Raw genomic sequence first — 72,089 nt, forward strand, 5'->3', positions numbered from 1 at the left:
AAATGAGGGTGTTTATGTGTTGATTGATACATGCAAAGTTGATGATTTGAAGCTTAATTTGTGTTGATGATGATTTGGGGAGTTTAAGTGTGTTTAAAATACGTTTCTAAAACGTGGAAAACGCCATAGTTTAAGGGGAAACTGTGGCGAAATTTCAAGAATCCTAATTGCGATTAAGGTGTACTTAAAAAGTGATTAACAAGACTAAACATGATTAACAATCTTAATCATGATTACGAACGTTTTAATGGAAAGGTTTATGTCGTAAACTTCTAAGGGTTTTCATGAACACTTATAAAAAATTTTCATTAGTTAAAATGGATTAAATTTATATATATATATATATATATATATATATATATATATATATTTAGGAATGAAAATATATATGTATTTTGATCACCCATCTTATGTGTATATGTATAAATACTTGTGTGTTTGTGTGTATGTACTAGAGTTAAGAGAATACTAACCAAATACAAAAATACACCATACATGAAGACCACCTAAATACTTACAAGTATGAATACGGACATGAACCTTCATGTATATATATACTTGGGAATTTATTACACAAAATACACACACATGAAACATACTTATGTTATACCCCAAAGCTCAATGCGGACAATCGGACATCGGACAAACCGGCATGTAACTATATATATTGACAAAATAATATATATTCAAACCGACACGAAATATAATTTAAACTATATAACGGATTTAATACGTCGTCATGGGCAACGATCGCCTTAGCGTTACGACAAGGAGCGTGCACATCTTACCTACGGCATTCGAACACTCTCGACACGAAAATATATATTAACGATTACTACGACAAACTCTAAAAATAAGATAATTTTTGGACTCGAACAATATATATTTCCAAGACTCCTAAATTCCGGAAAGTATAAAGTAAATAATCACTAAGTGCAACTACATAAGTATACAAGTATACTAATACGTAAAGATGCGTACAATAATACACTTGGTGAAATTGCAAGAATACAAGAATTGTACATGTATACAAATACGTATAAATACCAATGATGAAAAGTACAAGTATATACCCGGTATACGTATACGTATAAAATATGTAAGTACATAGTGATATACTCAAATGCACTTGTTGAAGTGTACACTCACAAAGAATACCGTACATGTACATTAACGTAAATATGATGTTAAAAGTAAATCACGGTTTTGTTTTCACTCGACGAGTTGCTCGCCAGGAAAACCGCGTCTTGGTAAAGAATGCTTCCACCTTCTTATATGGAAGGCTTGGTTCTCCTCCTCAACCGATGTAGGACTTACATCTTTAAAAAAAGTGGGTGTTCGTTTGAGTCAGACTAATCAGCTACAAGGACCTAATGAGCCCAAGCTTGTTATTTGTAACACTCGCCTCCCGGGTTCCGGCATGCATGCCTGTGGGTTATGGGCCCACAAACAAAACCAGATCCCACAGGTGTCACGCTTTGGATAAATAAACACAGAGATCTAAACAACGGAACTCTTAATCTTATTTAAAATCAAAAGCCAAATTTTGTACAAAGTCCTAATTTAGTACATCAGCACACAACCCGTTTTAAAAACAGTTCAGAGGTACTCACATGTTACACTTTACTAGGCATAATCCAACGTATCCACTAGATATCATCCTTTATCAAAGATCGAGCCTATAAATAATAAATTATATTCTATTTATAAATTGTCATATCCCGGATATACAATCGTAATACTCTAAATAACCTAACAGTGCTACACTTGTCATACCCCGGATATACAATCGTAATACTACTACAATAATATACTAACGACCTGACCCGATTGATTAATATATTATTCTTGTTTATGTCTTGATTTTAATATTGTGATATTATTTTGTAATCGTTTGGGTTCGAGTGACTAGCTGCCTCGTGGCGGACCCAGAAATTATTTGCTGGGGGTGCAGATGAGGTGTTCAACCATATTTTCAAGGGGTGCGGTCAGGTTTTTTTGCTTAAAATATACGCTAATTTTTTTTTCAAGAGGTGCGGCCGCCCATGGGCCCTCGACTTCTATATTTGCATATATATATATAAGTTTTTGCCGTTGAAAAAAAAATTAGCACACAGTTATAATATAGGTAAAAGATCAAATACAAATAAAATAAACGTACTAAACGTACGAATTGGGGGAAAACTAAAAAAGGGGTGGTGGCAATCTTGTAATTATGCAAATATCTTTTTTCTCATTCTAAAATCGTACAACCAACAATCAACGCTCCTGGTCTGTTTTTATTTAGGGTTTATTATGATTCTCCATCATCTCAAATCATACAAACTTACAAATCAATGTCCCCAATTCTATTCTATTGATCGTTTCGTTGTTTTTATCATCAATGGCTGAAGAACATTTGAACTCTAATTTTGAAGGTTTGTGTTATTTTTATTTCTGGAATTGATATAATTTCACAATAGCTGATTGTATTTTGTAGAATCAGCCACAAATCAACGTCGCTGATGTAGAGTAATTTTGACATTATGCATATAGACATGTTTCTTTTTGGAATATGTAGAGTAATTTTTCTTTGTACACCTACATTCACATATGTATTGCAATTTTACATCTGTAGAGTAATTTTTACAGAGTAATTTATTTAGTTTTTGTTTTTATATACATAGAGTAATTATGTCTAAAGGTTTTTTTGAGTGTTTTTTTGATATAGTGTACAGTTGTCTTGGTTGTGGGGTAATTTTTAATGAGTTGTTTCCTTATGCACTTGTAGGGGTTTTTTTGTGTCATTTTGATTTAGTGTACAGTTGTTTTGGTTGTAGGGTAATTTAGTAGTACCTAGGGTAATTTTGAGTGTTATATTGATTTAGTGTATTGTGTTGTGGTTGTAGGGTAATTTTGTGCACATGTAGTGTAATTTTGACCGAGTTGTTGTCTGATACACTTGTAGGGTTATTTTGATTTAGCATACAGTTGTTGTGGTTGTAGGGTAATTTTGTAGGACTTGTACGGTAATTTTGAGTATTATATCAATGTGTAGGGTAATTTTATAGTAGTAGGACTGCTCCATCAGTATTATAATTTATGTGTAGTTATTTTAATTTTATGCATATCTGTAGTGTAATTATACATCAGTATAGTAATTTATAATTTAAAGTGTAATTATTTATTTGTTTTAATTTCAGATGTTGGAATCGAAGGTATAATTTCAGGTTTTCAGCGTTTGTCGCCTTCTGCTGAAAGGACTTTCAAACCTAGTGTACCTTCTTCTATAACACCGGTTGTTGGCATGGTTTTCTCATCTTTGGATGCTGCATATGAGTTTTATCAAATTTATGCCAAGAAAGGAGGATTTTGTGTAAGGAAGGGGTCTCAAACTGAAAAAAAATGGTTTCATTGCATATAAGTACTATACATGTTCAAAGGAGGGTCATAAGCCATTTAAGAAGTTTGATGGAGCTCTAGAAGTTGTTAAAGATCGAAAAAAATCCAAGAAAGGGTAGGAATATGCCCTCTATCCGTACGGGTTGTAATGCACATATTGCATTATCTTCTGATGATGGCAAATCGTATAATCTATATAGGTTTGTAGAACAACATAATCATACTTTGATTTCTCAAGAAGATATGCAATTTGTTCCGTCATCAAGGAATTTAACGGTTATGAAACAAAAGAGAATATATTCTTTGTCAATGTTAAACCTAGGTCCTGTAAAGTCATTTAACATTATGAGGACCGATATGGTGGTTTTGAAGAGGTTGGTGCAACTACTGTGGACTGCAAGAATTTTAAAAGAGATTTAAACTGTTTCATTGGAGAATACGATGCTAAAATGATTGTTCAAAGATTGACCAATAAGAAAGAATATCTGCGGGATTTTTCATTTGAATATACTGTAGATTCAAATGGTTGTTTGACAAGATTATTTTGGGTAGATGAAGTTTCTAAACAGAATTATTTGGTTTTTGATGATGTAATATCATTTGATGCAACTTTCAAAACGAACAAGTAAGTTTATAGTCTATTTATTTTATGATTTTCAATGGTATTATTAGTTTTTTTACTTATTTATTTTTTATTTTTTGGGCAGATACAAAATGGTTTTTGTTCCGTTCACTGGCATTGATAATCATTTTCATAATGTGAATCTTGGAGCTGGTCTAATTGCAAAAGAAACTACTGAATCTTATGTGTGGTTATTGACATGTTTTTTGAATGCATTTGGTCATCAACCAAAGGTTGTAGTTACAGATCAAGATGTCGCTATGAAGGCAGCAATTGAAACTGTTTTCACGGATAGTAGACATCGATTATGTATGTGGCATATTATGAAGAAAGTAGCGGATAAGGTTAGTTTGAGTAACTTATTTAGAGTAATTATATTTATTTTTTTAGAGTAATTAAGTAATTTTGGCTGTAGAATTTTGTCACACCCCCAAAATCCACCTGCGGATAACACCCGCTTCGAGGGCGTGACTGACCAGGATCCAGCCACCAATTATACTGAATAATTAAGTTGATAACAAAAGTAATACTTACTAACCATAAGATTAGCAAATATCAAGTTCAGAGTTTAAGGTTTTAAGTTCAAACAGTTAATAAGTAGCGGAAGCATAAGTAAAGCAGTTTAAACAAAGTTCATAGTTCAAAATAAGGTAACACCCAACACAAGGGTGAACAGACACTACACGTTCCCAAGCAGCAAGCTCCTTCGTCACGGGTTACCTGCAAAGCATGCAGTAAGGGGGTCAACAATAATGCTGAGTGAGTTCACTAGTTGTCCAGTTTTAATTACCAAAAACTTGTTTCACCGGTTAATTTATCCGTTTATACATGCCATGGGGAGCTACCCCAAAAGTTAGCGACTAAACTGTTTTTCCAATACCGAACACTAGGTAACCGTTGCGTTTCCGCAGGATGCCCCGATGTCAATGTTCTATCATCATTGACGGATGCCTGAGTACATTAGTTCACGACCGATCCCAGACCAGGGCACGGTGTGAGGCTGGTAAACACCTAAATAGCGCTATCAACTAATAACCCGTTCGCCTGACCCCGGCGACTAATCGGTATTTGTAGTAGGGACTTGAGTGATAGAGTTTCGTTTAGTGCCGTTAGTTGCAATCCGTATAAACAGTAATTAACCAAAAGGTTTCCCAATACCAGGGAAGGAAAAGTAAGTTTTGTTCCCGAAAACTAGGGAAGGTATGTGAATAGTATCCCCTTTTACCAGGGGATAGGATTGTTTTAGTCTCGTGTCCCAAACCACCGGGACGCATGCTTTTAAGTTGTGAACTCACCTTGGGTTGCTCGGTAGGTTTAGGTTACTTGTCAATCACGTTGGTCACCACGTCCTAACATGGTTACCGGTATAGGTCAGGTTCGGTGTACAATCATTCACGTAAAACACATACAAGTACGTAACATGCATACAAGTAAATAGTCATGGGGTTATTGGGCCGGCCCTAACAGTAACACAGTCAATCAGAACACAGCAACACATAGTCCATTTAGATAGTCCAAGTTAACACAAAATGGCCCAATAACCAAAACGGACAGCCCACTCGCAACCAGCTGGTCTCGAGTCGCAACCAGGAGGTTTCGGCTTGTCACGTTATAGTTGCGAGTCGCAACCGTGGTCTCGAGTTGTCACGTTGTGGTTGCGAGTCGCAACCGTCGTAGTCTCGAGTCGCATCGTGTGGTTTCGACTTGTCATGCTATGGTTGCGAGTCGCAACAGCGTGGTCTCGAGTCGGAATGCTGTGGTTGCGAGTCGTAATATGTCCCTTTCATGTACACGTGATGATGCAGATATGACAGTCCAAATTGTACCAAGAATTCAGGCCCAGATTAGGAAACAACCAATGAGGTTTCACAAACAACTTTTCCTAATCTGACCATTAACCAAATAGATCAAACTTTGCCATTTTTACATCTTCAAGTCACATTCAACAAGTTCATCTAAGTTCATAGTTTCTAGGGTTTTCATGCTTAAACAAAACCATACCTTTTGAACCGAAAATCACATATTACAACAAGATTGTCATGCAAGAACTAGAAACATGTATTTTGTAGTCGAAACTTATGTTTAACAACCTCATTTTTGCAAGAAACTTTAAAGCATAGTATAGTTGGCTATGAACACTTGTAAACTACCATTATCAAGTCATTTTAAACATGTTATCATATATTTCCAATCTTTACAAAACAACCTAATGATCATGCATAAAACTACTAACCAAACATTTTTCTAGTTCATATACATATCATTCAAGCAAGAATACAAGGCATCCATTACACATAAACCTATACACAAACTAGGACACTAACCGAGTAGAGAAGAAGGAGCCGTAAACAAGGAAAAGAACCGAGAAGATGGAGTGTCCGAGTTAGTGGTGATGAACTTGTCTGAGTTCTCTTGTCCGAGATCCAAGCTTGAACCGAAAGAGGAAGAAGAGAATGGTTGTTGTTGAAGGTTTACTAGTGAGAGAGAGAATAGGAGAAGTGTGGATGTGTGGTGTAACAAATGAGGGAAAGTGAGGAGAAGGTTGGGGATTTATACAAGGGGGGTTTTCGGGTTGGGCTTGGGGTTTCGGCCCAAACCGGTTACGGCCCAAAGGCCCACTCGCAACCGCCCGGTTGCGAGTCATGGTCTCGACTCACGTACATTTATATATAATATGTACATTCAACACACATTAAGCAAATAAAGATCACGTTTCCATTTAATAATATTTATATACACAAAATATTACAAGGTGTTCGTTCGGAAAAACCTAGAGTGTCACATTATCCCCAAGTTTTAAGAACTTTCGTCCCGAAAGTTGAAGCAGCCACTGCCAAGCTAGCGTGTTTTAACGGGGTGTCACATCATCCCCCCGTTAGTTTGGAATTTCGTCCCGAAATTCGGTTGTAGCTTCAGTGCTGGGGTTTTCGTTTGGGAATAACTGGGGATACTTGGACTTCATCTGGTCCTCCCGCTCCCAGGTAAACTCTGGGCCGCGCCGTGAGTTCCAACGAACTCGCACAAGGGGTATCTGGCTACGTTTGAGGGTTTTGATCTCTCGATCCGTGATCTCAATCGGTTCCTCAGTAAAGTGTAGCTGTTCATCAATCGTCAGTTCCTTAAAAGGAATTACAAGTGTTTCATCCGACAAACACTTCTTCAGGTTAGATACGTGAAAAACATTGTGCACTGCACTCAGCTCTGCAGGCAGGTTCAATCTATAAGCTACCTTACCGATTTTCTCGATAATTTCGAATGGTCCAACATACCGTGGATTCAGCTTGCCCCGTTTACCGAAACGGACCACACCCTTCCAGGGTGAGACTTTAAGTAGAACCCGGTCCCCGACCTGGAATTCTAACGGTTTTCTACGCTTGTCAGCGTAGCTTTTCTGACGGTCACGAGCTGCCGCCATGCGTTGCCTGATCTGGGAAATCTTTTCTGTTGTGTCCACTACCAGTTCTGGGCCTGTGAGTTGACTATCACCGACTTCCGCCCAGCAGAGGGGTGATCGGCATTTACGACCGTACAATGCCTCAATAGGTGCCGCCTGAATACTAGTGTGATAGCTGTTATTGTAGGAGAATTCCACCAGCGGTAGATGCTTCTCCCAGTTCTTGCCAAAATCGATCACACATGCTCTAAGCATGTCTTCCAGGGTTTGGATGGTGCGTTCAGACTGCCCATCCGTTTGCGGGTGATAAGCGGTGCTCATGTCCAAACGTGAGCCAAAGGATTTGTGCATAGCTTGCCACAACTCGGAAGTAAAACGAGCGTCTCGGTCGGAAATAATAGAAGTTGGCACCCCGTGCCTGGAGACTACTTCCTTCAAATAGATTTCTGCTAAGGTAGAAAACTTGTCTGTTTCCTTAATGGCCAGAAAGTGTGCAGACTTAGTCAATCGATCTACTATCACCCAAATAGTATCATTCCCGCGTTAGGATCTAGGTAGCCCTGTAACAAAATCCATGGAAATTTGCTCCCATTTCCACTTCGGGATTTCCGGTTGCTGTAGTAGGCCTGCTGGTTTCTGATACTCGATCTTGACTCTTGCGCAGGTCAAACATTTGCCAACATAGGCAGCTATGTGGGCTTTCATGCCGGGCCACCAGTATGTGGTTCTTAAGTCGTGGTACATCTTATCTGAACCAGGATGTACTGAGTAACGGGACTTATGGGCTTCGTCCATCACAAGCTCTCGTAAATCCCCGTAAAGTGGGACCCAAATGCGCCCTGCCACATAGTAGGCGCCGTCTTCTTTCTATTCTAGTTGCTGCCTCGACCCTCGCAGAGACTCAGCCCTGATGTTTTCCGGTTTCAGAGCCTCAATCTGAGCATTTCGAATCTGGGTAGGGAGGTTAGACTGGATGGTAAGTTGTAATGCTCGCACGCGCTTTGGTACAATGTCTTTCCGGCTGAGGGCGTCTGCCACAACATTGGCCTTGCCCGGATGATACTTGATGGCGCATTCATAATCATTCAGAAGTTCAACCCATCGACGTTGTCGCATGTTTAATTCCTTTTGTTTGAAGATATGCTCGAGACTCCTGTGATCGGTGTAGATAGTGCACTTGGTACCGTATAGGTAATGTCTCCATATCTTAAGCGCAAATATCACTGCTCCCAGTTCCAAGTCGTGTGTTGTGTAGTTCCTTTCGTGCGTCTTGAGTTGTCGGGATGCATAGGCAATAACTTTCTCGCGTTGCATCAACACGCAACCGAGCCCATGAATAGACGCATCGCAGTAAACCACAAAGTCGTCCGTTCCTTCAGGTAACGAGAGAATAGGAGCACTGCAGAGGTTATCCTTAAGCCTCTGAAAAGCAGATTCCTGTGCTTCATTCCACTTGTAGGTGACGCCTTTCTGAGTGAGCGTAGTGAGGGGTTGTGCAATCTTTGAGAATCCCTGAATGAATCTGCGGTAGTAACCTGCCAATCCCAAGAATTGGCGAACTTCAGTCGGAGTCTTAGGGGTAGGCCAATTCTTTATAGAGTCGATCTTTGCAGGGTCAACGTGGATTCCATCCTTGTTAACCACGTGCCCAAGGAAATGGATTTCTCGAAGCCAGAAGTCGCATTTCGAAAACTTGGCATACAGTTGCTCATTGCGAAGGAGTTCGAGGATAAGGCGTAGGTGCTGTTCATGCTCTTCCTGACTTTTCGAGTAGATCAAGATGTCGTCTATAAACACGATCACAAATTTGTCGAGGTAGGGTTTGCATACTCGGTTCATAAGATCCATGAACACTGCAGGGGCGTTGGTCATTCCAAAGGGCATAACGAGGAATTCATAATGACCATAACGAGTTCTGAATGCAGTTTTGGAGATGTCTTCATTACGGACCCTCAACTGATGATAGCCTGATCGCAGGTCAATCTTAGAGTAGTAGCTTGATCCTTGCAATTGATCGAATAGGTCATCGATTCGCGGGAGATGGTAACGATTCTTGATGGTAACCTTGTTCAACTCACGATAGTCTATGCACATTCGGAACGTGCCATCCTTCTTCTTAACAAAGAGTACCGGTGCTCCCCAGGGTGATGAACTAGGACGGATAAATCCTTTATCCAAAAGTTCCTGTAGTTGAGTAGAGAGTTCCTTCAATTCTGCGGGGGCTAGTCGATAAGGCGCACGAGCTATAGGCGCTGCTCCGGGAGCTAGCTCGATTTGGAATTCGACCTGACGATGGGGAGGGAGTCCAGGTAATTCCTCAGGAAATACCTCAGGATAGTCGCGCACTACTGGAAAGTCTTCAATCCTCTTTCCCTTTTCCTGCGTGTTGGTAACAAGTGCTAAGATGGCGGTGTGCCCTTTTCGTAAACACTTCTGGGCCTTCAAGAAAGAAATAACGCCGGAGATTTCCCCACCTTTGCCACCTTGTACCATGAGAGGTTTGTCAGAACGGCGAGGAATACGAACTGCCTTCTCTTGACAGAGGATCTCAGCGCGATGCTTGGATAACCAATCCATACCAATAACGACGTCGAAGCTTCCAAGAGTAACAGGGAAAAGGTCGATACTAAATGTCTGACCAGACAACTCTAGTTTGCAGCCTTTGACAACATGTGAGGCCTCGATGTTTCTACCATTAGCTAACTCGACGATGTGAGGAGAACTTAGTAACGAAAGCGGACGCTTAAGCTTCTTACTAATACGTAGGGATACATAACTAGCATCGGCACCGGAATCAAATAACACAGAAACATAACGATCATCGAGTAGGAACTTACCCGTCACAACATTGGGGTCATTCCTTGCTTCACCAGCTCCAATCACGAATGCCCTTCCTCTAGCACCATTCCCAGCATTGTTGTTCTGATTGTTGTTCCCAGCTCCCTGATTATTGTTGCGGTTCTGATTCAGTTCAGGGCAATCCTTCTTAAAGTGCCCCTCAGCTCCACACTTAAAACATGCCCGGTTGTTTCCCTGCTGCTGTTGCTGTTGGGGTTGTTGCTGATTCTGTCTAGCTGGGAACTGACTTCTACAATCCTTGGCTTCGTGCCCCATCTTGTGGCATCGCTGACACTGGCCCTTGTTACATGCCCCATTATGGTGTCTGTTACACTTGTTGCACTTTGGGTAGCTTCCCCGGTAGCCACCCTGTTGCTGAGTGCCTTTGTTGTTTTCAGTTTTCCTTTGCTGTGCTGGGGCCTGAGTGGGGTTAGCATCCTTGCTTTGACTTCCTTCCCACTTACGCTTGCTGTCACTAGAAGTTCCGACAGTGGCACTGATCCTTTTGGGCAATCTGCCCTCTTCTACGGCCTGATCAGTAAGTTTGTGAGCAAGTCGAACGATCGGCTGAATGGTAGTGTGGTTGGCTGAAGTTACATGGCTTCGAATCTCTGGAGCCAAACCCTTGATGTACAGTTCGATTCTTCGATACATTGGTCGAGACATGTTTGGGCAAAGAGCAGCATAGTCATTAGACAGCTTGGTGTAAGTTTCAATTTCCGACCCAACCATCTTGAGCTGATAGTACTCATTCTCAAGCTTGTGGATGTCATCCCGGTGACAGTATTCATCCTTAATCATATCCTTGAAATCCTCCCATGCAGTAGCATTAGCAGTTTCCAAACCAAACATCTGAATCTGCGCCTTCCACCAGGAAAGCGCGCTTCCTTCAAGCGTAGCAGTAGCAAATTTCACCCAATTTGCAGAGGGACACTCGCAAACAGCAAAAACAGCTTCAATTTTCTCAATCCAATGCAGAAGACCTATGGCACCCTCAGTGCCGTTGAAAGGGAGAGGCTTGCAATCCATGAAAGTTTTGAAAGTACACACTGGTGGTTGCGCAGGTGCATGCTGACCTATAGGGTGAGAAGCGAAACGTATAGGTTCAGAGGTGAAAAGTCGATGTGGCGGTAGGATCTAAACATCCTAAAACAACGAGCTTACCTATAGGGTGAGCTGCGAAAGCTGCAGCCACTGTGTTAAGTAGGTTAGTGAACTGAGCCTGAGTCATGTTGATGTTTCCCCTTCCACGTCCACTCATTGTCTTCATAACCAGAAAACACAATGTGAGGGTGATGCCGTAATGTAACGAGAATGAGATAGAAGAGAGAGAGGTGCATCTATCTAACTAGGCACACTAGTACGTATAGCATAACAGGAAACATAAAGCAAACAAGTAAGCACTGGTCCGAGCTATGAGGTCGAAAGTGTCGAGCCTTGCACTTGGAGTGTAGTGTCGTCGCGAGTCACGGGTTATAGTCTGGTTTTCTCCAAAAAGATTTCCCCTTTTTTTTTTTTTTTAAACCAAATTCACTATAACCAATGGCTCTGATACCAATCTGTCACACCCCCAAAATCCACCTGCGGATAACACCCGCTTCGAGGGCGTGACTGACCAGGATCCAGCCACCAATTATACTGAATAATTAAGTTGATAACAAAAGTAATACTTACTAACCATAAGATTAGCAAATATCAAGTTCAGAGTTTAAGGTTTTAAGTTCAAACAGTTAATAAGTAGCGGAAGCATAAGTAAAGCAGTTTAAACAAAGTTCATAGTTCAAAATAAGGTAACACCCAACACAAGGGTGAACAGACACTACACGTTCCCAAGCAGCAAGCTCCTTCGTCACGGGTTACCTGCAAAGCATGCAGTAAGGGGGTCAACAATAATGCTGAGTGAGTTCACTAGTTGTCCAGTTTTAATTACCAAAAACTTGTTTCACCGGTTAATTTATCCGTTTATACATGCCATGGGGAGCTACCCCAAAAGTTAGCGACTAAACTGTTTTTCCAATACCGAACACTAGGTAACCGTTGCGTTTCCGCAGGATGCCCCGATGTCAATGTTCTATCATCATTGACGGATGCCTGAGTACATTAGTTCACGACCGATCCCAGACCAGGGCACGGTGTGAGGCTGGTAAACACCTAAATAGCGCTATCAACTAATAACCCGTTCGCCTGACCCCGGCGACTAATCGGTATTTGTAGTAGGGACTTGAGTGATAGAGTTTCGTTTAGTGCCGTTAGTTGCAATCCGTATAAACAGTAATTAACCAAAAGGTTTCCCAATACCAGGGAAGGAAAAGTAAGTTTTGTTCCCGAAAACTAGGGAAGGTATGTGAATAGTATCCCCTTTTACCAGGGGATAGGATTGTTTTAGTCTCGTGTCCCAAACCACCGGGACGCATGCTTTTAAGTTGTGAACTCACCTTGGGTTGCTCGGTAGGTTTAGGTTACTTGTCAATCACGTTGGTCACCACGTCCTAACATGGTTACCGGTATAGGTCAGGTTCGGTGTACAATCATTCACGTAAAACACATACAAGTACGTAACATGCATACAAGTAAATAGTCATGGGGTTATTGGGCCGGCCCTAACAGTAACACAGTCAATCAGAACACAGCAACACATAGTCCATTTAGATAGTCCAAGTTAACACAAAATGGCCCAATAACCAAAACGGACAGCCCACTCGCAACCAGCTGGTCTCGAGTCGCAACCAGGAGGTTTTGGCTTGTCACGTTATAGTTGCGAGTCGCAACCGTGGTCTCGAGTTGTCACGTTGTGGTTGCGAGTCGCAACCGTCGTAGTCTCGAGTCGCATCGTGTGGTTTCGACTTGTCATGCTATGGTTGCGAGTCGCAACAGCGTGGTCTCGAGTCGGAATGCTGTGGTTGCGAGTCGTAATATGTCCCTTTCATGTACACGTGATGATGCAGATATGACAGTCCAAATTGTACCAAGAATTCAGGCCCAGATTAGGAAACAACCAATGAGGTTTCACAAACAACTTTTCCTAATCTGACCATTAACCAAATAGATCAAACTTTGCCATTTTTACATCTTCAAGTCACATTCAACAAGTTCATCTAAGTTCATAGTTTCTAGGGTTTTCATGCTTAAACAAAACCATACCTTTTGAACCGAAAATCACATATTACAACAAGATTGTCATGCAAGAACTAGAAACATGTATTTTGTAGTCGAAACTTATGTTTAACAACCTCATTTTTGCAAGAAACTTTAAAGCATAGTATAGTTGGCTATGAACACTTGTAAACTACCATTATCAAGTCATTTTAAACATGTTATCATATATTTCCAATCTTTACAAAACAACCTAATGATCATGCATAAAACTACTAACCAAACATTTTTCTAGTTCATATACATATCATTCAAGCAAGAATACAAGGCATCCATTACACATAAACCTATACACAAACTAGGACACTAACCGGGTAGAGAAGAAGGAGCCGTAAACAAGGAAAAGAACCGAGAAGATGGAGTGTCCGAGTTAGTGGTGATGAACTTGTCCGAGTTCTCTTGTCCGAGATCCAAGCTTGAACCGAAAGAGGAAGAAGAGAATGGTTGTTGTTGAAGGTTTACTAGTGAGAGAGAGAATAGGAGAAGTGTGGATGTGTGGTGTAACAAATGATGGAAAGTGAGGAGAAGGTTGGGGATTTATACAAGGGGGGTTTTCGGGTTGGGCTTGGGGTTTCGGCCCAAACCGGTTACGGCCCAAAGGCCCACTCGCAACCGCCCGGTTGCGAGTCATGGTCTCGACTCACGTACATTTATATATAATACGTACATTCAACACACATTAAGCAAATAAAGATCACGTTTCCATTTAATAATATTTATATACACAAAATATTACAAGGTGTTCGTTCGGAAAAACCTAGAGTGTCACATTATCCCCAAGTTTTAAGAACTTTCGTCCCGAAAGTTGAAGCAGCCACTGCCAAGCTAGCGTGTTTTAACGGGGTGTCACAAATTTAGTGTAGAGTAATTATGATCATATGGTAATTATGTAGTTTTTATTTTATTTAAGTAAAGTAATTATGTCTAAAGTTTTTGTTTTATTTAAGTAATTTATCTATTTCTTGCTTTATATGAATAGAGTAATTATTTATTATTGTAGAGTAATTATCTAATTTGTGTAGTGGAGGAAGTGTTGAGTAATTATGTTCATAGGGTAATTATTAAGTAATGTAGAGTAATTAAGTAACTGTTTTGTAAAATTAAGTAAGTGTGCAGTTATTAATTGATCATTTATTCATTTACAGGTTGGGAAAGTATTGTGTAATGATGATACTTTTAAACGTCGTGTTTGCAATATTGTGTGGACAGATGCGATTGAATCTGAAATGTTTGAGAAGGAATGGCAAGAAATAATTCATGACTTTGGTCTTTTACAGAATATTTGGTTAGAAAGTATGTTTGACTTAAGATCGATGTGGATTCCTGCTTTTTATCGTGATGAGCCTATGTCAGGGCTTATGCGTACTACTTCAAGGTCTGAAAGTGAAAATCAATTTTTCGGTAGTGTTTCAAACTCGCAATTGACTCTTGTAGAGTTTTTTACTCATTTTGATACGGCAATTGAAGCTCAAAGATATAATCATCGAAAAAATGATCATGATGCGCGTAATACTGAGTGTGATAATTTGCCCGATTCTCCTCTTGAAGTACATGCTCATAAGTTGTATACTAAGGCCATATTTTTGACGTTCAAGAAGAGATCCTTGCTAGTTTTGAGAAATGTTTTTCAGTTAATGTCAAAGAAGAAGGAGAGAATGCAAGGTTCTTTATTAGAGATATTTCGGCTTTTGGAAGTGGGTTCTTTGAGGTAATATATATATATTTTTTTATTTCATATGTATCAGTAGAGTAATTATATCTCTTTGTAGGGTAATTATATGAAATCTCATAACAATACACACTGTGATTCTCTCAGTAGAGTTATTGTAAATAGAATATATCAGTAGAGTAATTGTTTTCATATGTAGGGTAATTATCATCTTTTTTTAAATTTTGACAGGTATTAGCTAAAGCTGATGATGCATTTTCTGCTTCGTGTTCTTGTAAAAGATTTGAGCAATACGGGTTATTATGTCGACATGTTTTCCTTGTCATTCGAATGTTTAAAATTGAGGAAATTCCTGAAAAGTACATTTTGAGGCGTTGGAGAAGGGAAGCAGTTAGAAATAGAGCCAATTGTTCTTTTTTTGCGGAAGATAGTTCGAATGTCAATATTGATGAGGCAAATCAGGTTGTTTGTGAGATTATGTTTGCTAGTGAATGCCTTTGTAATCGATATTTTTCAAATAATGAAGAATTAATCAAGATTAGAGATCAACTGAAAGGAATGATTCAAAAGGCAGATGAGAGTAGTAAGACTGGGCTGGTTTTTAAGAAAAAAAAATATGACGGCTTCTCTTCTTGGATATAATCTACCATCAACATCAACTATTAAACTTCCTCCTGGTATTAGAAACAAGGGACGTGGATCACACAGGAGAATTAAATCCAAAAAAGAGAAAGCAGCTAGTCGTATGGGGAAAAGGCGTCGAGGATGTAAGGTATGTGGGATGGTGGGTCATGATATTCGAACATGCAGTGCACTTGTCCGTCCAGTTGTAGAGGGTGCAGTTTCTACAGATAAATAGCTTTTTATATTTTTGAAATTTTGTAAACTTTAATTGATCTTAAGGATTTTTGGATTTTGCAGTGTTTTTTTATATTGAATTATAGTTTAATATTCTTCTTCAATGTGTAAGGTAATTATTGGATTATACGAATGTGTAGGGTAATTAACAGAATCATAACAATGCCTATAGTTGATTTTATCCATAGAGTAGTTATATCAATGTGTAGGGTAATTAACACAATTATAACAAAGAACAAGAGTTATTATGACAATTATAACAAATAATAACAGTTGTTTCAATTTGTAGAGTAATTATAACAATGTGTAGGGTAATTATCAGAATTATTACAATACCAACAGTTGTGGTTATCAGTAGAGTAATTATAGTAATTATATCAATCTGAAGCATAATTATCATAATTATATCTATACCAACAGTTTAATAATGCATAAAGTGAAACAAACCATATTCTAAAATAAAGTTCAACAGTATTCAAACATATTAAAAAAGAACACACGTCTAGAAGTTAAATCCAAACATTAAACATGAGTTTAAAACTGCAAATTGAAACAAACATTCAAACAAAGTCTTTTTGCCTTTGATCCATCTTTTCCTTCAAATCTTTTTGATGTTCTGCCTTAACTTTATCATCCATCTTTTCATATTCAAGGGCATCCTTTATAAGATTATCTTTCAAGGTGTTGATTTCTGACAACAGCATTTTTGTCAAGAATTTTTTCCTCAATTCAGAAATTTGAGGTTTATGAAATTTCTCATTTGATGAGAAGCCGCAATCCCAGTTTTCTTCACCAAAATAAGTTTCCATATGGCGCATTGTATAAATGCCACAATCAATGTAGTTTTCTTCTGTCCTCCATGGCATTTCCAATCTTTTGATGATTGCATTTCTTAGTGTTTTTTTGGCGAATCTGATCTTCTTCAGCTCAAGGTAGTCACACAATGCATTTCCTCTACAATATATCAAAAATAAAATATGTTAGTTTCTCAAAATTCTAAAGTTAGTAAAACTGTAAAGTTATTATTAGTCATACTAACATATTAGGGATCCCTTGATATCTATCATGGAATTTTTTACCCATTTTGCTGTTATCGATCAACACAATTTTAGAAGTCTTCAGATTGAAACACACGACGTAATAATGTTCTGAAGCTAAAATGGGGAAAACAGGAGGTCGAAATCTCTTATCGATTTGACCTTAAACTGTTCAAGCCATTGATCCAAGTTTTGCGTGAACATCAAAAGTCGAACTTCATCGGTGCTTGTAGGTGCATAATGATCCTTTAACTGTAAATTCACAATATCAAAAGTAATCGCAACAGTTGATATTTCAATAGAGTAATTATAGCTATGTGTAGAGTAATTTTGAAGCTATTCCTATAAAAATGAAATTTTATACTTACAATACTACCTATAGCTATAATTTTTTTTTTTTTTTTTGCAGAAATAATATCAGTAGAGTAATTATATCAATGTCTAGGGTAATTATCAGTATTATTAGAAATAACAACAGTTGTTCTTATCTCTAGAGTAATTATAGCTATAGGTAGAGTAATTGTATGAAATATAACAATAATAATGAATCTATCAATTTAGTAATTGTATCCAAATGTAGAGTAATTATTCATTTTCATATTGTAAAATCATTTTAACATAATGGTTTAACAAGCTCTAAACACAAGATTCACACTAAAAAATCCTATGATACTTATCAAATTAGCAAATGGCATTATTTTGATCCCATTCGTATACAAATGAAATTTCATGCTTTCAATTCTACCACACCAAGTTAATTCTTTGCAGAAACAGAATAATCTACATAATAGCGAAACAAAATATAAAAGAGTAAGTCAGAAAACGTACCAATAGAAGCGATGAGCAAAAAAACCTACTAAGAGAATACCGGCTTTTCATTTTTTCTTCATTGTTTAGCACTTCAGCCCAATTGTCAATGAGGACTGATGTAATTTTTATACCATCAAACATTGCTTCAAAAACCACTTTGATTGAATCTGTCCCATAAACTGACTTGTATACAAACTTCCTGTTGTTTTAAAAAAGATAGAAAATTAATAAGATATATGAACAACATTTGCAAACTACTAAAATAGTACTTACAATTCATCTGCTGGAGAAAATATGTAATCTACTATCAATTGTTCATCATCACTCAGCTTTGTTCCAAGTTCAACTTTCCGGTTAACGTAAGGTGATTTATATGCAGAAGTTGGCTTAGATATTCTCTTTTCTTTTGTTTGTTCAGGGGTAGTGTGGCTTTCAGTTGATTCTTGGGTGATGGGTACTTGAAGAAATGGAAATGTGTCGAGAATTGACTGTATTTTGTTTTCGTTTTCACCTTCAATAGGATTTACTTTCCATTGATCCTTTAAATGTTGTTTTTCTGTTTCTTGACATCTGATCACGATTTCATTTAGTAATGTTTCCGTTGTCCCTTGTTCTGGTTGATCGTTTTCAGCAACTTCATTCTCACCATCATTTTTTTCACCAGCATTGTCACCTTCATTACCATCAACTATTTTTGAAGCATTATCACCTGTAATAGTTGATCTTATTTTATCAGTAGAGTAATTATTTCAGTGTGTAGGGTAATTATCAGAATTATAACAATTAACAGCATTTGATCTTATCAGAAATAAAGGAAATAACAACAATTGATCTTATAAGAAGAGTAATAATTTCAATGTGTAGGGTAATTATCAGAATTACAACAATTAACATTTCATTTTATTAGTAGAGTAATTATTTAAATGTGTAGGGTAATTATCAGAATTATAACAAATAACAATATTTGATCTTATTAGTAGAGTAATTATACCAATGTGTAGGGTAATTAACAAAATTATAACAAATAACAATATATGATCTTTATCAGTTGAGTAATTATACCTTCTAGCCCACCATCTTTATTTTTATCATCATTTAGACTTCTTTCTTCATGACGTGATTTCATTATTTGTTCAACCTCTGCTTCTTCGGTGAGGACACCTTTAATTTTGTCAAATAATACATATGTTAATTGTAGGATAGCTAATTATCAGAATTATAACAAATAACATTTCATTTTATCAGTAGAGTAATTATTTAAATGTGTAGGGTAATTATCAGAATTATAACAAATAACAATATTAGATCTTATTAGTAGAGTAATTATACCAGTGTGTAGGGTAATTAATAGAATTATAACAAATAACAATATATGATATTTATCAGTTGAGTAATTAGACCTTCTAGCCCACCATCATCTAGACTTCTTTCTTCATGACGTGATTTCATTGTTTGTTCGACCTCTGCTTTTTCGGTGAAGACACCTTCAATTTTGTCAAATAATACATATGTTAATTGTAGGATAGCTATTTTATAAAGCAAGTGTAAATATGTACCTTCTTCATCAGCTTTTTCCATTGATGGTGTTATTTCATGTGGTTCATCCAAATCGATGATGTTAGTATCATCATTTGTACTTTGACTCAACGGATATTTGTCTTCCCATTCCTTACACATGTCTTGTACATTTTGATTCCATGGAAACTTTGATTTTCCCTCCTTCACCATTTGATTAATTACTTCTTTTAACTCTTCAAATTTTTCAATATGGTTTTCAAGAGTAATCAACCATTGCTACACAATGAAAAATGTATAAGTATAGTAACTATTTGAATTGATAGCGTAGTTTTTGTTTGTAGAGTAATTATTACCTTTTCATTTGATCTATACTCAGGGCCTAAGTAGGATGATAATCCAGATAATTGTAATGGTGTAGCACAATAATTGAAAAGCTTTTGCGTTGACGTTCCAATCTCAAATTTATTGATGTCAAAAGTTGAATCGGACAGTCTTGTACAAGGCACTACATAGAACAAGTAAAACAACAAATGGTTAAAATAGTTTTTTTTATCTTTTGATTGCATAATAGTGTAATTATATGAAATTACATACTTGATGTTGTGAAATCATCATTTGGTTCATTGTGACATTCTTCATTTGTATTATCACCAATAGGTTCTTCAACATTTGAAACTTGAACATTCTTTTTGCTTTTATCTTCCGTATCAGAATCAACATTCTTCGGATTTTCATTCATTTCTACATCATCATCGGTTTCTTCATCGTCTGTCATTGGGCCATTATTGTAGAAATGTTTTTGCAAGTTGTTGAGTAGCTCCGTTGTGATATACTTCACTGCTGGTGTTTCAACTTTAAAACCTGTTTTTTTATGCCTCTTGAAGTATGAATGTGCGAATATTACCTGCCATTAATTTAACGAAATAAAAGTTTTAAATTAAATTAGTTATAAAAAATAGCTATATTAGTTACAAATTATAAGTAGAGTAATTATCATATCGCAAGTAATATTATTGGGCCAGTGAATTGATCAATTCCTCCTTTCCACTTTTTCTTTGATCTTCTTAAACATTCGAGCATGTAGCCACACCAGTTCATATTTGGTATTTCTGAATCTTTTTCAATACCAATTATAAACCTCTGGTTGACTGTTGTTGATTGTGTTGTTTCTCCTAACAAAGTATTCACCACAACAAGAAAGTTTGTGTTGAATAACTTTCCTGCTTGTGAAGATTCTTTTATCAGATCAATCACTTTTATCACACTGATTTTCGGGGTATCAAATTGATTCTTTAATTCATCAACTCTCTCACCAACACCTTTTCTAGGTTTGTTCTTCTCAAGCACTGTAATCTTACCCCTTGGTATTCCGAGACATTCTTCTACTAACTTTGATGTTATTTTTATTCGATGATTTCCTGTATTAATCTCTTGCCTGTCTTCATCGTAGTTCATTACCAACCAATATCCTAACATTGTTGGCACAAAATTTATCTTCAGTGAAAGTAGAGCTTCAAACCTCATTTCTGTCACAGCTTTTTTTTGTTCATCCGAAAGTGAACTTATAGCATCCAATAGACCAGATGACTTGCATTTCATGTGTAGGGTATTGCTACTGAATTCTACAAAGTTCTTTTGTGGGAATTCTTTCTGAGGTGTTCTTTTTCTGGTCTTAATAGGGGATTGAAAATCATCTTGAGAGTCCACTACTTCAGGTGTTTTTTACTGATTTTTTTGACTTTCTCCATTGATTTTCCAACTTTTATTTTTTTAATTGGCGACTCAAAATCGTCTTGAGAGTCCACTTCTGTTCTTTTCCACTCCCCTTTTCACAAACTTGCTCATCTTTATTGTTTCTCTTTTTTTTCCTACTATATTTCTGTTTCATAGCAGTCTTTATCGGTGTAGATTTTGAAGTTCTCAATTGTTTAACTGGAGACTCAAAATCGTCTTGTGAGTCTAATTGCTTTCTTTTACGAGTGTCATCTTCACAAACTTTTTTATATTTTGCAGCGTCCTTCTGTTTCTCAACAGGCTTTTCTTTTGCAGCGTCCTTCTTCTTCACAACTGTCTTTTCTTTTGCAGTGTTCTTCTCTTTCACAGCAGGCTTTTCTTTTGCATCGTCCTTCTTCACAACTGGTTTTTCTTTTGCAGCGTCCTTCTTCTTCACAACTGTCTTTTCTTTTGCAGTGTTCTTCTCTTTCAAAAGAGGTTTTTCTTTTGCATCGTCCTTCTACACAACTGGCTTTTCTTTTGCAGCATCCTTTTTCACAACAGCAGTTTCTTTTGCAGCTTCCTTCTCTTTCACAACAGGTTTTTCTTTCGCAGCGTCCTCTTTCACAACAGGCTTTTCTTTTACAGCGTCCTTCTCTATCACACCATCGGTCTTTGCAACGGCAACTGTTGTTTGTTTTCTTTTAAGATGTGTTTTCCTATCTTCCTTCTTTTTCATTGCTATATTTTCTGTTTCAACATAGAGTAAAAAAATCGTCAATTGCTACATTTGCTATAGATTATTTATCTACATAATTTAGCTTTTCTAACCTGCTAATGTTTGTCCGTCATCAATTTGTTCAACATCAAAGCAAACAGGGTTTGTTGCATCATTGCTATATTTTTTAAGTGATTTTGAACGAGTTCTCTGACTTTTCCTCCTTTTTATAGAAACTAAATATACAAAATACAATATTTTAATTGATAACTATTATCCTACAAGTTCAATAAAATTACCCTACAAAATTACCCTATAAGCACAACTGTACACTAAATCAATGTAATAGTCAAAATTACATTACAAGTCCTACAAAATTACCCTACAAGTGTATAAGGCAACAACTCTTTCAAAATTACCCTAAAGGTGCACAAAATTACCCTACAACCATAACAACAGTACAATAAATCAATAGAATACTCAAAATTACCCTACAAGTGCAATAGGCAACAAATCATTCAAAATTACTCTACAGGTGGAACAAATTTACCCTACAAGTGTATCAGGAAATAATTCATTCAAAATTACCCTACAAGTGCACAAAATTACCCTACAACCACTACAACAGTACAATAAATCAATATAACACTCAAAATTACCCTACAGGTGCATCAGACAACAACTCATTCATAATTACCCTACAATAGATCAAAATTACCCTACAAGTGTATCAGGAAATAATTCATTCAAAATTACCCTACAAGTGCACAAAATTACCCTACAACCACTACAACAGTACAATAAATCAATATAACACTCAAAATTACCCTACAGGTGCATCAGACAACAACTCATTCATAATTACCCTACAATAGATCAAAATTACCCTACAACCAGAATAAATTACAATAAATCAATATAACACTCAAAATTACCCTACAGGTGCATCAGACAACAACTCATTCATAATTACCCTACAATAGATCAAAATTACCCTACAACCAGAATAAATTACAATAAATCAATAGAACACTCAAAATTACCCTACAAGTGCAATAGGCAACAAATCATTCAAAATTACTCTACAGGTGGAACAAATTTACCCTACAAGTGTATCAGGAAATAATTCATTCAAAATTACCCTACAAGTGCACAAAATGTGACATCTGTGCCTCCAAGACCATCGAACAAATACCAAATCAATGAAATATTGTATTTCATACTTGGAATTTGTATAAATATGTGTATCATTTACACATATCAATTCTCGTTCGATTTCAAGCTCTAAATCGCTTTCTAGAAGGTTATACGCGATCTGATGCGTAAATATAACCAGTTTAATGCAACAAACACTCCGGAATAGTGACATAGGCTTAACATACCTTAAATAACCTTTACATAACTTAGAAATAAGTTTTGGATGGTTTGGTATGCCGAAATCAAGTTTATTCGATCGCAGAGACTATTTGTGTCAAACTGCGAAACTATACCGATTCGTATGGTGTCGAACAGTCCGGAACTTGATCATAAGTTAAACATACCATATATAACCTAAAAATGGCTTAGAAATAAGCTTTGATAGGTTCGGTGTGCGAAAACATGCTTATATGATCTTACAGGGACTAAAAGTGTCAAAAACGGCGTAAGTTTGCATTTTCGCGCGTATCTTACGTTCTGGACACATCTGGACATCCAAAATTTTTGTACACACTAAAATATTTTTATTTTAGTGATCGCCATGCAAAAATTCCATTCGTCGCTTAATTTGGATCGATTTTGCGTTCGTTACGACTTCCGTCGTAATTAACCGAACAATGCAATTTTACGATCAAACAAACCGACATCCGAGATGTTTTTGAGCATGTTTTGAGTCCCCTATACTTTAACTTCATTTTAGAGCCTTGAAATGAGGTTAACGGGGTTTAAACGCATCGAAAAAGGCTTTAAACACGCGCAGGGACCATTTCTGCCATTTTTGAAACTTTGCTGAACCTGATACATGGTAGCGTAGCGCGAGCACCTACTGCCTATGCCGTCGCGCTACGCGAGCATCACATCTGGGCAGAAAGTCTGTTTTCAGCAACAGTTTGTAAATTCAGGGGCCAATCTTGCAATTTCTTTGTGTGGTAACCAAGTTACCACCTCTCCAAGGCTTTGCACCTGCATCAAACAAGTGTATGGATGAGATTATTGCTTGGAGGCTACACAATACATGTGTAGTGATCTTGTTGAGTTGCATCAACTATAAATAGCAAGGCCCTCCATTGTTTCATTTGCTCATTCCTCATTTCCTCCCTTCTTATCTGCTTTGGAGCTCTCTCAACTGATTTGGGACATGTCTTCTTTGTAGAAAAGATAGCAAGGACTATTGTGAGCCTTCTTTCATTCTTTTTCTTGCTTTTTCCTTATGTAGTGCAGAAAGTCAAACAGTTTGGCCAACAGTTTGACTTTCGGTTTTGACCATCAATTGGTCAAGTCAAAGTTCAATTGAACTTTGAAACGTGATTGTAATCACGATAGTTATAATCCTTCGTGACTATAACCGCTGATTACCATGTTAGCTAGTTCTAGTGTCGAGTCAAAGTTTCGGTCAAAATGCGTTTTAGCACGCATTTTGCAACGGAACTACTTTAGGGTATCAAAACACTTTGTTTTGATACCAAATCAGTAGGTTAGACATGTTTTGACATATCTAACTCGGCACTATTAGTTTGTGCTTGTTTAGGGTCGTAAGATAAGCGGTCTAAACAACCGCTTATACTTCCGAACCCGACCCGTTTGGTCGATCTTTGGATCCGACCAAGCTTAGTTAGTGATCATAATTACATAGGGAATAACCACTGAGGTTATACCTTATGATCACGTAGGATCGGTTAGTCATTTGCTAGTTAGCTTGTATGCCCATAGGAAATGACCAAAATGCCCTTTTGAAGCTAAAATCCGTAATTTGACTACGTGAACATATTTTTGACTTGTAATCTGATTTAGTAACATGTTTAGGGATTATTGGGCATGTAAGACTTGGCATAGCACATAGATTACCGTCCGAACATAGTTTTACGCTAACGACGCATTATAGTGGCTTATGTTACCATAATGGGTCGAAACGGGTCAAAAGCACTTAGGGGCTTTCCAATCAGAATGTAGGGCCTATTAAATCATACCATATGAGTTCAATTACTCATTTGATTTATAGAACCTCATTCTATCCTATCTCCCGATTTAGGTGTCGATTTATTTATCTAGCAATCCGATACTAGGTACCACTTGATTCCTTGATTGCCCGTGCATCGATAGTTCACAAAATCAAGGATACCCTACAATCTCAAGTGAGTACATAGTTCCCCTATTTTACTGTTTTCAATTGTTTTGGGGTGAATCATATGTACAAAACGATTTTCAAGGTTTAAACGATGATTTCAAAAACGATTAAGATGGTTTATACAAAACTAATAACGATTTCAATAAGGTGAACAAGACTTGTTGGTTGTAATTACATAACGAATGACATTCATTAGCTCTGATCAAGCCGACCAGTATTAGGTTATGGTACCATAGGATCTGACAAATCCCGTTATCAGACTACACCCATGGTTATGTGTGGGGGTTATGTAGGTAACGACCGAACCTGATGATTGTTAACTTACCCTTTGGTGGTTTGTTAATACGAAACGAGAAACGAGTTAAACGAGTCACGAAGGTTTGAATGTTGTTAACGAGACGACCAAAAGTATTTTTCACTATTAAAACGAATACGATTTTGGGTCGAGTTAAACGATTTGAAACGAGATACACGATTTGAAACGAGATAAACGAATTAAACGATTGGCTTTGGGTAGTGATTAGATAATGGAACGAGTGTAGTATGCTAGAATCATGGTAGATACGCCGCTAGTACTTCTTATATATAAGTGATTCTATCATATTACATTGCGTGTCATTATTTAGTTCACTTGGGAAAATGATTTGAAACGATATCACACAACGAGGTTTTCGAAACGATATAAACCATACGAGTTTTATTAACGAGCTTTTACGAGATGTTTCAAAATAATTTTACTAAAACAAATGTTTTTGGGTTAAGACTCATGGCTACGAGATTTTATAAACTATAACCAATTTGATTTGAGTTGGTTAATTATGTTGCAATACACTTTTCAAAACGAGGTTTGTATTTTTGACTCTTGTAGTCTAACGAGGTACTGCAACATATAAACGAGCCATGAATCCAATACTCCCACAAAACCTATGTACTCGCCAGCAATTTCTTTGCTGACTTTACTTTTTACATATGTTTCAGGTGATATTGCTTGATGTTGCTTGCTAGGAAGTTTGTGTCACATAGGACCTGGACGAGGCCTTAGTGACTTAAAAACAGTCATAACAATATGTAGTTAGTTTGTTTTGATTTAAAGACAATGTACATTACATAATAATTCAATAAAACAAAACATTTGGTTACCATGGTTGTGAAACAATAATTCTGTTGCAACACTCCCCGACGTTTCCGCCACGGTTTGTTGTTTTAACGTGGTCGGGGTGTGACACAAAATTACCCTACAACCACTACAACAGTACAATAAATCAATATAACACTCAAAATTACCCTACAGGTGCATCAGACAACAACTCATTCATAATTACCCTACAATAGATCAAAATTACTCTACAACCAGAATAAATTACAATAAATCAATAGAACACTCAAAATTACCCTACAAGTGCAAAATATTTACCCTACAACCAAAACAACTCAATAAAACTCAAACTAACCCTACAAGTGTATCCGACAACAACTCAGTCAAAATTACACTACAAATGCAACAAAATTATCAATATCAATACCATAATCAGCCGTTTTAGACTTTTTTTCGTTGTTATCCTTCATCGTTATTGTAGCATCTGTGTTTTGTAAAAAAAAAACCAAAAAAAGATCAGGTGAATAGCGATTGAGAAAAAACTGATTCAAAATTACCCTACAAATGCTTCATTGAAGTTGAAATTACCTTTTGTAGACATGACTAATGGAAGAATCGAAGGGTTTTTGAAGATTTTTGGAGACTTTGAATCAGAGCATTTTGAAGTTTTTTAGGACTCTGATCTTTTGAAATGATGGTTTTTGTTGAAAAGGGGAGGAAATAAGACAAACTGTACGAGTATGTTTAATTACAAAATTGCCACCGCTGCCACCGCCGAAAAATGCAGGAAATAAGACAAACTCTACGATATGTTTAATTACAAAATTGCCATCGCCAAAAAGTGCCATTCGTACGTTTCGTATGTTTAGTTTATTTTTACAATAACTTAACTCTTATAATATAATAACAATAAAATTAAAGAGGTTGCTTGCTGCTCTGTATCGATTGGAGCATCTTTTTAGGCTTTAGCATTTAGTAGCTCCCTTTCTCTCTCTCTCTCTCTCACTCATGCCTACACACAATCCCACGATCTCCCTGTGGGGTTTTAAAAAGAAAATACAGAATCTTTTCTCGAAAGATTTGTACTTTAATCTCCATTGAAGAAACCAAACCCTCCTCATTCTCATTCTGAAGGTGGTTTTTCTGGAATGGAATCTGTCTTCTCAGGTTCGTAAATTCCCTTTCTTCGTAATGCATGATTCCTTGTTTAATTTCAATATTTGTTGTTTCCCCCCGTCGTTTTGAAGATTTATTTATGTGTTTTGATTCTTCAAAATGTGGGCTACACTACCAACATTTTCAGTTTAATTTAATGTTTTTATTTCATGATTAAAGTGTCTTTTTTGCTGTGATGCATTACTGCTTGCTTTACTTGTTTGCAGTTTTCCTTTGTTTTTCAAGTTTTTTTTCTTGGAAATGTTGGTTAAAATTAGCGGTATCTTGTGGAATTTGTGGGTTTTTAGGCATTTTGACCGTTTTGTTTTCTAACCTAGGATTCTCCAAAAACAAAATTTCTGCGTTGATTTTTTTTGTTTTGTTTTATTTTCAGTATTTTATCATCAGAAATTTTTAATCTGTATTGTTTAATGTGAACTTTGATGGGTTGTCAAGTTTCTTATGAAAAATTCAGGATTTAACTCTTTGTTTGACAGTTTAAAATGCATGTTGGAAAATGAGTAGAAATCATTAAATCCATAACTTGAAAATTGAAAACACATAGTTTGACTTAACTTGATGCCTTAATGGTGCTTGCTTCTTTTTTTTTTTTTTCTTTTTTTTGAACGGCAAATTTGGATCACTGACGGACCACTGGAGTATCATCGTGCCACCAACAGAACCACCCGATCATATCCATCTCCACTAGGCAATAATGCCTATACACCAATTCGGGAGGAAACCCAATAAATCTGGGAAAAACCCCCAATCGAACCCATGACCTAATGGTCATAAGCCTTATCCCACCACCAAGATACCACTAGGCTATAATGCCATGGGTTGGTGCTTGCTTCTTATATTATAAACAAGTGTTGTCGACTCTAATAAGTAATGTATATTATTGGTTTAAAAGTAGGTCTAATCATAGTAATTTGGTTTGGAGAGATTGGTGTAATAATCCTTTGTATATGATGTAAGCGGTTTTTGGTGCGGTCCTGCGCTTTTGTCAGGCCGGCCGGTTGTTTATAAAGTTTTCTTTTCAAAAAAAGGTAATGTATATTATTATCTATTAACAATAATATGATAATGATGTGGGCGATTGGGTAATTATTGAATAATAAGGCAATGTTAGAAAGTTATTGTAGTTTTCTTATGTTTCCATAATAACTAATGAAATTTGTTGTAGTTTATTTGGATTTTTGGCTTATAATTTTTTTATTTAACTTGTAATTTATTATTCACAAAAGTAAAACATTCAAGTTCCATTACATGGCATGTAGAATTATATTGTTTGAACTCAAAAGTAGTCTCTGTCTTTATTATGTAAGCTTTATTCTTGCACAAATTATTTATTTTTTTTTTCTTCATATGGTGTGAAATGAGATAAATATGTGTTAATGGGTCTGGTTAAAGATTGAACCTCTTTTACATCTATTATTTTGGAATTCCCGTTCTACAGGATTTGTGCTTGACCCTGAAAAATGTAATCAACTGAGCTTAGAAGAAAAAAGAAAACTTGTTCACCGTATCGCTCAATGGTCAGAAGACGCCCCGAAAATTCTTAGTTCGTTGACTCGTAAAGAGCTTCTTGAAATCATATGTGCAGAAATGGGAAAAGAAAGAAAATACAGTGGATTCACAAAACTTAGAATGATAGAACACCTTCTTAAACTTGTCTCCAAAAACACAACAACAACAACAACCGGAAGCTCACTTGATTTTTCACCATCAAAGAAGCAAAAACATGAGGAACAACCTAGTAATAATAGTACCACATTTGAGACTAAAAAAGACCACCAAACTAAAACTCGGGTTTGTCAAAATTTAGCATGCAAAGCGAGTATGTGGCCGAAAGATGCTTTTTGCAAGAGGTGTTCGTGTTGTATCTGTCATCAGTTTGATGATAATAAGGATCCTAGTTTATGGTTAACATGTGATCGTGATTCGGATTCTTGTAATGAAGAAGGTGATGAACCGTGTGGTATGTCCTGCCATTTAAATTGTGCTCTTAATCATCAGAGGGCTGGCATATCAACAAACGGTCACTACCCCAAGCTGGATGGTGGTTTCTATTGCGTTTCCTGTGGAAAGTTAAACCGATTAATGAGGTAATCAATCATGCTCTTCTTTGCCAATGTAGAATTACAAAGCCTGTTTGACTTTGACCTGACAAGTCAACTGTTATCAGGACCTGGAGAAAGCAGCTGGTTTTTGCTAATGAAGCCAGAAGAGTTGATGCGTTGTGTCTACGCGTGTCTCTAAGCCACAAGATTCTTCAAGGGACAGTGAAATATCACAAGTTGTTGAAGATTGTTGAATCTGCAGCAAAGATACTTGAAAGTGAAGTGGGACCCATTGGTTTAGCATCTGTGAAAATGGACCGTCGACTTGTTAACCGGCTTTCATGCAGCACTGAGGTTCAAAAGCTCTGCACTTGTGCAATTGAAGCTTTTGATTCCTTGTGCTCCAATTCAAGCTTAAACCATTTCCAACCAAACAGACTTCCAAGTACGTATAAAGCAATTATTATTTTATTAAGGCTCAATTCTTCTTTTGGGATATGTATATGATTTTATATTTTGTATGCATGCACTTATCTTTGGGTTGGGATTTATTATCAATCATCATGACATTTACATATTTTAAAGAGTAATTACAACCGTTGTCCTTTACGTTTGCATCAAATTACAAATTTACAACCGGTGTCCTTTAACTAAAAAAATTACAGGCTCTGTCCTTTATGTTATTGGTTTTTAACACGTTATGCCTTTAGGCCTAACCCAGTTAAGTTTTTTTTGTTAAGTCTTACTATGTGCCTCTCACATGAGGGCAACATTGTCTTTTCATCTCAATTTTATATTAAAAAATGAAATAAATAAATCTCTTTTGCCCCCTCCATTTTTTCAGTCGGTCGCTCCTTTTTTCAGTTAATCCAAACAAAAATATAATGCATGGTTTGGAATTGGAATTATAATCAAAGTAAAATATTTAAATAATTAGTAGTCTTAATCTTTGTTTTTTGATGAAAATGGAGCAATGTTTTAGAATTAATCTTTGTTTTCTTATCAAACCAATCAAAAGAACTGACCATTAGAATGGTCGGCTCATATGCAAACAACTTCTCTTATGAAAACTACGATAGGATTAATAGATAATGCTATGATGTTGGAAGCTTACCATAAATTTCAAAGACGTCGTTTTGTTATAGTGCTTGTCGTATGTAGAAGGCACCCATTGCAAGGTTTGATTCACGTTCCTTTTTTCTGTAGGGTTTTTTATCGAAATTTTGAGAGACATAGATAATAGCGATGGTTTATGAGATGAATATGAACAATAAGATGCAAGGGGAAAATCGAAATTCATGTTACATTGTGAAGAAAAGACCATCTTTCCCTCATGTGAGAGACACATGGTAAGACAACCAAAAAAATTAACTAGGTTAGAGCTAAAGGACATAACATGCTAAAAACTGGTAACATAAAGGACATGAACTGTAATTTCTTTAGTTAAAGGACACCGAATGTAATTTGATACAAACGTAAAGGACACCGGTTGCAATTTACTCTATTTTAAAATTTTCAAACATTTTACACGCATGTAATTTATCATACTTTAGTTTGTTCTAGTTAAAAACTCAAACATTTTACACGCATGTAATTTATCATACTTTAATTTGTTCTAGTTAAAAACATAAATTCATATAAAAATTAGAATGGTAAGAAAAAGAAATGCAATTGGAAATCCGAGTGTATAGCCGATACTTGTCAAGTAATAACTGGACGACCCTTTGCATCCCTATTTGTGAGAATATTATAACATCTCTTTTTTGCCACAAAAATGTCATTTTTTGGTAAATTTTAACTACAAATTGTTAAATAATAATAATAATAATTAAGGTTGTTGTTGTTTTGTCAGCATGTCGGATTTCATTTGAAGAAACTACTCCAACTTCAGTAACAATCGCCCTAGATTACGAAGCACATTTATTTGAAGATTTCTTCGGCTGCAGAATCTGGCACAGAATGTCAACCGTCAAACAATATCCAAAAGAAGCAACATACATCGTGCTAAATCCGGAAAAAAGATTCAAACTCACAAATCTTAATCCATCAACAGAGTATTCTTGCATGGTTTCTTTCTTTAGCAACAAGAAAGTCCTAGGATTTTGGGAGTCAAAGTGGTCAACAACAGAAGTCAATGCTAACACACAAACAGATTCCACAACTGATTTTCCTTGCACCCCATGCAAATCTGATGGTACCACTAAGAAGAACACATATGAATATGCAGTGGGAGTGATTAGAAGTTTGGAGCATAATGGACACTTGAGTAAGGATTTTAGAGTCAAGTTTCTTACCTGGTTTAGTTTGAAGGCTACAATGCAGCAAAGAAGAATTGTGAATGTTTTTGTGGATGCTTTGATTGATGATCCTCCAAGTTTGGCTGAGCAGCTCCTTGATACGTTTACCGATGAAATTTGTGGTCATGAGTGACTTTACTTTGGGGTTTCGGTTTCAAATTGGTTTTTGGTGTTGATTTTAAGGAAAAAACTTGGTTAGCTATGTTTCCTTTTTATTCATTTGGATAGCTAACTATTAAGATCTATCTTTAGGATTTTTGTTGATGATTATGGAACCAGTTGCTTTCGGTATCAGTTCTAAGTCCTTCCGTAGTCGAGCGAGACTCAGCGCCCCCCCCCCCCCTAACGGCTGGAAATTTTGTTGTTCAAGATTTTGGACCATTATTCAACCGTCAAAAAAAATATTTTCCAAGTATAAGTGTAAAATACAATGTTGCTTAATGTACGAGCGTACGCTGTCAAAATTACGCACGTTGTAAAATTCAAACCCTAACCACGCATGTTGAAAAAACACAATCACGCATGTTATAGTTATGTTGGAAAAAGTGTGTTTTTTTGCGTGCTTTTGATTTTCATGATTAAAAGAGCTTAAATGTACAAAACGAACAAATTAACGGCAAAAACCAACATAAATACAAAAAAAGAGAAGTTGGTTCAATTACAGTCCATCCCTTGGCAAACCACTTCTCTCACATCTGCCACCACTCCACCACCACAATACCATCATCATCCACCACATTCATCCATCATCTATCTTTAGAGTGGCCAATCTTTAGAGTGGCCAAGATTGATCGTAAGAGTTTTGTCAAACAAAGGTCATGCTTGGCTAATCTCTTACATCACTTGGTGAAGACAAGTCTTTTATGTATTACTTTTGATTTCCAAGCCTTGGTTAATGTTTATGTATTACATTTGTATATTTACGGTCTATATAAACCGCGTTAACTACCTAGAAGAGGGTTGGAAGAGTGGTTTTGGGTAAAGTTTTTGCCTCGTTCAGTGTATAGATCCTGCGAGGACTTGATTCAAGTTTATTAGGACTTCCTTTGAGGCAGATAGCATCAAACCGGGGGAAGTAAGAACGACTTGAATCCCTTATAATAAAACTACTATTGAAACTTTAAACCAACCTTGCGGGACTGTATCTCTGCTGACTCAGGCTAATATGAGCGAAGGTAGGGTTGCCTCCGAAATCACTTCATACATATCTTGGTTGTGAAATATCAACTTGCGGAAAACATTCGTCGGTATGAATTAAAAGTGTCGTTAGCTGGTTTCAAACGGCTCCTGTGACTCAATCTAGGGTTTCGACTAAGAGACCTAGGGTTCAGACGGTAGATGTGATGAAAAACTGGGTAGCGACATCAACGGAAACAAAGTAAAGCGAATATAGGGTTCCAACGAAGATTAGATAAGTTCCCCCCTGCATGTTTTTTTGGTTAGATCGACAATTAATGATGTCTGGTTGGTTGATTTTCGTTGGACCGACGAATAGGCGACTTCTTGTTAAATTCTGGTGAACTCCAGTGAGAATATTTAGAGGCAATGGCCCCCTTGTCGCGTTGTTCATGTTGTAACTTTCAGAGCAGATTCCGACCAAATCGGTGACGGACATGTGTGGGCGGTTGTCGAAGAGGAAGATGGTGGGTTAGATCTCGTTGGGTCATTAGCTGGTTTCAAATCTCGTTGCCAAAGGTTGTTGGTAAGTGGCGGTAGTGATGGCAGCCGTAGGTGATAGGGGTTAGAGAGGTGCGAAGAAGCAGTTTGTTTTGTGTCTAAATAGCAACTAAATTCTTAGTAAGGGTAATTTAGTCTTTTTACATCAACTCAACTGAGAAAACTAACGTCCATCTACTCCAGCGACTATCCGAGTGACAAACTGTCAAACCACAGGGACCACGGGTGTAATTTCCAAAAGTTAAGGACTATATATGTTATTTTACAATACCACAAGGACTGTCCGTGCATTTTACTCTTGAATATATGAAAGTTAATTATTTACGTTTATTTATAGTTTTAAATTATAACTTATCTAAGTTTTTTATTACTTAGGTTTTTTCTTTAATTTTCAAAGATATTTAAGTTATATATGTAATTATTTTAACGTATTTGGTATCATATATATATATATATATGGTAGGGATATGGTAAAAAGTGTTTAAAATGTGAGAAAGGTAAGAAGTGTTTTAAACCATTGGATATTTGATCTAATTGTTGAGATCAATAGGTATAAAAATGTAAATTGTGTTTTAATTAGAGGGATCTTATGTAAAATTGAAGGGCAATAGTGTCTTTTTCAATGTTTCAAATATGGTAATCGTATCCTGCACAACCAAAAACACCTACATTCACTCCTTTTTCCTTAAATATCGGAATTAATGACCAAGATCTAAATCGGAAGCCTCTTTGTTTTATATAAGATTCAAGGCGTGGTATTTTACGTTTAGAAGAACTGTAATCAGATTCATGGCGTGGTGTTTTATGTGACAACCCGTACAATTACAGGTACTGTACAAATTAATTAACCCTAATTATGTGCTTAATGACTGTGCTTGACTACATCTGACACTTTAAACTGCTTACTGATTCATGTTATATACATACAAGTGCATTCTTTACATACAGTCACTCCAATTATTTCATACAGACTCTTAGTGACAAACCTGATGCACAAAGCACAGTTAGCACAGTAAGCGGATAACTCAGACACATGCTGACAATGCCAGCACTTAGACAGATACTATTTTTAGGTCAGTATGGGCCAGGGATAAAACACTACACCAGTATGGAGTGTAGGGAAGTGAGGACCATAAGACTATGTCACTAGGTGATAGTTTGAGTGCCGGAAAGTGCCTAAAACGCAATTTAATTACAGAATTCCGCATTTTTAGTAACAATTCAGCTTTTAACACACTCATATTATACAGAGTATTGACTAAATGGTCCTGGACACTTTCCTAAGTGTTGGAATTAATTTCGTTACAAAAAGATGCACAAAAGACGCTTTACGGGACAATTAAACGCTTTAACGGAACGATGCGAAACCGAACAACCAGACATTACCCGAGACATGAAAATATTGTTAGAAATATTATTTTATCATTTTAAATAAATTATGGTCACAAAAATCCCCATGCACCATGTAAACATGACATACACCCACTATACTTGTAAATACCCTTAACCTTTTAATAATTACCTACTAATTAACAAAAATTTACACTTTACCCCCCCATAACCGAAAATCTGCCCAAATAATTAAAGAAAATTTTAGTTTAGATTTTGTAAAGAGGATCTTGCTTCCATTGGCCAAGAGGTTGGGTATGATTACCCTAACTTCTAGTTATGCATGTTTCCAAGGGAACTCCATCATTACAAAACTTCAACCAATCTCCTCCTTCCTCTCTCTTAATTTTCGGCTCATATACCCCCCCCTCTCTCCATAGCCGAAATCACCACCATCACTCTCACATCCTCCATTTTCTTCTCCATCAAGCTCCCTTTCAAGTTGTGAAGATCATCCATAGAGGTGCTAGATTGAAGGTGTTCAAGGAAGTTTGATTCAAGCTTTGTCACCAACTTTTCACCATCATCTCATCCTAAGATTACTACCCTAGCCTTGTGCTAGTAGTAAGTCCCTTCATACTCTTGTTCCACCTTGATTCTTGTTACGATTTGTTGAATGTTCATCACACACAAAAGTTTAAACACTAAAATATGAACCTAAGTTTCTGCCTAAAAACCGCATATAAAAAGGTTGTGTGAGGTTGAAATCTGAATGGTTTAGGGTTGGTTAAAGCATGATTGAAGTTTTAACATTGTTCATCAATAAACCATGGTTAGGATCTTCGTTTATGCACTTTTAGTCACCTCTACAATATAAACAGCTTGCTGAGTTGGATTTTCAGCCAACTTTAATAGGCTGTAACGGGATCATTTTAAATCGAAAAACTGATTTTCTAAAGCCTAAAATGAGTGTTTTGGAATAACTAAACAAATGGCACTGGAATCATAATTTTTCGAGACCGTTTACTATTTTTAAAAGACTATTTTTGGACAGCAGCTCAAGCTGCATTTTTATTGCAGAAAAAGTATGTTATTTTCGGAGTCATAACTTAAAACCTGAGTAAAATCAACTCATGGAATTTTACAGTAGATGGACACCGTTGTCAGGACGACCCTCCAACTGGAATTTCGTCAAACGGACTTACGGTTGATTTGTAGTGAATATTTCCGTTAACTGCGATCAGAAGGTAACAAATCTGATTGCAGTCGAGAAAATGATTTTCTATAAAATATGGGTAACGAATTGGACTTTGATATTTTTACACAATAAATTTGGAACATATGTGACATTCTGTAAAAATTTGGTAATTTTTAGAAAAGGTTAACTATTTTATAAAAATCCTCGAAAACAGTCCGGTTTCGAGTAATAAAGCTGAAATAAAGTAAGTAACGTTTTGTGTGTCTATATGTTGGTTTGGTTATTGAAAATGAACTATTGGATATATATATAAGAAAATGATATGCTATTTAAGTATGGACACCTCTATTTACAGAGGAAACTCTGCCGAAATTTTCCGAGAATCCGAACACTTAGTAAAATATTCGAGAAAATAGATACGAAATAGTTTTCTAACTATTTTTCTAAGAAAGATAATTAAGTTAAATAATTATTATTGTTTTAACAAAATAATACCAAAGTAACACAATCAAAACACTAAACTCTAAGCCAAGGCACGGCCCGTTCGTCTAATAGACATTAGTACGTTGTAGGTTGTCGTGTAGCGGAAAGAGTTAAGTTCGAGTCAAGACGCACTACGGTGAGTTCATGACCCCCTATTCCTTTACTGCTTTTGGTTTTATACTTCGGGGGTGGAATACATGTTTACAAATTATTTCAGACATTTTATATTGGTATGATTAGCTTAAGGAGGGGTTTTTATTACGCGATCAAGTGAGTGGTGGGCATGACACTTAAGGCCATTAATCCTCATCGTAGGACCACGGGACATGAGTGATAGATCTATTTGGGTGTAGCGAGCCCACACCCATGAGGCCGGGGGCCCATAGTGGTGACTATGTCTTCATACCGGAGACAAATTTGCTAGGTTTGAGTCTTCCTGCATCATTCACATATACTATTGGATTTGCAACCCAGTGGTGATCATTTTTCCTTATTGCTACATACCAGGGACTATTTTATTTACAGACATATTAAAACGGTTTTATATACACAGACTTACACATGAACTCGCTCAACTTTTTTGTTGACTTTTTAAACTACATGTATTTCAGGTAATTAATTTGGATCTGGCAAGTGATGCATGATTAGCTGCGTACTTAATAATGATGTCATCCGGAGTCGTAGGTTTGGGAAGTGTAACTCTTTCCTGGACGAGTTGCATGTCTCAAGTCCTTGTGTCGCTGGTAGCTTTTCGTCGAGCCTTATGAACTCATTTTTAAACAAGTCATGTTTTGTAACGTATTCTGTGGTTGATGTTTTTGTTTCAAGACAATATGTTATGCATTTTTAACTATTTTAATGGATGAACATCATATGTTTTTATCATATAGCATGTTGTGATTGTTGCTATGGTATTAAGAAGTCACACCAAATAAACCCACGCTTCCGCAAAAGCCAGGGTGTGACATTTTAAAACATCTGGATAAATTGACTATGATTCAAGTCATGGTGTTTTATCTGGAATCCAGAAAACGTTGTATTGTGATTACATCCATGGTGTTTTAACATCTGGACAATCAATACAAAACATTCCCAGATTTTAAAACACCATGACTATGATTCAAGTCATGGTGTTTTATTTGGAGACATTGTTCATGGCGTGGTGTTTTAAACATCTGGAGACATTGTTCATGACGTGGTGTTTTAAAACATCTGGAGACATTGACTATGATTCAAGTCATGGTGTTTTATCTGGAATCCAAAAAACATTGTATTGTGATTACATCCATGGTGTATTAACATCTGGACAATCAATACAAAACATTCCCAGATTTTAAAACACCATGACTATGATTCAAGCAGGGGCGGACTTATGTAGAAAGTACGGGTTCCCGGGAACCCATTCGGTTTTTAATTTTTAGTGTAATATATATAAGAAACTGAAAAGGAACCCATAAGTAAATTATTGTGACATCTCGTATTTTCAATCTTTCCATTTTTGGCAAGTCTACTTGTACTTTCTATTTTTGTAAGTTGTACCTTTGTGGTATTTGGTTTTATTCCCAAATTGTACTCGAGACTTGAAATCATAATGAAAGTGCATTATTTTATTCATATTTGTGTTTGAATGCTATGTATTGTCAAAACAATTAAAAACATGATAAACTATGTTAAGCACGTAAAAACAGTGAAATTACATCTTAATCTCAGCTCTCAAATTCATCATTGCCAAGAGATTACCCTAAACTGTACAAAAATCGGGAATTTATACGTTAATTCGGTGAAAAATATCAAAATTTGGGTTAAAATGATTTTTATATTATTTTATTAATATTTTAATAAGTAAACTAATAATTAAAATTTAATAATAAATGTTTTAAACTGAATTTTTAATGATTTTGTTAGTTTTGGTTAGTTAAACTAACTCAGTTAGTGAAAACCCAGTTAAATCAGCTAACTGGGTTAATTTTATCAAAGGGCAGCAGTAACTGAGTTAGAAAACTCAGTTAGTGACTAACCCAGTTAGTCAGATCATCAGCTAATAAAAAAGGGGGTTGAACAGCGCGTGGAACCGGGATCGAACTCGTGACCTCTAGCTTAACAAGCAACGCACTAACCACTCGGCCGAGCATGCCACATCCGATATACCTTGAACCCGTATTGTATTTAATATGACATTAAATGTGCCAAATTCAAATATAACCGCCACTCCTGTTCATCTTCTTCTCCGATTGAATACATGATCGGACTCGACCTTCCATTGTTTCGTAACTGAAATCTTCATCCCCTATATAAACCCGACCGACCCTCAACATCATTCCTTCCTTTCGTTCCCGATCACGAAGCAACCCGAACCCGACTCGCGTTTCGTTAACCACCGATCACCACCTTCTTCGCCGGAACCCCCTACACCACCACCGGAATCCTACATCGCCGCCGAGAACCACCTTCGCCGCTGCGAACCACCGTCTACCGCCACCGAAAATCCGTCCGGTAACCATTTTGATTCCGATTCCGTTTTCTTTTTTTTTATCTATTACAGTTTCAGTTTATTATTATTATTATTATTATTATTATTATTATTATTACCATTATTATTATTATTATTATTATTATTATTATTATTATTATTAATATTATCATTATTATTAGATATTATTATTATCAGATTTATTATTCTATTTTAATCAGAATTTATAATCAGAATTATTATTTATTTAAATCAGAATTTTTATAAAATCAAAATTTATTTATAAATTTTCAGAATTATTTTTTAAAAATCCGAATATTTATTTTTACTATTTTATTTCAGAATTATAATGTTCAGATTTATTTATTTATATAAATCAAATATATTAATATATTATTATTAAAATAATTCAGAATAATTAATATTATCAATATAATTATTATTATTATTAAAACAGATTTATTTATATAATTATTATTATTATTATTAAACAGATTTATTAACATATTTTAAATCTGAAATATTATACCTTAAATCAGAATTATTATTTTAAATCAGAATTTATACCTTAAAATCAGATTTATTATTTTATATAATCAGATTTATTATTTTATTTTATCTAAATCAGGATTATTATATAATAAATAGATTTACTATTTTATTTAGATTAGAATTATTATTTTATATATAATAATCAGATTTATTATTTTAAATCAGAATTATTAAGCTATAATATTTAAATATATATCAGAATTATTATTTTTAAGTGCATAAAAATCAGGAGTTATTATTTATAAAATCCAGAATTTTAGTAATAATATTTATAATATTTTGGTAAAATCAGTAATATTATTATAATAATATATAAAAATCAGTATTTATTTTACTCACTTATTTATAAATAAATTGTTATATATTTCATTAAATACAAAATATGAGACATATGATTATTATTTTAGAAATGTTAATACTATTTTATGCCTTGTTATTTAAATAAATCTCTAAATTCCCAATATTTAACAAATCCTCAAAATTAATAGGGTAAATCTCTTGTGCACGTTCTCTTGGGAAATCCCCTTGTTCTTAATCTTTTCCAAGAAAAACGCAATGCAACCTAAGGTGAGTATACATGACCCATTTTCTATTTTACACTTTTGGGTGCTGTATGCATTTCTATATCAAACACACTATGTTAAACATTTTTGCACTATTAATCCACATTTCATGTGAATCTATTTGACTCATGTTAATCATGTTATGCTACTGTTAAACATTTATGACTGTGTGTTCATTAACTTTGCAAGCCTCCCCTAACAATGGCAGCGCTGTAGGTTGAGAAACGCCCCTCCCATAATATTATGGGTATTGTTAGGTTTATTCTATGTTACTCATGTTACCACCCTTCTAGGGTTAGGCTATGTTAATTGCGTTAAACTTTGGTTTGAACACATAGATTTCATCGTTACGAGTATAACTGTTAATATGAACTCATGTAGTCACGTGGATTTGATCATGTTAAACTATTTCAAACATATTATACTATTATCAAACTTGTATACTCGCCAACATGTTTTGTTGACTTTATTTTAAATGCATACTGCAGGATGAGGAATCAAGATTGAAGAAATGAATAGGATGGCCTAGAAACCCACCTTTGAAATAAATTATGTTTGATGTTTGTTATTTCCTTTTTATGACATTGTATGAAACTTTGGAATTTTAATAAATGGAATTTAATTATATTGTCACATTTAGTGTTATGATGTCTTTGGACAATTTGTACGTCTCATCCCGATGATTCCGCCATCGGTTGGGGTGTGACAATTATAAAGGGAACCCATAAACAAAAGAAGCCTTGGTTCCACTGGTTATGTCCGCGCTTTTCCACCTGATACACCCGAGTTCGAATCCCGGTTCAACTACTTTTTGTTCCGTTTTTTTTATTTCTCTTTTAATTATTTTTCTTTAATGCAATAAAACCCATTTAGGGTTATGTCACCAAACGTACGCCGCACAACACAACAACATCAGCAGCTGCAGCTCCACCTCTGACCTCTCCGCCGATTGCTCCCGTCGCCTGCCGCCGCTCCGCCTGCCGCTCCGCTCCGCCGCTCCGCCTGTTGCGATTGAATGATTGATTAAGGTTAGAATTTTTTATCACATCAGTGATTTATGATTATATTTTTTATCACATAATTCTTATACATCTAAATTGGGGTTTTTAAACTTGAATTGGGGTTTTTAAACCTGAATTTGTTAGTTAAACTTGGTGCTGAATAAACTTGAATTGGGGTTTTTAAACCTGAATTTGTTACTGAATCTTGGTGCTGAATTTGTTACTGAATCTTATATTTGTTTTATTTAAGTTAATATTGGTGATGAAATTGGGTTTTTGAGTTGAGAATAAGCAGGTTTTGATGTATGTTTTAAACTTGAATTTGGTATATAGGCATTATCAGTTATGCAGAAGAATATTTCAAGTTTTTTTCAAAGGCAACCGCCACCTAACATTGAATCGTCATCTTCAACTAGTAAACCCTTGAAAATCGTTTTGGATGATCTTCCGTGGGATCCTTCCGAAAGGAAACCAATTTCATCTTATCACCCTAGTCAAAAAGATGAAATTAGACGAACATATTTGCTTCGAGGTCCATGTCAACCGAAAGGAAAAAAAACAGATTTTCCGCAAACACTTATTGGTAATGGTGATAAGTTAAGACGGTTCAATCCAAAATGGTACACAGAAAAGCATGGAAATTGGTTGGAATATAGTGTCAAAGCGGATAGAGTGTATTGCTTATATTGTTACTTATTCAAAGAAAGTGGACAAAAAGATGCATTTGCGAGTGAGGGGGTACAATGTTGGCACAGGAAAGAAGAGAGATTCGAAACTCATGTTGGTAAATGCAATAGTTTTCACAACAGGGCGGTTCAAAAAGGAGAAGACTTACTTAAAGAAGCCAATCTATACCTGCGGTTCAAAAAAAACCCGAACAAAACAAAGAATATAGAATCCGATTAAGTACTTCGGTTATACTCGCTAAAGGATTGTTGAATGGCGGATTACCTTTTCGGGGTCATGATGAATCTGAAGCATCCTTATATAGAGGAAATTTCATAGAGTTTTTAAAATTGTTTGCACAAATAAATGAAGAAATTGGAAAGTACATATTAAGTAATGCTCCGAAGAATTGCCAAATGACGGCTCCATCAATACAAAAAGACATTTGTAATTGTTTTGCAGAAGAAGTGTTAAAGATGATATTTGAAGAGCTTGGTGATGATGTCTTTTCTTTATTAGTTGATGAATCGAGGGATATTTCTAAAAAGGAACAAATGGCTGTGGTTTTGAGATTTGTTGATAAATTAGGATTTGTGAAGGAGCGATATATTGGTGTAGTTCATGTTATGGAAACAACCGCTTTATCTCTTAAATCTGCAATTGATGAATTATTTGCTCACCGCAATTTGAGCTTGGGTAGGGTTAGAGGCCAAGGATATGACGGTGCAAGCAACATGTCCGGTGAGTTTAATGGTTTGAAAACTTTGATTTTGAAAGAAAATTCTTCGGCATATTATGTTCATTGTTTTGCCCACCAACTTCAACTTGTTGTTGTGGCCCTTGCAAACAAGCATCTTGAAATTTGTAGATTTTTTAAGGAAATAACAGATTTAATAAATGTTGTTGGTGCATCGTGCAAACGAATAGATTTGCTAAGAGAAAGTCAAAGAGAGCTTTTGGCATTGAATCCGGAAGTTGTAATCGGAAGTGGAAATAGTCAAGAAATGGCACTTACAAGGCCCGGAGATACACGTTGGAGCTCTCACGAAAAAACACTTCTTCGGTTGCTTACCTTATATCCTTGTGTTATTGAAGTGCTTGAATATATAGAAACTTCGGCATGGGAACCAATTCACAAAACTCAAGCAAATGGACTTCAGTTATACATGAAAAGTTTCAAGTTTGTATTTTATTTACATTTGATGAAACATATCTTGGGAGTTACTAACTTATTGTGTGTCGCTCTTCAAAGAAAGAATCAAGATATTTTGAATGCAGTTGAGCTAGTTAGATCAATCAAAGAAGAATTACAAAGGTATCGACTTGAAGGCTTTGACTCACTTTTAAAAGATGTTACATCCTTTTGTGACAAGTATGATATTGAGATGATTAACATGGAAGATGAGTATGTTGACCCGAAAAACAGAAGAAGAAAGACCAACATCACCAATCGTCATCATTTTGTGGTCAATAATTTCAACACGGTTCTCGACATGCAAATTCAAGAGCTTGGAAACCGTTTTAACGAGGTAACCACTAACTTGCTTACGTGTATGAGTTCTTTGAGCCTGCGTGATAATTTTAGTTCCTTTAATAAACTAAATTTGCTAAAGTTGGCCGAAATGTATCCGTATGATTTTACTTTTGATGAAAAAGATAATGTGACACTCTAGGTTTTTCCGAACGAACACCTTGTAATATTTTGTGTATATATAAATATTATTAAATGGAAACGTGACTTTTACATGATATGTGTGATATGTATGTAATATATATATATATATGTATGAGAGTCGAGACCACGACTCGAGACCACGACTCGCAACCACCCGGTTGCGAGTGGGCCACTCGGTCTCGAGTGGGCCTTTGGGCCGTAACCGGTTTGGGCCGAAACCCCTTAGCCTATGTTGAACCTTGTATATAAAACCCCAACCTTTCCTCACTTTCCTTCATTTGTTACACAACACACAAACACACTCCTTCTATTCTCTCTCAACTAGAAAACCCTCAACAACATTCCATCTCTTCCAACTTTCGGTTCAAGCTCAAGAATCTCGGACAAGAATCTCGGACAAAATCATCACTCGGACACTCCATCTTCTCGGTTCCTTTCTCTTTGTTTTCGGCTTCTTCTTCTAACCGGTTAGTGTCCTATTTTGTGTGGAAGATGCTTTGAATGTTTGATAAATGAAATGTTTATAAACTAGAAAATGGTTAGTTAAAATTGTTATGCATGACTTTTAGGATGATTTGTGAAGTTTGGCTATATGTGTAAACCTCTACATATGAAAGCTTGATAATATGTTTATAATGGCTAAAGAATAATGGTTTATGAATGATTAGGGCCAACCGAGTTATGTTTAATGTCACAAAGTGTATGTTTTCTTGTTTTTGCATCATGATCTTGTTAGAAATATGTGATTTTCGGTCCAAAATGTATGATTTTGTTAAAGTGAAAACCCTAGAAAACTATGAATATAGGATGAACTTGTTGAATGTGGTTTGAAGATTCAAAAATGGCAAAGTTTGATCTATTTGGTTTAATAGTCAGATTAGGCAAAGTGTTAGTAGAAACCTTATTGGTTGTTTCCTGATTTGGGCCTGATTACATTGTACTAATGGGACTGATGTATCTGCATCATCACGTGTACATGAAAGGGACAGCATTCCGACTCGCAACCGCGCCGTTGCGACTCGCAACCATGGCATGACAACTCGAGACCACGCCGTTGCGACTCGCAACCATAGCAGGACAACTCGAAACCACACGATTGCGACTCGAGACTACGACGGTTGCGACTCGCAACCACAGCATGATGACTCGAGACCACACGGTTGCGACTCGCAACCATAACGTGACAAGCCGAGACCTCCTGGTTGCGACTCGAGACCATCTGGTTGCGACTGGGCTGTCCACTTTGGTTATTGGGCCATTATGTGTATTATGGGCTACCTGTTAACTGGACTATGTGATGCTGTTTGACTGTGTTACTGTTAGGGCCGGCCCAATAACCCACCGTCTAATTATATGCATTATACGTGTTAGTTATGTGTAAGTTTTTACGTGATTACTTGTACACCGAACCTGACCTATACCGGTAACCATGTTAGGACGTGGTGACCAACGTGTTTGACAAGTAACATAAATCTACCGAGCAACCCAAGGTGAGTTCACAACTTAAAAGCATGCGTCCCGGTGGTTTGGGACACGAGACTAAGACAACCCTATCCCCTTGTAAAAGGGGATACCATTTACATTCCTTCCCTAGTTACTGGGAACAAACTTACTTTTCCTTCCCTTGTCATTGGGAAACCTTTGGTTAATTACTGTTTATACGGATTGCAACTAACGGCACTAAACGAAACTCTATCACTCAAGTCCCTACTACATAATACCGATTAGTCGCCGGGGCCAGGCGAACGGGTTATTAGTTGATAGCGCTATTTAGGTTTTACCAGCCTCACACCGTGCCCTGGTTTGGGATCGGTCGTGAACTAATGTACTCAGGCATCCGTCAATGATGATAGAACATTGACATCGGGGCATCCTGCGGAAACGCAAACGGTTACCTAGTGTTCGGTATTGGAAAAACAGTTTAGTCGCTAACTTTTGGGGTAGCTCCCCATGGCATGTATAAACGGATAAATTAACTGGTGAAACAAGTTTTGGTAATTAAAACTGGACAAACTAGTGAACTCACTCAGCATTATTGTTGACCCCTTACTGCATGCTTTGCAGGTAACCATTGACGAAGGAGCTTGCTGCTTGGGAACGAGTAGTGTCTGTCCACCCTTGTGTTGGGTGTTACCTTATTTTGAACTATGAACTTGTTTAACTACTACTTTACTTATGCTTCCGCTACTTATTACTGTTTGAACTTGAAACCTTAAACTCTGAACTTGATATTTGCTAATCCTATGGTTAGTAAGTATTACTTTTGTTATCAACTTAATTATTCAGTATAATTGGTGGCTGGATCCTGGTCAGTCACGCCCTCGAAGCGGGTGTTATCCGCAGGTGGATTTTGGGGGTGTGACAGATTGGTATCAGAGCCATTGGTTATAGTGAACTTGGTTTTAAAAAGGGGAAAATCTTTTTGAGAAAAACCAGACTATAACCCGTGACTCGTGACGACACTACACTCCAAGTGCAAGGCTCGACACATTTGACCTCATAGCTCGGACCAGTGTTTACTTGATTGCTTACTTTATGTTTCCTGTTCTGTTATACGTACTAGTGTGCTTAAACTAGATAGATACACCTCTCTCTTCTATCTCATTCTCGCTACATTACGACATCACACTCATACCGTGTTTTCTGGTTATGAAGACAATGAGTGGACGCGGAAGAGGAAACATTAACATGACACAGGCTCAGTTCACTAACCTGCTCAACACAGTGGCTGCAGCTTTCGCAGCTCACCCTATAGGTAAGCTCGTTGTTTTAGGATGTTTAGATCCTACCGCCACATCGCCTTTTCGCCTCTAAACCTATACGCTTCGCTTCTCACGAACAGGTCAGCATGCACCTGCGCAACCACCAGTGTGTACTTTCAAAACTTTCATGGATTGCAAGCCTCTCCCTTTCAACGGCACTGAGGGTGCCATAGGTCTTCTGCATTGGATTGAGAAAATTGAAGCTGTCTTTGCTGTCTGTGAGTGTCCCCCTGCGAATTGGGTGAAGTTTGCTACTGCTACGCTTGAAGGAAGCGCGCTTTCCTGGTGGAAGGCGCAGATTCAGATGTTTGGGTTGGAAACTGCTAATGCTACTGCGTGGGAGGATTTCAAGGACATGATTAAGGAGGAATACTGTCACCGGGATGACATCCACAAGCTTGAGAATGAGTACTATGCGCTTAAGATGGTTGGGTCAGAGATTGAGACCTACACCAAACTGTCTAATGACTATGCTGCTCTTTGCCCAAACATGTCTCGACCCATGTATCGAAGAATCGAACTGTACATCAAGGGTTTGGCTCCAGAAATTCGAAGCCATGTAACTTCAGCCAACCACACTACCATTCAGCCGATCGTTCGACTTGCTCACAAACTTACTGATCAGGCCGTAGAAGAGGGCAGGTTGCCCAAAAGGATCAGTGCTACTGTCGGAACTTCTAGTGACAACAAGCGTAAGTGGGAAGGAAATCAAAGCAAGGATGCTAACCCCACTCAGGCCCCAGCACAGCAAAGGAAAACTGACAACAACAAAGGCACTCAGCAGCAGGGTGGCTACCGGGGAAGCTACCCTAAGTGCAACAAGTGTAACAGACACCACAATGGGGCATGTAACAAGGGTCAGTGTCAGCGATGCCACAAGATGGGGCACGAAGCCAAGGATTGTAGAAGTCAGTTCCCAGCAAGACAGAATCAGCAACAACCCCAACAGCAACAGCAGCAGGGAAACGACCGAGCATGTTTTAAGTGTGGAGCTGAGGGGCACTTTAAGAAGGATTGCCCTGAACTGAATCAGAATCGCAACAACAATCAGGGAGCTGGAAACAACAATCAGAACAACAATGCGGGGAATGGTGCTAGAGGAAGGGCTTTTGTGATTGGAGCTGGAGAAGCAAGGAATGACCCCAATGTCGTGGCGGGTAAGTTCCTACTCGATGATCGTTATGTTTCTGTGTTATTTGATTCCGGTGCCGATGCTAGTTATGTGTCCCTACGTATTAGTAAGAAGCTTAAGCGTCCGCTTTCGTTACTAAGTTCTCCTCATATCGTCGAGTTAGCTAATGGTAGAAACATCGAGGCCTCACATGTTATCAAAGGCTGCAAACTAGAGTTGTCTGGTCAGACATTTAGTATCGATCTTTTCCCTGTTACTCTTGGAAGCTTCGACGTCGTTATTGGTATGGATTGGTTATCCAAGCATCGCGCTGAGATCCTCTGTCAAGAGAAAGCAGTTCGTATTCTCCGTCGTTCTGGCAAACCCCTCATTGTACAAGGTGGCAAAGGCGGAGAAATCTCCGGCGTTATCTCTTTCTTGAAGGCCCAGAAGTGTTTACGAAAAGGGCACACCGCTATCTTAGCACTTGTCACCAACACACAGGAAAAGGAAAAGAGGATTGAAGATTTTCCGGTAGTGCGTGACTATCCCGAGGTATTTCCTGAGGAACTACCTGGACTCCCTCCCCACCGTCAGGTCGAATTTCAAATCGAGCTAGCTCCCGGAGCAGCGCCAATAGCTCGTGCGCCTTATCGACTAGCCCCCGCAGAATTGAAGGAACTCTCTACTCAACTACAGGAACTTTTGGATAAAGGGTTTATTCGCCCTAGTTCATCACCCTGGGGAGCACCGGTACTCTTTGTTAAGAAGAAAGATGGCACGTTCCGAATGTGCATTGACTATCGTGAGCTGAACAAGGTTACCATCAAGAATCGTTACCCTCTCCCACGAATCGACGACTTATTCGATCAGCTACAAGGATCGAGCTACTATTCTAAGATCGACCTACGGTCAGGTTATCATCAGTTGAGAGTACGTGATGAAGACATCTCCAAAACTGCATTCAGAACTCGTTATGGTCATTATGAATTCCTCGTTATGCCCTTTGGAATGACCAACGCGCCCGCGGTGTTCATGGATCTAATGAACCGAGTGTGCAAGCCTTACCTCGACAAATTTGTGATCGTGTTTATAGACGACATCCTGATCTACTCGAAAAGTCAAGAAGAGCATGAACAACACCTACGTCTTATTCTGGAACTCCTTCGCAACGAACAGCTGTACGCCAAATTCTCGAAATGTGACTTCTGGCTTCGAGAAGTCCATTTCCTCGGCCATGTGGTTAATAAGGACGGAATTCATGTGGACCCAGCTAAGATCGAATCGATAAAGAACTGGCCTACACCTAAGACTCCCACTGAAGTTCGCCAATTCTTGGGATTGGCAGGTTACTACCGCAGATTCATTCAGGGATTCTCAAAGATTGCACAACCCCTCACTACGCTCACTCAGAAAGGCGTCACCTACAGGTGGAATGAAGCACAGGAATCTGCTTTTCAGAGGCTTAAGGATAACCTCTGTAGTGCTCCTATTCTCTCGTTGCCTGAAGGCACTGACGACTTTGTGGTTTACTGCGATGCGTCTATTCATGGGCTCGGTTGCGTGTTGATGCAACGCGAGAAAGTTATTGCCTACGCATCTCGACAACTCAAGACACACGAAAGGAACTACACAACGCATGATTTGGAACTGGGAGCAGTGATCTTTGCGCTTAAGATATGGAGACATTACCTGTACGGTACCAAGTGCACCATTTACACCGATCACAGGAGTCTCGAGCATATCTTCAAGCAAAAGGAATTAAACATGCGACAACGTAGATGGGTCGAACTCTTGAATGACTACGAATGTGCCATAAAGTATCATCCGGGCAAGGCCAATGTCGTGGCAGACGCCCTCAGCCGAAAGGACACCATACCAAAGCGCGTGCGAGCGTTACAACTTACCATCCAGTCTAGTCTCCCTACTCAGATTCGAAATGCCCAGACTGAAGCTCTGAAACCGGAAAACGTCAGGGCTGAGTCCCTGCGAGGATCGAGACAACGATTAGAGCAAAAAGAAGACGGCGCCTACTATGTGGCAGGGCGCATTTGGGTCCCACTTTACGGAGATCTACGAGAGCTTGTGATGGACGAAGCCCATAAGTCCCGTTATTCAGTACATCCTGGTTCAGATAAGATGTACCACGACTTAAGGACCACTTACTGGTGGCCTGGCATGAAAGCCCACATAGCAGCATACGTTAGCAAATGTTTGACCTGCGCAAGAGTCAAGACTGAGTATCAGAAACCGGCAGGCCTACTCCAGCAACCCGAAATCCCGAAGTGGAAATGGGAGCAAATTTCCATGGATTTTGTTATGGGGCTACCTAGATCTCAACGCGGGAATGACACTATTTGGGTGATAGTAGATCGACTGACTAAGTCTGCACACTTTCTGGCCATTAAGGAAACAGACAAGTTTTCTACCTTGGCAGAGATCTATTTAAAGGAAGTAGTCTCCAGGCACGGGGTGCCAACTTCTATTATTTCCGACCGAGACGCTCGTTTTACTTCCGAGTTGTGGCAAGCTATGCACAAATCCTTTGGCTCACGTTTGGACATGAGCACCGCTTACCACCCACAAACGGATGGGCAGTCTGAACGCACCATCCAAACCCTGGAAGACATGCTTAGGGCATGTGTGATCGATTTTGGCAAGAACTGGGAGAAGCATCTACCGCTGGTGGAATTCTCCTACAACAACAGCTACCACACTAGTATTCAGGCGGCACCTTTTGAGGCATTATACGGTCGTAAATGCCGATCACCTCTTTGCTGGGCGGAAGTCGGTGATAGTCAGCTCACAGGCCCAGAACTAGTGGTAGATACAACGGAAAAGATTTCACAGATAAGGCAACGCATGGCGGCAGCTCGTGACCGTCAGAAAAGCTACGCTGACAAGCGTAGGAAACCGCTAGAATTCCAGGTCGGGGACCGGGTTCTACTTAAAGTCTCACCCTGGAAGGGTGTGGTTCGTTTTGGTAAACGAGGCAAGCTGAATCCACGATATGTTGGACCATTCGAAATTACCGAGAAAATCGGTAAGGTTGCTTATAGATTGAACCTACCTGCAGAGCTGAGTGCAGTGCACAATGTCTTTCACGTGTCCAATCTGAAGAAGTGTCTGTCAGATGAAACACTCATAATTCCTTTCAAGGAACTAACTATTGATGAACAGCTACACTTTACTGAGGAACCGATTGAGATTACGGATCGAGAGATCAAAACCCTCAAACGTAGCCAGATACCTCTCGTGCGAGTTCGTTGGAACTCACGACGTGGCCCAGAGTTTACCTGGGAGCGGGAAGACCAGATGAAGTCCAAGTATCCCCAGTTGTTCCCAAACGAAACCCCCAGCACTGAAGCTACAACTGAATTTCGGGACGAAATTCCAAACTAACGGGGGGATGATGTGACACCCCGTTAAAAACGCTAGCTTGGCAGTGGCTGCCTTAACTTTCGGGACGAAAGTTCTTAAAACTTGGGGATAATGTGACACTCTAGGTTTTTCCGAATGAACACCTTGTAATATTTTGTGTATATATAAATATTATTAAATGGAAACGTGACTTTTACATGATATGTGTGATATGTATGTAATATATATATATATATATATGTATGAGAGTCGAGACCACGACTCGAGACCACGACTCGCAACCACCCGGTTGCGAGTGGGCCACTAGGTCTCGAGTGGGCCTTTGGGCCGTAACCGGTTTGGGCCGAAACCCCTTAGCCTATGTTGAACCTTGTATATAAAACCCCAACCTTTCCTCACTTTCCTTCATTTGTTACACAACACACAAACACGCTCCTTCTATTCTCTCTCAACTAGAAAACCCTCAACAACATTCCATCTCTTCCAACTTTCGGTTCAAGCTCAAGAATCTCGGACAAGAATCTCGGACAAAATCATCACTCGGACACTCCATCTTCTCGGTTCCTTTCTCTTTGTTTTCGGCTTCTTCTTCTAACCGGTTAGTGTCCTATTTTGTGTGGAAGATGCTTTGAATGTTTGATAAATGAAATGTTTATAAACTAGAAAATGGTTAGTTAAAATTGTTATGCATGACTTTTAGGATGATTTGTGAAGTTTGGCTATATGTGTAAACCTCTACATATGAAAGCTTGATAATATGTTTATAATGGCTAAAGAATAATGGTTTATGAATGATTAGGGCCAACCGAGTTATGTTTAATGTCACAAAGTGTATGTTTTCTTGTTTTTACATCATGATCTTGTTAGAAATATGTGATTTTCGGTCCAAAATGTATGATTTTGTTAAAGTGAAAACCCTAGAAAACTATGAATATAGGATGAACTTGTTGAATGTGGTTTGAAGATTCAAAAATGGCAAAGTTTGATCTATTTGGTTTAATAGTCAGATTAGGCAAAGTGTTAGTAGAAACCTTATTGGTTGTTTCCTGATTTGGGCCTGATTACATTGTACTAATGGGACTGATGTATCTGCATCATCACGTGTACATGAAAGGGACAGCATTCCGACTCGCAACCGCGCCGTTGCGACTCGCAACCATGGCATGACAACTCGAGACCACGCCGTTGCGACTCGCAACCATAGCAGGACAACTCGAAACCACACGATTGCGACTCGAGACTACGACGGTTGCGACTCGCAACCACAGCATGATGACTCGAGACCACACGGTTGCGACTCGCAACCATAACGTGACAAGCCGAGACCTCCTGGTTGCGACTCGAGACCATCTGGTTGCGACTGGGCTGTCCACTTTGGTTATTGGGCCATTATGTGTATTATGGGCTACCTGTTAACTGGACTATGTGATGCTGTTTGACTGTGTTACTGTTAGGGCCGGCCCAATAACCCACCGTCTAATTATATGCATTATACGTGTTAGTTATGTGTAAGTTTTTACGTGATTACTTGTACACCGAACCTGACCTATACCGGTAACCATGTTAGGACGTGGTGACCAACGTGTTTGACAAGTAATATAAATCTACCGAGCAACCCAAGGTGAGTTCACAACTTAAAAGCATGCGTCCCGGTGGTTTGGGACACGAGACTAAGACAACCCTATCCCCTTGTAAAAGGGGATACCATTTACATTCCTTCCCTAGTTACTGGGAACAAACTTACTTTTCCTTCCCTTGTCATTGGGAAACCTTTGGTTAATTACTGTTTATACGGATTGCAACTAACGGCACTAAACGAAACTCTATCACTCAAGTCCCTACTACATAATACCGATTAGTCGCCGGGGCCAGGCGAACGGGTTATTAGTTGATAGCGCTATTTAGGTTTTACCAGCCTCACACCGTGCCCTGGTTTGGGATCGGTCGTGAACTAATGTACTCAGGCATCCGTCAATGATGATAGAACATTGACATCGGGGCATCCTGCGGAAACGCAAACGGTTACCTAGTGTTCGGTATTGGAAAAACAGTTTAGTCGCTAACTTTTGGGGTAGCTCCCCATGGCATGTATAAACGGATAAATTAACTGGTGAAACAAGTTTTGGTAATTAAAACTGGACAAACTAGTGAACTCACTCAGCATTATTGTTGACCCCTTACTGCATGCTTTGCAGGTAACCATTGACGAAGGAGCTTGCTGCTTGGGAACGAGTAGTGTCTGTCCACCCTTGTGTTGGGTGTTACCTTATTTTGAACTATGAACTTGTTTAACTACTACTTTACTTATGCTTCCGCTACTTATTACTGTTTGAACTTGAAACCTTAAACTCTGAACTTGATATTTGCTAATCCTATGGTTAGTAAGTATTACTTTTGTTATCAACTTAATTATTCAGTATAATTGGTGGCTGGATCCTGGTCAGTCACGCCCTCGAAGCGGGTGTTATCCGCAGGTGGATTTTGGGGGTGTGACAGATAAGCTTATCGATGAACTCGGTCACTACATTTCTAATATGAAAAAAGATAGTCGGTTTGATAACTTGAATGGGGTTAGTGATCTTGCCAAAAGGATGGTGGAAACAAGGAAACACATTGAGTATCAGTTGGTCTATCGTTTAATAAAGTTGTCACTAGTTTTACCGGTTGCAACGGCTAGTGTTGAAAGGAGTTTTTCTTCAATGAAGCTTGTGAAGACAGAATTACGTAATAGAATGGGTGATGGATACATGAACGATTCTTGCATTTGTTACATTGAAAAGGAGTTCTTACAAAAAGTTTCCGTTGAGAGTGTAATGCAACGTTTTCAAAAGATGAAAACTCGTCGTCAACAACTTTAGGTAGTTTTTTTTATTTGTAAAGACTATCGTATTTTATATTATGTGATTTTAAATTTCTAATGACGATTTTCTTTTCATCATTGTATCTTACTTTTATTATGTGGTGAACCTTACCCGATCCGAACTATCGAACCGACCCGAAATTCTTTATGTTCAGTAACATGAAATTGGAGTATCTAAAAAAGTGAACCCAGTGAAAAATATTCCTGGATCCGCCACTGGATTCAAGTCATGGTGTTTTATCTGGAGACATTGTTCATAGCGTGGTGTTATAAACATCTGGAGACATTGACTATGATTCAAGTCATGGTGTTTTATCTAGAATCCAAAAAACATTGTATTGCAATTTAAAGATGATGAAAAGAAGATATGAACAATATATGATTAAAAGATGTTGCGATTAAAAGATGATGAAGAAGATAAAACAATCAGATGTATAAAATCGTAAAAACAAATATGTTTCCTAAAATTTCTCCTAAAATAGTTAACACATGATCTCATTTCCTTTAATTGACTTTAACTACCATTAGGAGTAAATTACATTATTACCCTTATTCATTAATATAATTGATGGACACATGTCAACACCAGATTATTTCTTACACTTCTCACATTTTGGGCACTTTTTACAGGATCCTTTACCTATATATATATATATATAGGGAGCCGCTAGAATGAGAACCACCTCGAGTTGTAAGAACCGCGAGAACTACACCCCACGGAGCGCCGTTCGCCATGATTTTTTTTACAAGTAGATGTGTATATTATAAACACAGCCGTAAAAAATCATAGCGAACGGCGCTCCGTGGGGTGTAGTTTTTTACACCACAAGTTTGGTGAAAAAAAAAGAAAAAAGAAAAAAAATTAAAAAACACCAAACTTGTGGTGTAAAAAACTACACCCCACGGAGCGCCGTTCGCCATGATTTTTTACGGCTGTGTTTATAATACACACATCTACTTGTAAAAAAAAATCATGGCGAACGGCGCTCCGTGGGGTGTAGTTCTCGCGGTTCTTACAACTCGGGGTGGTTCTCATTCTAGCAGCCCCCTATATATATATATATATATATATATATATATATATATATATATATATATATATATATATATATATATATATATATATATATATATATATATATATAGAGAGAGAGAGAGAGAGAGAGAGAGAGAGAGAGAGAGAGTCCGGTTTTTAAATTCGGTCCGATCGATCCGACCGGTTCAACCAATGAACCGGTAAAGAGACCGGTTTGATGTCCGGTCCGATCATGAAAACCTTTCTATATATAACAATTACTGTCTGACCTTAGGAGCAATCAAACAATTAGCCAAAGATTGTAGCTTATTTACTGTAGTGCCATTGGTAAAAAAACAATTTTTTTTTACGCCAGTTCATTCATCATCATCATCATACTCAGTACATCCCACCAATAGCAAAGGTAAGGTAGGGTATGAGGAGGGTAGATGTAAACAACCTTCTATCCCGTAGAAATAGAGAGGCTGTTTTCAGTGAGACCCCCAGCTCGATTATAGTTTTGTATCACGCTGGTTCATTGTGATTTTTTTTTCTTTGGTCTGTTGGGGCCCATTTAGACACACATATTTTGAAAACCCTATATAATAATACAAAATAATAAATTAAACATATATATATTTTTTATGGATAAGTTATATTTATTAATCTTACATGAAGTTTCAACGCAATATAATCGATTCTTATACTTTTTTAGTATTTTAATAGTGCTTTGTTTATTATTTGATTTGAATCATTTGCGTTTGTCAATCTAAAAAAATACGTTAATATATTTATTTCTTTTAACATTACAATATGACGTTCTTTTTATTTTAAATGGGTGTATTTAAAACAAACTTTATTTTTGCATTGTAAACTATATCAGTACTGATATCGTAACGAAGTCGCATAAAACCGTATCGAACCAAACCGGTATCAACGTTTTGATAGGTATTCGACTTTATGGTCATCGATGGATAAAAATATATATAAATATTCTTTTGTGCATATCACGATTTTATTTTATAAATTTTCTCTTACTATTGCTATAGCGAGTATCGATATTATAACGAACCAAACCGATACCAAACAATTTCCCACCGAGTAGCACGAAGAAATCCAACTAGTTGAAAACAACAAAGGAGGTACAGGCATCTATGAAAGGTGAACACCAATAACAACAAATCTCAGAAGCCCTAAACTCGTCAAAATGACAAGTGATCTAGCGATGCAAGCTGCTTTCATTTTGATTACGATCTTGATGTTCATGTGGATGCAAAAAATACCTCAAAACCTGCTCACCAAATTCCGTTACAGAAACCGATCAAGCTACGACGCCAAGCGTCACTTCATCACCGGCGCTCAACTCTTAGCTAAATCCAGATCTACAAAAGACCACGCGTCCTCTGTTAGACTGGCCAAATCAGCCGCCGATGAAGCCGACAAATCGATCTCGCTTGATCCAAACGACGCCGCATCTCACATACTCAAAGCACTGGCTCTGGATGCGCAAGGTTTGATCTCAGCGGCGGTGGAGTCGCTGGACGTGGCGTTGTCGCCGCTGACGGCGAAGTCGCTGAGCTACGCCGAGAGAGGAGACGCTCTGTTGAAAAGAGCAGAGATCAAGGTCAAGGGGAGCAAGAGAGGCCGAGTCGACTCAGCGATCGAAGACCTGGTGGAATCGGTCAAACTCAAAGGGGATAATCCAAAGGCGTATTGGTTGCTGGGAGAGTGTTACGAGAAGAAAACAATGAAAGATGAAGCGGTTGATGCGTATGAGCGTGCGCTTAGGATTGACCATGAATGTGTTGCGGCTCGGGATGCGTTGAACCGCTTGGGTTCAACCCAATCCCAATGACATCCACAAAACTCCCTCCACATGCTTCCCCTATGGGTTTTTCTCATAAATTACATTTTAAATTATTGTTGATTCTCATTTTGATTGCTTACTTACTTACTGCATGAAGTTTGTTATGTTTCAAAGTAGGGGTGTGCAAAAAACCAAATTAATCGAACCATAACTGAATTAACCGACAAAATCGAACCGAATAAACCGAACTAAATAAAAAACCGGTGGGTCGGTTAATTGTTTTTTTGTAAACCGAAAGTAGCGGGTCGGTTATGGTTATCATTTTTTCATACCCATCATAACCGAATCGAACCGACATGTAATAAATCTTTGTAGGATTTAGGATTTTTCACCATATTTTTAATATTTGATGTTTTGACGGAAGGTTTTTAGTACTTATGAGTTTTCATATCATTTTGTGGTTTTAGTTGAATGTTTCATTGAATTTATGGAATGTATCATATCACTTTATATGAATATTCGATATTAATTGCTATTAATATTATAGATTATATGTATTTTTTTAATTCTATGTAATATACTAATATATACAAATATGCAATAACAATTTATTTAATGTTAAAAACAATTAAGCTATTTTTAGCTAAGTAAATACACGGTTAACCACCCATAACCGATCCACTATAACCATCAAAACCGAATAACCATAACCACCATAACTGATCGGTTATGGTTATGATTTTTGGTCAAAACCGAACCAAACTGACCCATGCACACCCCTATTTCAAAGTAAATTACTTTTTTTTTACTTTTAGTGGTTGTAACCATTTGATTTTAAAATTAAACTAGTTTTTTACCCGTCGCGCGTTGCGGCGGCGTAATACGCGAAATGATAACGTATAGACTACAATCAACCAGGTTTCCGAAATAAATTGACGTCAAAACGTATGATAGCTCAAATTTATACCGTCGAATTAAAACGTATTACATTTGATACGATTTGTTTTCAAACAAAATTTATGTCAAAACGTACATAAAAGCATTTAATAATTGACCCAACTGGTTTTCAAACAAACATTACGTTAAAACGTAGAAGAACTCGAATTTGTACCGATATGTCCATAAAAATAAAAGCGTAAGAAATAATTTTAGGGTAAGCTTGAAACTTTAGAAACTTGAAGTTAGAGGGTTATTATGAAATTATAGCAAAGTTACGTGTCAAAAGTTTGAAGGTTAAAAAGAAGTTACAAAGTATAGGGGCTTTTTTGTCAAGTTAAAAATTAGAAGGCTCATTTTTATCAAGTTAAAAAGTTGGTTTTTGTGAATTCAGAAATTTGAGGGGGGGGGGGGGTATCAACTAAGAAAAGTTAAGGTGAATTTTATCAAAAGAGAAAGTGGTCACCAACCTTTCAATTTAAGATTATATAAATTGATTAACACCCTGAGTATCTTTTCTAGGGGTGAGCATTTGTTAATACCCGACCCGATGAGTACCCGACCTGACCCGAGAACCGAACACCATATAAATGGATACCTGAAATAATACCCTACATTTAGGGTCGGTTCCGGTTCCCTTTAATCTCGGTTTTAGGTAAACATCGAGTCATTACCCGAACCTAATAATTAATCAAAATCCATTCAGTGAAGCACTGTTCAATCCTACAGCAATGCATTCCAGCAGTGTTTTTGAAGCTTGAGTTCAATCCTGCCGACCGGCTGCGAACAACCTGCAGACCAGCTACGAACAGTCTGCTTACCGTCTGCGAAGAGGTCTGCAAATTGGCTGCAAACAGTCTGCATACCGGTTGTGAACAGACCTCTTTACCGACTGCGAATAGGCCTCTTCTCGGGCTTAATTGAAGATTCGCCAAACATGATAGTAAACAGATTAACAACTCTTTAATGTTAACCCAGATACACTCATGACTCATACACAAAAGACACGCTTAACTGATGTAAATATATCTTTTTTACGCATTTTTAGTGACTGTATAAAAAACGATTTAACAATGAGGCTAAGATCAAAAACGATTTAACCCGACTGTGATAGCTGCTCGTTGATAGCCAATCGACAGTATGATCATACAGTTTGGTAGCCAGTCGCTTTTAAAATCAGTACGACAGTATGATCTTACAGTTTGCATAAAACAGTTTGGTAGCCAGTGGCTTTTAAAATCAGTACGACAATATGATCAATACAATACGTCTTTGGGCAGCGAAGCTTATAGGCTATAGCCGTATATAACTATTACATATACAGAAATGCTGTTAACACATATTAATTTTTTAATATATTATATTTGAAAATGATTGTGAATGGAGGAAAGAGAAAAAATAATGATAAAAGTATAAAAATATTATTTAATTTAAAAAATAAAGAAAAAACGAAGATTAAAAATTAAATGAGAAATATGGTGAATTTTTGGGGAAAATGAGCTAGAAAAGGGGTTTAAATGGTCATATTAGTGTTTTCCAATATTCAAATCGTGTAACCGATAAAAACTGGTTCCAAACCGGGGTTTTGTCGGACCGGATACTGGTTCGGGTTGATTTTGACCTCCAAAAATACAAACCGAAGGGGTACCGGCAGTATTTAGTGGTTCGACATTAAACTAAAACTAAAATATACACTCTGAATCGACAATTGTTTTTTTCTAAAGTGTGCTTATAACAATAATCTCTATGTATATACAAACTACAATATTTGACATCAACATTCAATGCTACACACCCGTGTAAACAAGAGTGCCGATCCATTGACACTTCGAAGAACCATCATCCTAGAATCTATGTAGGTCCCACAAACAATCTTTGACAGATCAAACATTTCTGGTGGAATTTGCATCCTAACTTCATTAACCACAGACTGTGCCGCCTCAATATCTTTGCTCAAGGGTTCATTTAACACCAGGGTCACATCAATGTCACTGGACACAAGTTTGACCACCGGAAGGCTCGACGGTGGTTCTCTCTGTTGTAACGCTTTCCTCCACTTGTTCCCAGAAAGTTTCTTGATGGCTGATTCTTGGGCGTTGGTTGCAAATGCAGGAGGCAGATTTTCATTTTCTTCGTCTTTTATGTAATGCCGTTTTCCAGATGTTAATCTGAATGTGGAATTTACTACAAGTTTTCCATGAATCCCGATTTTGTCATGTGGCCAATCTTTGCCAACTAGGACCCTAAAGTTGACATCAGAGGTGAATGACAAGGGTTGTTTTGTTTTTGATGGTTGGGTTATTGTAAGGTGCACGTCTCCGATGAGCACACGGGAAGGTGGTTGGCGAGTGGTTAGTCCTACGTGGCGCCCCGTGCAGTAAGCCAATCTCCATCTTCCAGGTAGCAACCCTAGCCAGTTCTGCAAAGGTGGTTATTGTTGTACATACATGATTATCTTGTTTTGCAACCATAATTAATCATCATTTGAAAAAACCAAAGTGTAACCTGGCCCGACCCGCATCTACTGGTACTAAAAGTTACCCCTTTTGGCATATTAAGAGAGTATGATATTACTAACCTTTGGCTTTGAATAAGGATTCAACATCTCCATTAACTCAAGGAAGTGAGCAAGCCTGATGCGCTGAAGGATAAACAGTAGTAAAATCATAAAGAGCTAGCTAATACAGTTGAAGCTTCTAAATTTGAAACAGAGAAAACTCTAGCATAATATCACTTTATCCACACACATATATATATATATATATGATTTACTTAAATAATATAATCCTTATAGTCATGATTGGCACACCACCGGATTACTGAAACACCTATTTTGACAACCAACATGACCACTTTGTGATCTCTACAGAAAACCCCAAAACACTCATTCTATAGTAATATGGAAAGAACCTGTTGGTGGCCATATATGTACTCCTCGGTAATTCTAACTGCAGTTGATCCCAGACTCCATCTGATGATGTCCATTGATGGGTTTACTCGCCATCTCGGTCCACACAGAAATGGGTGTCTCAGAGCTTCTAAACATCTGCAACAAAGTATGCATGTATTAACTAAATCTTAATACAAGTACAAAATAAGGAATTTATCGCTGTAGTACAAAATAAGCAGCTTTTCCCGCATTACTGCCACATCAAATGTGCAGAAAGTTGTTTTGAATAGATAGATTCGTAATTGTGTACATCACTTTCAAGGTACGTTTTACTTAAGAGATGGCAGTTTCAACCTATCTACTTACAATTGTGTTGATGTGGATCATGTTCAATATCTAACAGATCAAACGGGTAAAACTAAAAAAAAAGTTTAAAATACATGGGTCAAACAGGCCAAAGAGGTCGAAAGGAAAGTATATTTTGAATGCATAATACCTCTTTAATCACTTTATGTCTTTATCTAAAAAAAGGTAGATTAATATTGTAAAATATTTAACACACCAATTATTTATCAAAAAAAAATAAAATAAATAAATAAGTGTGTTGGGTCAACCCAACCAGTACCGAAAAGTACCCACTGCACCCATCCTACTTGACCTTGTCTAGTTTATGTTCATCAATATGACAACATTTCCATGGACGGATTTTCAGTAAACTATGCACATTTCTAACTTGATTTCTTTTTTAACAGAAGAAATCATGATTCTAACTGATTTTGTTTAAAAACAAAGACATACGGTTGCAAGAATCTAATCGAAAAAGAAATTAAAATGTTTAACTTGGCACAGAGTTTTAACCAAGTGGTTGACTATTTCTTAAATATCTAAGAATGAAGACAAAAAAGGGATCATTAACATCAACTATCAGTAATTAATAATGAATGATATTGGGTGAAAACTGAAAAGGAAACTGCGTCAACTTTCAGGTATTGTATAATACTATGTGCTCGTTTTACCTTATTCTATTAAGTGGTCTAGTTGCAACAAGTAATGATAACAGGTGCCAGCCTGCACCCCAGTTCCTATCTAGCATCTGTAATGGAAATAACATATAAATAAATGCAATGGCGTGCAAGTACCGAGGAGAACTATGTTAGAGATTATACCTGCAGCCCAACATTTCCATGTGATGAATTCATGTTAAAAGTTCTTAGTAGAAATTCACGCAAGCAGGAAGGATCATTCCCCTGTGTCATTAACAACAACAACAACAGATGGATACAAACAAATTAGAGTGAGAAGAATCTTTTATTACATAAAAAAAATATGGTCAATCACGGGTATCTTACCTTATTGAGGAATGCTTTGAACTTTGTGAAGATAAGCGGATCCATAAGCTCCCTCAATATCATCTTTACCATGATGAATCCAAGACATCTAAATGAATAAATAAAATTAGCGTAGGATAATTCCATCTTCCTTTTATTTTCCTCTGCTGCATACCTCATGTCAAACGCAATCATCATTTGTTGTCTGTCTGTGTCATCCTCGAAAAAGTCAGCAGCATTCCCCAATATTCCTACCTGACAGTTATAAAGCACATACATCACAAGAAGCATTGTCATAAATAATACAACATCACAGATACAACGTACTCCCCCCCACCCCCCCAAACAGATTTCATACTTCAACAATAGTGAATACTACGATCAAGAACTCACTTTGATATGTCTATCGACTGGACTTATATGAACATTCTCCAGTCTGAGCTCTGTATGGGCAAGTCCATGACTATGTAAGTAATTTACCTGCAATACAAAATCAACACAAACATTAAAAAAAACATCCTTCCAATGCGTTGTCATAAATAATACAACGTACTCCGATTAGTAGATCTCGCATCAGAATTCGAATAACACGCAGCTGGCGAGAAACAGCTGGCCCACCAACGGTATCATCACCCACCCGTCTCACCGATTCTTCATCCAAAGCAAGTGTAGCTTCCAATGTGGGTAGCCAATCCGCCTGACGAAGCCAGTGCCTCAAAGAAAAACTACCATGATACTGATAATTAAGAAAAACAAAAGCGGGAATTATTTCATGGAGAATGAAGGGAGGGTATTTGTTTGTATCAGGTATCAGTATCACCTACCCCATGAACAAGGGTAAATGAGCCCTCATCATCCATTGTCTGAGGACACACATAACCATGAACTTGCATCGAATAAGAATGGTACATCAGCTTACGGCGGGCCAGTTTCTTTAGAACCTGCAATATCCATTTTGACGAATATGAGTGAATCCATGCCAAAATTTCAAATAAGGAAGCAGAAGCACCTGCATAGCACGTTTCCCTCTTCGCTGTGCTTGAGAAGTAGTAAGCCGTCTAAGCACCACCTTTGTATTATTTAATGGGCTGCACGTTCATACGTTAGATTCCACATGTGTATAACAAAAAAAAAAAAAAAAAAGAGTTTCTTCAGCATGTACCTATCAGAATTTACAATAATGGCTTCAAAAACAGCCTCATCGCCCTACAAAAAGGCTCCAAACAGTCAACACAAGAGATGAAAGTGAAATATGATAAAATATGATTTTGTACATACCCGTCCACCTAGGCCAATGCTAACCCGATCACTAATCTTGAAATCAGAAAAAGTAAACTTGGTGACATGGCTGAATTCTTCTCCCTCCAAAAAACCGGAAGTAGAAACACTAGCATCCTCTTGTTCAAACTCCAGAGATAATGAACACTTGATTTGTTTCCGGAAGGAGCCATGGTTTGTTGCCATTCGAGGCAAGCAGCTTGGTTTGAAGAGTGTTGTGGGCAAATTCTTATGGTAACATGATGTTGATTGGATCAGGGCAGATGAATACAAAGCCATTTGATTTGATTTGATTCAGATTCTAATTCTCTCACAGCACTGCCCGGACAAAAACTAAGCAAATTTATTACCTATTTTATAAAATAACACAAACACTGCATGTACCACCTACCCCCCTCTTCAATTAACGTATCTGAACCCAAAATTATAACAAAGAAAGAAAGTAGAGAATAATATTTCAGTTCAGACATCGAAATGTTGTTCAACAGATTGGCTTTCATATCATACAATTGTTGAATTAATAACGAGAATCAAATGAAAGAATAGAGGGTAGAGAGAGAAGACTGACCTGATCAAATTGGCATGAGGACGAGGAGGGAAATTGGGGATTATTTGTGCGGAGGATATATAAATAATATATTGACGACTATTCAGAACAAGAGTTGCGTGTGTTAGGTACCTATTGACGCGCGTCTACACCATGTCTACGTCCATCTCGCGCGTCTATAACTCATTGGCGCGCGTGCTCCCTTAATATCTTCACGATCTCAATCTACACACTAGTTCAATTCCCATACGTTATACATAACTCAGACTTTCTACTCCCCTAAACTCTATTTGACTCGTCATCACTACTCAACTATTTTATAAAAATACAAATGCGGCTCTCAAACAACGTTGCAAGTATAGAATAATGTTACTAGTGAGTCGGTTTCAATTACTTCGATATAAAACTAGTATAACTTCAGCACACTATCGAAATGGATATGTCTAAGACTAAGTGTAATGGGCGGTAGATCACGGGGAAAGTGGCCATGGCGCCCCATAGCGCCACGGAACACCGCTACAGGCGACGCTATGGGGTGCAAAATCTTGTTCCCGTTATATATATAGCGGCGTGAAGGAAGAAAGATTCAAAGCCCCACTCACACACATATATACATACATACATATATACAAAGCCACATACATATATAACCCCACTACACCCTCTTGTGATATGAAGCCCCTCTCTTATGCGTTTCGCCACTTGTCGCATAACGCCCCACAAAGAACTTTATGACTATACATGGCCTAAGAGTGAAGGGGTATAGTCCCAAATACCGCACAGGCAACAACCAATCTCATGCGCACGCAGACACTTTGTAACGTCCTAACACATTTTAACCTAAGATTCGCAGCGGAAAAAAAACATATGTAAAATTTCTTTCATGATTCTCTTCATTTCGCTTAAATACATTATTCTCTTTTTATAAATTAATGAAAACTAACATACATACTTCAAATTAAGTGACCACATCCACACCCACGTACAATCCACGACTTGACTCGATCTTCGACCGCGTACACTTCTTGACGAAATATCTATAACCCTGTACAGCCTGCAGTCATCACATTCAATCACAACATTAGCAAGCGGTGACATAATACAAATAATCTTAACACATGCATAATAAAGCGTCAACATATCATGCTTTCTCTTATACTAGCCCCTTCATCCATCCATTCGATCACTCGCATCGGATTGCGGAGTCAACCTTCTCTTCCATAGTTACATGCTATACTTCACATCAATTCTCAATAGAAAAACGGTTAGTATCATTAGCTTCCCTTTATATGAACATGTCCTCAAATACACATAACTCGACTTATTCATTCAAGCATATAATTAAATACCCACTCAAACATGTATTCACTTCTATTCATACACGTACTTACAATTTACATCCTACATGTATAACTCCTTAATTCGCCTTTATGCATAATTCATTACGTAAGTTCCCCTTTCTTACCCAAACTTAATCGAATCTCTTTCTTAACCACTTCCAACCCATTCCATTAAAACTTAACTTAGTAATAACATTAATTCATATCTTCTTACATTACATTCAACAATTAACATATATCATAAATACATCACCAAACAAAAGGGTAAGTTCGGAGTTCACTTACCTTGCGCGCCCGTATTTGCGTTCGCGTATTTGATTGAGTCTTCGTAGCCCGTTAGCCTTCAACGCTCCCATCCATCTTGACATGATTCCTATACACTCATGTCATTACAATCACATTCTTATTAGCATATATGCTTATACTTATGAACAACCACATCAAATTCACATCTAACATACGACCTACATAAAGCATACTCAACATCATTAATCCATTTAAACAAGCATAAAGCATACTCGACATCATCCCTACATAATCTTCACATGAACTATATATGTTTACCCATTACTTGCATACAATTTCACTTATTATTGTCTTTTAGACATTTCATCAAACACTTGGCGTGCGTACTACTTCCTAAGCATAATGTACAAGTGCTTTAAGCATGTTCTTCCTTATTTCATCTTATGAACTATCACATTCAAACAAAATCTCATAATCATAAATTTCACTTCAAGTTTAACTATCTTAGTCTATCATACAACACCTTATACAACACAAGATTACACTATAACATCTTCAAGTTCATCATGATCATCATCTTCACACTCATGCAATGGGTTTCATTATAAATCACCCAATTACTTGAAATTATTCATAACACAAGTTCTACTTGGTGTTTCTAACACCTCTACATGCTTAATTTCATACAATTTCATGGATTGATCATAACCCACTTCAAACAAGATCACCAAATCTAAGTTTTAAGACATACCTTATGATCCCCTTATGAAGGTGATCGTTAATTCATGTTCGGTTGTGAATTTGGGCTTCATATAGCCTTTCAATTTGGAGATTTTGATGAAGTTTAGGGTTCTGGCTCCATGGGAGCTTTCCCTGCTCGTTCATGAACACACACACGATGTGTGTGTATGTGTGTGTGTTGTTTTCTTTTAACACAACAACTTTCAAGTTGTTCACTTTGGTCCCTCATGTTTCGTTTTAATTAAACAAGGCTACAACCCTTCGTTTAGTACCAACGATACTAATATTCAACTAGGTTAATTATCCCTAGTTAATATTTATTTACGGGTTCACTTTTACCCCTATCGGTATTTTTACCGTTCCTTTTTTTTATTAACCGGATTTAAATTACCAAACCCATTTTTGGGGTGTTACACACTTAATCTAAAAAATACTCATTTGATCACAATGTTCCATCACAGGCCACTCTCGCTTACGCAGGACAATGTCAGCACTAAGGAGACACGTGGTACACGTGGTACATGGGGTATGGGGCTTGCGTTGGGGCGTGGGTTGGGGGAAAACGCCCAAGCCACCACCCCGGGTGGGCTTGGGTTGGGGCGTGGCCCAAGGGGCGGGAGTTTGGTGTCGGGCGTGAGGCGGGTCTAGCAAGGTGACATGGCGGGCTCTCAATGGCCAAACCAAACTAGCCGTTGGGCTAGCCGTTGGCCAACGGCTATGTTAAAAAAATTATTTTTTCACTATAAATATCACACTTCAATTCCTATTTTTACCACATTCAACCACAATACACTCCACATCTTCTATAATCATCTTCAATTCTCCTTCTACAAAACAAAAAAAAAAATGCATCCTCATAATCGTGGTTATGACCCGAACAACCCGTTTGCATTCCAAGAAAATAATCCTAGCCCACCACCCAATCGTCCAATGCCTCGTCCATTTTTAATACACTCCCCTATGCCCCTTGAAGCGAATTATGCATCGTATATCGGGAATCGTTTGTTTACTAACTTTCCACACAACGACGATTCTATACCTAGTTCGTTTCCACAAACGCCCATCAACCTTTCACCAACTTCCATCAACCTTTCCCAAACCGAAACCGTCCCCGAAACTCAACCACCCAACGATGGTCCTTCCGCCTCAATAGTTCCCAAAAAGAGAAGTCATAAGAAAAAAACCAAGGTAGAGAAAGCACTTGAAACCATCAAACTAAAACAACAAAAATGGGTCGTTAATGAAGAAATTGCATTGGCGAGGGCTTGGTTTTAACAATCTCTACATCCAACTTTAGGTATTCTTAAATATTTTGTAGCCCTTATTTTAATATTTATGGTTATTTTTTATATAACTTTGTAATATATTAAATTTTATTTTTATTAAAATAGGAAATTCTCAACATCGAACTTATTTATGGGAAGCGGTTAGTAGAGCGTTCCATGAAGAAATGGGAAGGGAGGCTTATCGTGAAAACGATAGCTTATCCTCGAAGTGGAGCGAGATAAGCGGCCAACTTACAAAATTCAGTGGTTTTTTAAATAAAGCAAAGCAAAACCTAAAAAGTGGTGAAACCGAAGCCGAAATTGTGACAAATGCATTGGTTACATTCAAAACAAATGTGGGGAGTGACTTCCGTTTCATGCATTGTTGGGAGATTTGTAAGTTCCATCCAAAGTGGGCGAATATCCCTAGTGGTAGCGAAACGTCTTCCAAAAGGTCAAGGGCTTCGTCCCAAGCCCAATCTGATGCACGAGATCAAGAGTTTGAGGACCTTTTGGATGATTCGCCAAACCGGCCTGAATATGGAAGAGATGCCGCAAAAAGGCGCGCTCAAAAATCAAGATCGGGTACGGCATCGCCTTCAGCTGGGAGTTCGGGCTCGCGTAGGGGAATATACAGCGATCAGTTGGATGACATTGCATGCAAGTTAGATACATTCAACGTATTCCAACAACAAAGGGCCGAACTTCGAAAGAGCAAAGATGCTAGAGATGCCCTGAAACAAAAACGGGATGATTTGAAATTTCTATCCCAACCCACCCATTGATCACCTAGAGGGTGACGAGTTGCAACTAATCTTGGAGATGAGAGAAGAGATAAAGAACAAATATAAGCGTTAGGAATTTTTTTATGTAATTTTCTTTACTTAAAAATATTAAAAAAAATAAATTTGTTGTTTTAAAAAATATTTCAAATATTCGGGTCAGCCCAGCGAAGCCCACCCAACCCACGCCCCAAACCCCCGCCCCACCATACCGTCTTCAATGTGGGTCAGCCCAGCGAAGCCCCCCCAAGCCACGTGTCAACCCATGCCCCAAACCCCCGCCCCACCATACCCCACGGTCTAATATCTTCACGATCTCAATCTACACACTAGTTCAATTCCCATACGTTACACATAACTTGTACTTCTGACTCCCCTAAACTCTATTCGACTCATCATCACTACTCAACTATTTTATAAAAATACAAAGGCGGCTCTCAAACAACGTTACAAGTGTAGAATAATGTTACCAGTGAGTCGGTTTCAATTACTTCGATATAAAACTAGTATAACTTCAGCACACGAATGAAATAGATATGTCTAAGACTAAGTGTAATGGGGCGGTAGATCACGGGGAAAGTGGCCATGGTGCCCCATAGCGCCACGGAACACCGCTACAGGCGGCGCTATGGGGTGCAAAATCTTGTTCCCGTTATATACATAGCGGCGTGAAGGAAGAAAGATTCAAAGCCCCACTCACACACATATATACATACATATATACAAAGACATACATATATAACCCCACTACACCCTCTTGTAATATGAAGCCCCTCTCTTACGCATTTCGCCACTTGTCGCATAACGCCCCACAAAGGGCTTTATGACTATACATGGCCTAAGATTGAAGGGGTATAGTCCCAAATACCGCAGAGGCAGCAACCAAGCTCATGCGCACGCAGACACTTAATCTAAAAAAATACTCATTCGATCACAATGTTCCATCACAGGCCACTCTCGCTTACGCAGGACAATGTCAGCACTAAGGAGACACGTGGTACATGGTGAAAGGGATCTGCAGCCAATCAGCGTACGCCAGCTATTTTTCCTGAAGTTCCCCACGATGTGCAATCGTGTAGGGTACAAGACGTACAAACGAAAACGACGTGTGACCAATCAACATGTGCCATTTCATCCCTCATCAATCTCCACTAACGACTGAGGATGGACGAGACAAGAAGTGCACATCGAAAGTGACCTGTAGCTAATTACAGCCCACATGTACTCCTGCCTTTGCGAATTCTAACTACCGCGACAAAGGGGACCAAATTGATGTTCCTTAACAGTAACGACCCAATCTGCCTCTCCTCCTTCTCCAACCCTCTGGCTATAAATACGTTGGGATCTAATTCCTGCTCTCTCAGTCTTAACACACACTTGTTTCCTTTCTCTTTAGAAAGAACATAATTATTCTCACGTTGGAGCCTGATTATGAGAAGAACCCCCCTCCTACTTCTCGTAACGCGCTAATGGTGTTGTTTCAGTTTTACAGATCATTCATGATGATCAAGTAAGAGAGTCATTGGAGATACCCCCCCCCCCCGTTTGAGACACTTTTGCTCTATCCCTTTCTTCAAAGAGGATATTGACGCGTGTTTTACGTCGATTGTAAAATCATAAAAACAAACGCTTGTACCGGGTCTATATATTACTGATAGTGGTATCAATTTTATTCGATTGGAATGGTTTGGTTCATCACAACACCGAACATAATTGGTTCTGTTCCTCAGGGTAAATAACAAAAAAAAATAGTAGATAAAAAAAACATGTCACAACGATATATGTAGAAATATATAAGTGTTATATTATATTATTAAATAACAGAAAGGGTAATGTCACTTTAGACGAAACAAACTAACTCGTGAGACAGTCTGATGATATGTACATTTGTGTTTCGATCAATTGTACATTACCATTCACAACTTGTTTTTAGTAAAATTTATATCGAGTCATAGATGAAAATAAACATGTTGCAATGATATACTTAGAATTTTAAAAGTTACAACAAAAATACAAAATATGCTCCAAACTACCTATAATAATAATACAATAAAAATTTATAAATGAAATTATAAAAATATCAATAAGTTACTTTTTATGACACAGTCACCAAAACTTGGTAAATGTATTATTATTAATCACCTGTATTCGTCTCGTATACGAATTGAACCCTTGCAGCTTAAAAACAAAGTCTTATTCAACTCCTTGGTCTCGGTATAATTTATAATGTTACACTCCCCACAACAGAGCTCGCGATCCCATACTCGTGGCTTATGAAGACCATCATCAAAGCTTCCCATATTTCGGTCTTCGCGCATCACCATTGCGTAACCTTCAAAGTCTTTTTAAAGCTCATATAGGTAAGTGTACATGTTCCAACGTATCTAAGGAACAACCTGCTCTGAAATCACTTTGTCACTGGTTCATCTTTCGAGGCCTTGTGTGGCACCCCTAGTTGCCCAAGAGCCAGACAATTAGTCCAACTTATGATTAGGTGATGTATTGCAAACACATATATTTTCCTTAATGTTTTGTATTCATTTGTAGTTATTTAGTTAGTGTTTTTGTTAGTTTTTAGCTTGTACTTAGTTATGGAAGTTTTACAGGTGATGTATTGCAAACACATATATTTTCCTTAATGTTCTGTATTCATTTGTAGTTATTTAGTTAGTGTTTTTGTTAGTTTTTAGCTTGTACTTAGTTATGGAAGTTTTACAGGTGTTCGTGTGCAAAAGGAACATAAAATGATGTTGGAACGTGAAGAAATGAGCACACAGAAGAGGCATGGAATAAAATGAAAAAAAAATCAGGATTATAACTTCTTAGAATGTCATGAAGCCCGAAGGCTCTCTGATATTCACCAAATTACACATACTTTAGTCCCCCATTTTACGCGTTTTAGGCCGTAAAACCGAGAATCGGATGCTTAATCGGGTTTACTTTTGTTTACAGGCCTAAAATAGCATGCCAAACAAGAAGATGATGAATACGAGGATTTTCCGGGCGAAACAACAAAGCTGCGAAGATTCTGTGAAGAATTCTGACCTGGGCGAGTTGCACGGTCGTGCATCTGGTCGCACCACCATGCGGATCCGACGACCAAGCTCACCTCGGCATTGCACAGCCAGTGCGATCAGGAGTGCAAGCCCATCTTGGAACCGAACGATCGTGCATTCTGGTGGCACCCCGTGCGGATACGATGACCAGCCCCAGCCCGGCATTGCACCGACCGTTCTGATGCTCGTGCCAGCCACTTCTCGGCGATGCACGCTCGTGCACCCATTGGAACGACCGTGCAATATCGAAGACCGGACCAAGACTTGCTGATGTCACGCGGTATGGTGAACAGTCCCATAAAGTGAACGGTCGTGCACTTTAATGGCACGACCGTGCGATCTGAAAAGTTATAAAAAACAGAAGGCATCTTTCATTTCGAAATTCTGGACTTTTGGGAGCTTCTCTGGCGATTATTCAGGCTCCGGAGGCACTTGCTTTCACCCGGAATCAAGCTACATTGTGTCGTTTAGCTCCGTTATCATTCGGATTCTCAATCTAGTGCTTGTTTATGGTTTGATTTCTTGAATCTTTCCATGATTTTGTCTAGTATTCAAGCATTTTGGTTGATGATTATGTATTATTGTAAGCCTATGGGCAAAAACACTAGTATCCCTTGCTTAATTACAACCATTAGTATGTTAATTATGTTTGTAATGACACTTTGAAGCATTTTCTATGTTAATCTTTGATGATTAGTTTGCAACCTTGTTTATTGATGTTGAATTCTTGATTATAGTTAATTATCTTGGATGATTAGTATGTGGTTAGTTGGGATATTTGCAAGAAGATGCTTAATTAATCATGTATTAGTAGACTTTGAACTTGCTAAACTAGTTTAACTTGTTTAAATGTATGCACCATGATACTAGAAATGGCTAAGTGGTTTAATAAGGGATAATATTGTTAATCAAGAAAGCTTTCCCTCACGTAAGGACCTTAACGGGTTAAATGGTGTTGTTATGAATTCTTGACATAAATTGTTAGCTTAGTTAGTAGTTTAGGCCAAAATTGCTATCTTGGTGAATTTATGTTCAAGATTTGTAAAATGAACTCGGTTGTGATTTAATCTAGTTTATGCTTGTCTTGGTGGTTGCATTGTGTTTATTGGTGTCACTTTCCTTGATTAAGTGAGTTTAGGAAACTCTTAACGGATGATTAACTTATCTTTAGGGGATTTTCATAGACATTTATCAATTGCACATTAAAGAACAATTTTAGGTGGTTAAAGTGTGTTTATCGTTTTAGCTTTCCGAATGATTGTCATGTTAGGATTCCCGAAAGGGATACTAATTATCTTGAAAATGGAGAATTGACAAAATGTTTTAAGTGACAAAACCGACTTAGTTTGCATGCTTTGGTTGTGCATAAAGCAAGGCTATATATCTATTTTCTTATTTGGAGTCTATTATGTTTTTACTAATATTTGTTTATGCTTATTTTAGTTTTTAGAAAATCACTCACTTATCTTTTTACCGGTAGTTTAAT

General features: G+C 37.6%; 5 protein-coding genes and 1 long non-coding RNA gene across 6 annotated transcripts; 4 read left to right on the plus strand and 2 right to left on the minus strand.

Annotated features, from left to right (window-relative positions):
* Positions 1-2,383: 2,383 nt before the first annotated feature.
* LOC110876456 (protein FAR1-RELATED SEQUENCE 5-like) lies at positions 2,384-15,699 on the plus strand. Its single transcript, XM_035976963.1, has 10 exons — positions 2,384-2,417; positions 3,183-3,355; positions 3,423-3,496; positions 3,582-3,755; positions 3,845-4,006; positions 4,089-4,347; positions 14,389-14,442; positions 14,534-15,082; positions 15,158-15,214; positions 15,289-15,699. Exons 1-10 carry the CDS (start codon positions 2,384-2,386, stop codon positions 15,697-15,699), a joined length of 1,947 nt encoding a protein of 648 aa, XP_035832856.1.
* Positions 15,700-27,076: 11,377 nt separating this feature from the next.
* LOC110878012 (VIN3-like protein 2) lies at positions 27,077-31,938 on the plus strand. Its single transcript, XM_022126262.2, has 4 exons — positions 27,077-27,296; positions 28,744-29,392; positions 29,473-29,792; positions 31,200-31,938. The coding sequence occupies exons 1-4, from the start codon at positions 27,278-27,280 to the stop codon at positions 31,775-31,777; spliced, it is 1,566 nt and encodes a 521-aa protein (XP_021981954.1). The 5' UTR covers positions 27,077-27,277; the 3' UTR covers positions 31,778-31,938.
* Positions 31,939-41,999: 10,061 nt separating this feature from the next.
* On the plus strand, positions 42,000-43,256 carry LOC110875976 (zinc finger MYM-type protein 1-like). Its single transcript, XM_022124164.1, has one exon. It carries the CDS (start codon positions 42,000-42,002, stop codon positions 43,254-43,256), a length of 1,257 nt encoding a protein of 418 aa, XP_021979856.1.
* Positions 43,257-55,594: 12,338 nt separating this feature from the next.
* LOC110875975 lies at positions 55,595-56,242 on the plus strand. Its single transcript, XM_022124163.1, has one exon. It carries the CDS (start codon positions 55,595-55,597, stop codon positions 56,240-56,242), a length of 648 nt encoding a protein of 215 aa, XP_021979855.1.
* A 2,559-nt stretch (positions 56,243-58,801) lies between these two features.
* LOC110878011 (probable plastid-lipid-associated protein 14, chloroplastic) lies at positions 58,802-63,457 on the minus strand. The gene is made up of 14 exons (XM_022126261.2): positions 63,195-63,457; positions 62,627-62,944; positions 62,511-62,554; positions 62,358-62,436; positions 62,173-62,289; positions 61,902-62,084; positions 61,742-61,828; positions 61,524-61,603; positions 61,370-61,457; positions 61,187-61,267; positions 61,037-61,113; positions 60,041-60,176; positions 59,709-59,771; positions 58,802-59,549 (listed from the first exon to the last, which is right to left on the minus strand). The coding sequence occupies exons 2-14, from the start codon at positions 62,903-62,905 to the stop codon at positions 58,905-58,907; spliced, it is 1,959 nt and encodes a 652-aa protein (XP_021981953.1). The 5' UTR covers positions 62,906-62,944; positions 63,195-63,457; the 3' UTR covers positions 58,802-58,904.
* A 570-nt stretch (positions 63,458-64,027) lies between these two features.
* On the minus strand, positions 64,028-65,642 carry LOC110874450. Its single transcript, XR_002555961.2, has 3 exons — positions 65,511-65,642; positions 64,799-64,886; positions 64,028-64,227 (listed from the first exon to the last, which is right to left on the minus strand). It is a non-coding gene; the product is annotated as an uncharacterized LOC110874450 (long non-coding RNA).
* Between the last annotated feature and the right edge of the window lie 6,447 nt (positions 65,643-72,089).

This window comes from Helianthus annuus, chromosome 9, assembly GCF_002127325.2.
Source record: "Helianthus annuus cultivar XRQ/B chromosome 9, HanXRQr2.0-SUNRISE, whole genome shotgun sequence".
NCBI classification, from domain to species: Eukaryota; Viridiplantae; Streptophyta; class Magnoliopsida; order Asterales; family Asteraceae; genus Helianthus; species Helianthus annuus.

What these genes read in the sequence shown, in the direction of transcription:
- LOC110878012 (XM_022126262.2), top strand. An exon ending in AAGTTAAACCGATTAATGAG is followed by an intron (nt 29,393 to 29,472) that starts GTAATCAATCAT and finishes AACTGTTATCAG; the next exon opens with GACCTGGAGAAAGCAGCTGG. An exon ending in CCAACCAAACAGACTTCCAA is followed by an intron (nt 29,793 to 31,199) that starts GTACGTATAAAG and finishes TTGTTTTGTCAG; the next exon opens with CATGTCGGATTTCATTTGAA.
- LOC110878011 (XM_022126261.2), bottom strand. Translation starts at nt 62,905, where the DNA reads ATGGCTTTGTATTCATCTGCCCTGATCCAATCAACATCATGTTACCAT. An exon ending in CATTTACCCTTGTTCATGGG is followed by an intron (nt 62,085 to 62,172) that starts GTAGGTGATACT and finishes CTTAATTATCAG; the next exon opens with TATCATGGTAGTTTTTCTTT. An exon ending in TGCGAGATCTACTAATCGGA is followed by an intron (nt 61,829 to 61,901) that starts GTACGTTGTATT and finishes TTTGTATTGCAG; the next exon opens with GTAAATTACTTACATAGTCA.
- LOC110875976 (XM_022124164.1), top strand. Translation starts at nt 42,000, where the DNA reads ATGACGGCTCCATCAATACAAAAAGACATTTGTAATTGTTTTGCAGAA.
- LOC110876456 (XM_035976963.1), top strand. Translation starts at nt 2,384, where the DNA reads ATGGCTGAAGAACATTTGAACTCTAATTTTGAAG. An exon ending in TGAAGAAAGTAGCGGATAAG is followed by an intron (nt 4,348 to 14,388) that starts GTTAGTTTGAGT and finishes TTATTATTGTAG; the next exon opens with AGTAATTATCTAATTTGTGT. An exon ending in TGAGTAATTATGTTCATAGG is followed by an intron (nt 14,443 to 14,533) that starts GTAATTATTAAG and finishes ATTCATTTACAG; the next exon opens with GTTGGGAAAGTATTGTGTAA.
- LOC110875975 (XM_022124163.1), top strand. Translation starts at nt 55,595, where the DNA reads ATGACAAGTGATCTAGCGATGCAAGCTGCTTTCATTTTGATTACGATC.